Source organism: Martes martes, assembly GCF_963455335.1.
Source record: "Martes martes genome assembly, chromosome: 4".
In the NCBI taxonomy this organism is placed as follows: domain Eukaryota; kingdom Metazoa; phylum Chordata; class Mammalia; order Carnivora; family Mustelidae; genus Martes; species Martes martes.
The window spans coordinates 51,840,319-51,912,407 of NC_137891.1; the positions used below are offsets into that span (position 1 = coordinate 51,840,319).

General features: G+C 35.3%; 1 pseudogene across 1 annotated transcript; it reads left to right on the forward strand.

Moving 5' to 3' along the window:
* The first annotated feature begins 31,683 nt into the window (after positions 1 to 31,683).
* Positions 31,684 to 40,246, forward strand: LOC308341595 (actin-related protein 2/3 complex subunit 3-like; annotated as a pseudogene). The gene is made up of 2 exons: positions 31,684 to 31,768; positions 39,717 to 40,246. The product of its transcript is annotated as an actin-related protein 2/3 complex subunit 3-like (transcript).
* The last annotated feature ends 31,843 nt before the right edge of the window (positions 40,247 to 72,089 follow it).

Consider the following 72,089-nt stretch of genomic DNA (forward strand, 5'->3'; position numbering starts at 1 on the left):
AAAGCTCTTTCCTTAGCTTTCCTCTTCACCAGAAAGATGGGCCAAGAGAAGATACCACAATTAGTTAGCAGGAGAAGAAAAACAAAAAACAAAACAGAGAACAAAAAAAGCTATCATTACGTAAATGATGCATGTCTTGCTAAATTTTGAAACCACCTATAACAAGTTAAAATAGTTATATAAACCTGAGTTTCAACATTTACAAAGGATTATACAGAAAGACACTATGCTGACTTTTGGTCTAAATAATGCATTTTACAGCTATAGCAAAAACTGCAGATAAAGTAACTTACCATTAGTCACAGAATTAACTAATTCAAGAAGCACAAATATAGCACAGAATTTCAGTGCAGATTATTTTCTAAACTCTTTAAGTGGCATCTTTGGCAGCTTATGAATCACAAGTAACAGAAATGTGTCTGAACTCACTGCTCTGTAAATTCTAATTTATGTTGATACCATAGACTTCCTGTTGTTCCCTTAGTAGAAATGTCAAATGCCTATTTCATATACGATATACGAAAAAGTAAAATAATTTTTCTTGTCTCACAAAAAAAAGATAATCTTGTGAATTTGACAATGTCACTTCAAAAAAACTGTATATTCCTTCAAAACTACACTTTAGGGAGCATAAAGAATAGAGATCTTGCCACAGGGCAATAAGGTCTTAAAGTATAAATTTCAAACAGCAGGTGTTCCCACATTTAGAATAAAAACAAACAAACAAACAAACAAAAAGATCTGTAAAGCTGCTAAAAATGAGGTGCTGGAACTGGGTGTGCTTTGATATTCAAAACTTTTTCACAGGAAAAGAGTCTGACAATAGCATCTCTCAGAGTCATTGACTATTTGGTATCGCCAGAAAGGCATGAACTCAGCCTGGAGTACCCAGGTTTCACACATTCTTTTCATAATAAAATTTCATGCCATAGCATAGTGTCAAAATGAATTTCATGATGTTCATGAGTGTTTTATTCTTAGTACTATTTACAGTTTCTTGGGTTTAAAATCAATATTTAAGATGTTAAAAATATGGAAACATCACATTGCTCATAATTTCAATGTACAAATAGTGTTATTCCATTTATTAATCTAATAAAAAAGATAATAATCTTCAGTTTTCCTTTGATTAACTCAAACTAAACCCTCCTCAGAGTTTTATTTACAGCCCAATTATAATTCGCATTTCAGTCTACTTAAAATTTAGTAGTTCTACTTTATTTTTATATTCTTCAAATACATGACTTAATGAGCGAAACTTTTCCAAGTGCTTAAAAATAACTTTTTAGTATCTAGTAAATTAAACTTACATAGTTATTCAAATTATTTTGATTACCTCAGTACAGTTTAAGATGCTGGCCAAACTCCTTTACATTTTTATACTGATATCACAAATCTAAAACCAATTGTGCATTTTAAATAGTAAATTTTAATCTAATAAAATCTCAGATATTCTAATATGTTAAATTATCTTAAATGTTACAAACATTTAAAATGCCAATTATAGATCTTACTCTTAAACCTAACACCAAAGTGTGAATACCGTAGGTTTAATTTATTTTGTCATTTCTACTTTCAATTCTAACCTTTCCATACTGAAAATATACCCAATTAGGAAACATTCTGATAATCTCAGATGGGTTGGTTGCCATCTCAATAAGCTAGGTTACTTATCAGCCATTAAAGTGGTAGGATATTAGAAGGGAGAAGGTACATATATTTACATACATTGAGGGATACACTGAGAGATAAACTAAGCCATTTTTCATATTCACTTTGTTAACTAAAGACTCAAAGTCCATGCTTTTCAGATAGGATGTTACCTTTTATGAATTAAGAGTTAAAATTTTATAATTCAATATTGTACTTTACTATATAAACATCTATGTACTGCTAAATATTACAAATAACTGTCTCTACTGAATTTCTGATTTTCTTATTTTCTCATTTTCATTTTTCATATTTACAAATAAAGATTATGTTAATGGCATTCAACTGTATTTTCCATCTGTTTCATAACTTTGGTGACATGAAACTCTGATGTCATCAAATGAAATGCAGAAGAGAGGTTTATAAAAGAGTCAATACAGAAGTGCAGAAAACAATATACAATGGCAGGATTTTTGGTAGATTTACTACTATCATTGGGCCTCACTTTCTGGAATGATTGAGCAGAGTTTTTAAGGATGCTTATAAAACAATTTGCCACAATTAGATTTGTCAGAGTGATGATACATTCTTCACATCATTCTTTTTTGACTGGTTAGAATATATTTCCTCAACTACATTTTTATAATTATCACAAACAAAGATATTTATTAAGCTTCTGAATTTAACCTTAAATGGAATCTTGAAAAGTTGAATACTATCTCGGTGGTAAGAAGAAAAAATTGGAAATTGAATTATACATTATTGAAAGGTTTTATTTCTAGTGCTATTTCAGCGACAAGGAACAATTTCTTAAAAGAGATCATCCAGGTGAGAATGTTACCCTGAGAAATAAGACACTTTACCAACAGAGCACTCAGCAAAGCTATGCACTTTTGTTTCATATTAGTTTGTTAGGGCTGAGTACCACAAACTAAGGACTTAAAGAACAGAAACCTTCTCATAGTTCTGAAGACCAGAAGTCATCCAATGAAGATCTCAGAAGTCTGAGATCAAGGTGTCAGCAGGGTTATCATCCCTCTGAAAACACTAGGGAAGAATATTCTAGGTGTCTCTCCTAGCTTGTGGTAGTTCCTTAGCTGTGGCAGCATAACACCAATAGAAGTTTCCTTGTGTGCTTCTGTGCCTGTGTCCAAATTCTCCATTTTCATAAGAAAACTAATCATACTGGACTGGGGCCCATCCTAAAGACCTCATCTTCATTAATTATATCGACCTTATCCCAAATAAGGTCACATTCTGAGGTACTGGGAGTTATGACTTCAACATGTGAACTCTGAGGGCACAAAATTCAAATCTAACAGCAGAAGAAACTCAGAGCTACTTGAGACTGAAGGGGAGGGAGCAAGGGACAAGTCGTCATTACTCTGGAAGTGTAATGGCTTAAAATTTAAACATCCTTCCTAGTGCTGAAAGATCTAATGCCAAGGTGCTTGAGATGCTATTCACTAACAAGTCACTGACTCCCACATGAGGGAATATTTATGAAAGCCATGATTCAAAAATTTTTCCCTAAGTGAAGAAAATGTTTTCATAGTATAGAAAGTTTAAGGAGATAGAAAATTTTTCTAAGGATAACTTTATGCCTCCAGTTCTCAGCCCTATCTGACAGCTTATGACCTCTAGAGAAAGATCTGTCTAACCTTTTTGCTTATGTAGTTCTGAAAGTGGATAAATGTGGTCACACTAAGAAGAAGAACTGTAATTAACTACCACTTGATCTAATAAAGCAGATTATCAAATAACAGAAATTAAACTAAGACCCTCAGATTTCCAGAAGAAGATCTATATCTAAAGTGTAAATACCATGATTTCTACCATTATATTCTTACCTTATTTTTATTCTATTATCTGTTTTGTCCTGCTAAATCCGGAGAACTGAAAGATATAATACACTTTGATTCAATAGAGTTAGAGCAACTGATTCAACCCTAAACCTAAATACTAGAGCTCCCTGTTCTACCCATTATCCCCCAAGTATGTTTTTTTTACATATTTGCCATAGTTTAAATTGACAACCTTAGCCTTGCTCTATTCAGACCTACTGCATATATTACTATCAAGTCCTCTATTGGGGCACGTGGGTAGCTCTGTCAGTTAAGCATCTGCCTTCAGCTCAAGTCTTGACCCCAGAGGCCTGGGATGGAGCATCAAGTTTAGCTCCCTGCTCCGCAGAGAGTCTGGTTCTGTCTTCTGCCCCTCCCCCTGCTCGTGCTCCTTCTTCCTCTCTCTCTCAAATAAGTAAATAATCTTTAAAAAACACAAAGGCCTCCATTATGTCAATAAAGAAGCATTAATTCTAGGAAACTCACAAAAGAAGCAGAGTAAATTAAAATTGTTACAACATTGGACTCTCCTGACCAGCAGTAAAATCTCTAGGGTTTAATGGATTGGTAAGAGTTCAATTACTCATGGACTGAAAGAATTAATATTATTAAGATGTGCATACTACCCAAAGCAATCTTAAATTTTGCTGATTTCTAGGTGTGACAACTTTCACGGAACTCATTCTATTAGGTTTTCTTAAATAGTTTTTCAATAACTGAAATGGCTATGTTAATATAGGTTTTATCAAAATTTGAAGAATTTCTAAAGAACTTCTGAACAATTAAGTGGTATATGTTAACCCCCTAGTCTGTATTAAATCTGGTCCTTTTTAAATCTAAAATAAAATGACCTGGGAGTCCATGCTTCCCCTCAAGGTTTCCCAGCTTCTCACCTAATTTTACTGATAATGCTTTTGTAAGTGCAATGACCACTCCAAACCTAAAGCACCTGTACAAGGTAGGCTGGTTTGAGGAACTCTGACATACTGAACAATGCAATAGCCATGTCCTCAAAAAAGCAAAGTGAAGCTCTATTTAGAAACAAGTACAAGCTCTTCCAATACCACAAGAATCTTTTTCCCAAGAACTGAGAATATGATCACATCAACTTCAATTTCATTCCTGCCTCTTATTAACTGTTTTTATGACCTTACTGTTCAACTGGATGTAGCTTAGCTGACACTGCTTTTTGAGTTGGCTTTCCAGTCTTTGGTTTGGATGTCTGCTCTGGCAAACATAAGCTTGTAAGCTGTGTAAGTACATTTAGTACAGATGTAGCGCTTCTATCCTTTCCCAACCAGTATGGATCTCTGGGAAAGTCAAGGATTTTGTCTCACCTGCCCTGTGAAACCAAGAGGCTACCAGAATTTTGGATTTGGGACTGGTGTTCTGCTGCCCCCTACTGGCCCTAGGTCACACTTTACATAGAAAAACAGTCTTGTCAACAAGCCAAGAATTTCTCAAGGAACTATTCTTTCAAGAACTCCATCAAAGATCTACAAAGTTGACTAATAAAGAAAAAATGCCTAATATGTACTGAAAACTATTCCTGGCCTTTTGTACATAGTTATGATTTAATTATCTTGACTTCTTTGTGAGGTAATTGTTACAACTCATTAGATAAATTGTTTGAAGGAAGAATTGGAGAGATTAAATGATATACTTAATAAATTAGGCATATGTCATGCCTAGGTTTTACTTTTTTTACAGCCGTTTCTGTCTGCTTTGCTCTGATGCAGGACACATGTTCACCGATTCCTTTGGCTCCAAGTAAATTCTCAAATACCCAAAATACCATTTTATCATTCTCAGTAATTGGGTCAAAATTCAGGTATCTGTGGAACTGGGCAGCAGTTCAAATTGTGCTTTTTCCACTATTCTCAGGAGATAGAGCAATGCTACAACAGAACATAAACATTAGATGTGAGGTTAAAAAGCCTGGGTATAAATTTCAGGGCTGCTCTTTGGGCAAGTTATCTAACCTGCTAAAGTCAGTTTCTTCAAGTGTAAAAAGGAGAACACTGCTCTTTCAATCCCAGCAGGGTGGTGTGTGGATCATACACATAGCATTGAGAACTTAACTCTACAGAAGTATGTGGACTTCTTAAATACCTCATTCTAGATCCCTAATGCATTTATGCATAGTGATTTTATTAAGTACCATAGATTACACATGAGAAAGAACATCAATATTTCCTATAGAACAACACTTACATTTATATTTTAAAATTCAAACAATTACTACATTATGGTAACATTATATCAGTTATACTAATATTACATTAATCAATACACAAAGAAAAATGTGAACAGTAAAATGAAAAACAAAGCTTGATGCAAGAGCTTACTCAAATGAATACATATGAAACTAAATGCTTTTTAACTTTATTATTTAATTCAAATATAATCCAATTCTCCTTACCAAATAAGTTATAAGAACACTACTGCTGCCACCATTGTTACAACTACTGTCATTACAATGTAGAAAAGGCAAGAAATGATGTTATTAATTTTGCATCTATCTGTCTAATTATCACATAGGATGTTTACAAACTTCTTACAAAAACACACAAATCTTTGTAATGATTATATAATAAACAGTCAACTTTTTTTTCTGGGAAATATTAGCAGTAAGAATGTCAACTTTCTTCTCCCTTTTATGCTATTCCCATGAGAGTTTGTTCACCTTCCTCTCACTTAAATTTTAAAACATAAAATAAGTAATATTATTTCAAAAGTAGAAGACCTGTAAATTAATCTTTATGACAACCAAGTAACTTAATCTATATTATTGAGTAATATTTTTAATAGCCTCATTTTTAATCCCCTGCTTTCTGTCTTCCATCTTATTTCTCTCAACCTATTGTACCCAGAGAGACTTACACAAAATCCAATCTACCAGTTCACTCCCTTTTATTTCTAAATTTTTTTTCATTTTTTTGAGAGAGAAAGAGAGAGTGCATGCATGGTCGGGGGGTGGAGCAGAGGGAGAGACAGAATCTTAAGAAGGCTCCATGCCCAACACAGAGCCTGCCACAAGGCTCATTATCACGACCCTGAGATCATAACTTGAGCCGAAATCAGTATTTGACTGCTTAACCAACTGAGGCACCAAGGTGCCCCTCTAATTGTATTTTTTAAAGATCATCTTCTTTTTTTTTTTTTTTTTTTTTTTTTAGTAATCTCTACACCCAACATGGGACTCTACCTCAGGACCCTGAGATCAATAGTCATGTGCTCTTTCCACTGAGCCAGTCAGGTGCCCCTCACTCCCTTTTTAAAAAAACACTTTTAATTTTATCCATCACTTACAAGTTAAAGTTTAATCTCCTTTGACGGACATACAAATCCTTCAGGATCAACTTCCTGCTTATCTCTTTAGTGTTCCTTATTCCATTCCCTACCTTATACCTTAAAGTTCTATCATATAAAACTGATAACATTTCAAGATTGTAACATCACATCCTTGTCAACTTCTCATTCCTCTCCATTCCTGGGTTTCTCTACAATCCTCTTCTTCACTTAGAGAAGTTTTTAGTCTTCAAGAACCAGAATCATCTCTGCAAGAGACCTTTCCAGAAAGTCATCCCTAACTTTTCTCACCAATCCTGGCACCACTAATCAGAATGATAAATTATATTTGATTAACAATATAATTCAAACTCTAGGCAAAACATGTAACTTACATTAATTATGTAATCCAGACAACCACCGTATAAAGTAGTTAATATCATTCCTTTATGTGTAATGAAATAGAAACCCAGAAAGGTTAATTAACTTGCCAAAGACCACACAGCTAGTCACTTACAAAGCTGAGAATCCAAATTCAATTAGTCTGGCTCCAGACTCCATTAGGCTTAACATCTCTGCAAATACTATTTCTCATGTACAACACTCTACACTTAAATGATCCCCTCAAACATTCATCTCCAACCAAGTTTGACCAGAGGAAAAAAAATCTGGTCGTTCATATTTCTGTCTCTAGCATATTTCATGTTACAGTGCTCAATATATGTTTGTTGAACAAAATCATGCCCTATTTTTAAAATTATGTTATTTTTTAACTACATAGTACTTTTCAAGGGGAAAATGTACACTTACTGGAATAAAGAATATGTAATATAAATTGTTCTTCTAAAAGAATTTGAGATAAATCAATAAAAGCCATGCATATAACAAGGTTATTAAACTTTCAGATAATAAAATACATGCAAAAAATTTTCAAATAAATAAAACACAGTTTTCTCAACATTTTTATAAACTCATGCAATAATATGATGAAAAATGTCATGAACACAGAGATTCTAAAACACCTTCCCAGGGGAGGCTTGTCTTTCCTTGGCTATCTAGAATCAATGGCACAAAATAAGCAATAGATCAATCCCTAAGACTAATGATTAAACATTAAATCTAACTCTGAACTTCCCAGTAACAAGCAAAACTATAAAATGTATGTTTCTATGTGTTTCTACTACAATTAGATAGCCTTAATTAAAATCATAATTTTAATAGTAATTTAAATATAGTAACCACAATCCCAACATTTTAATAGAAGATATCCATATTGATTTTTAAATTAAATATTAATGTGTGTCCAACTTATTTGGAGAGAGCAAAAAGAATTCAAATAGATCCTTCCTTCTTAAAAATGTAACAGAAAATATCACATATAGTACTATATGTGTACTCTTCTTTATATAGGCAATGCCTAATTGTATAAATAGGTAGATCTAACATATATAAACAGAAAAATTTACCTACTTGAGGATATACTAGATTACAGATTTCTGTATTTGTTTGTTATCATTCACTTGAAGAAGATATATCCAGAGTTATTCCTAATATCCAGCTATGAACACAAGGTAAACAAGTTCCTCAGATATTGTTTTTATGTTGACTATTTTTAATAATTCCCCATTAATTAGATATAACAAACATAATGTTGATATCTAACAAATAATATTCATATGAGTATTTCTTCTACCATAAGATTCTATCATAAAATTCTACCATAAAGAGTTTTCTTCATTGTTAGTATTTTGTGTTACAGAATTATATCAAGATTTTTAATGTTTTGAGCACTCAGACCAGGCATGCTCATTTGCTATAACTCTGAATATCAGGAAAAAGTAAAATTCCCTTGAATACAATTCTTACACAGGAATCAGGCTTACCTGTACATCTCTATAATGAGCCAGAGCAAAAGAATGGTTTCCTCTGGATTGCAAACAATTGTCACTACAAGAAAAAAAAAAAAAAGATAGATTATTGTAAAAATCTGAGCAGTTTCTTTTCTCTGAGATGGCCTGATTTCTCTAAGATGGATTAAACTTTTTTTTTTATGTTTTTAAAAAACAGATTTTTTCTTTTTTTTTAATTTTAATAAACATATAATGTATTTTTATCCCCAGGGGTACAGGTCTGTGAATCGCCAGGTTTACACATTTCACAGGACTCATCATAGCACATACCCTCCCCAATGTCCATTTCCCCACAACCCTTTCCCGTCCCCCCTCTCCCCAGCAACCCTCAGTCTGTTTTTTGAGATTGAGTCTTTTATGGTTTGTCTCCCTCCCAATCCCATCTTTTCATTTTTTCTTTTCCTACCTCCCCCAACCCCCCCGCCTTGCATCTCCACTTCCTCATATCAAAGAGATCATATGATAGTTGTCTTTCTCCGATTGACTTATTTCGCTAAGCATGATACCCTCTAGTTCCATCCACGTCGTCGCAAATGGCAAGATTTCATGTCTTTTGATGGCTGCATAGTATTCCATTGTGTATATATACCACATCTTCTTTATCCATTCATCTGCTGATGGACATCTAGGCTCTTTCCACAGTTTGGCTATTGTGCACATTGCTGCTATAAACATTCGGGTGCACGTGGCCCTTCGGAGCACCACGTTTGTATCTTTAGGATATATACCCAGTAGTGCAATTGCTGGGTCATAGGGTAGCTCTATTTTCAGTTTTTTGAGGAACCTCCACACCGTTTTCCAGAGTGGTTGCACCAGCTTGCATTCCCACCAGCAGTGTAGGAGGGTTCCCCTCTCTCCGCATCCTCGCCAGCATCTGTCATTTCTTGACTTGTTAATTTTAGTCATCCTGACTGGTGTGAGGTGGTATCTCATTGTGGTTTTGATTTGTATTTCCCTGATGCCAAGTGATGTGGAGCATTTTTTCATGTGTCTGTTGGCCATCTGGGTGTCTTTTTTTTTTTTTCCAAATTATATATTTATTGGAGGTACAATCAGGCAATGTGTTTTTTTTTAATTAAATTTTTTATTTATTTTCAGCGTAACAGTATTCATTGTTTTTTCATCACACCCAGTGCTCCATGCAATCTGTGCCCTCCCCAATACCCACCACCTGGTTCCCCCAACCTCCCACCCCCCGCCCCTTCAAAGCCCTCAGGTTGTTTTTCAGAGTCCATAGTCTCTCATGGTTCACCTCCCCTTCCAATTTCCCTCAACTCCCTTCTCCTCTCCATCCACCCTTGTCCTCTATATTATTTGTTATGCTCCACAAATAAGTGAAACCATATGATAATTGACTCTCTCTGTTTGACTTATTTCACTCAACATAATCTCTTCCAGTCCTGTCCATGTTGCTACAAAAGTTGGGTATTCGTCCTTTCTGATGGAGGCATAATACTCCATAGTGTATATGGACCACATCTTCCTTATCCATTCATCCGTCGAAGGGCATCTTGGTTCTTTCCACAGTTTGGCGACCGTGGCCATTGCTGCTATAAACATTGGGGTACAGAGGGCCCTTCTTTTCACCACATCTGTATCTTTGGGGTAAATACCCAGCAGTGCAATTGCAGGGTCATAGGGAAGCTCTATTTTTAATTTCCTGAGGAATCTCCACACTGTTCTCCAAAGTGGCTGCACCAGTTTGCATTCCCACCAACAGTGTAAGAGGGTTCCCCTTTCTCCACATCCTCTCCAACACACGTTGTTTCCTGTTTCGCTAATTTTGGCCATTCTAACTGGTGTAAGGTGGTATCTCAATGTGGTTTTAATTTGAATCTCCCTGATGGCTAGTGATGATGAACATTTTTTCATGTGTCTGATAGCCATTTGTATGTCTTCATTGGAGAAGTGTCTGTTCATATCTTCTGCCCATTTTTTAATATGATCATCTGTTTTGTTTGTGTTGAGTTTGAGGAGTTCTTTATAGATCCTGGATATCAACCTTTTGTCTGTACTGTCATTTGCAAATATCTTCTCTCATTCCGTGGATTGCCTCTTTGTTTTCTTGACTGTTTCTTTTGCTGTGCAGAAGCTTTTGATCTTGATGAAGTCCCAAAAGTTCATCTTTGCCTTTGTTTCCTTCGCCTTTGGAGACATATCTTGAAAGAAGTTGCTGTGGCTGATATCAAAGAGGTTACTGCCTATGTTCTCCTCGAGTATTCTGATGGATTCCTGTCTCACGTTGAGGTCTTTTATCCATTTCGAGTTTATCTTTGTGTACGGTGTAAGAGAATGGTCAAGTTTCATTCTTCTACATACAGCTGTCCAGTTTTCCCAGCACCATTTATTGAAGAGACTGTCTTTTTTCCACTGGATATTTTTTCCTGTTTTGTCAAAGATTATTTGACCATAGAGTTGAGGGTCCATATCTGGGCTCTCTACTCTGTTCCACTGGTCCATGTGTCTGTTTTTATGCCAGTACCATGCTGTCTTGGTGATCACAGCTTTGTAGTAAAGCTTGAAATCAGGTAACGTGATGCCACCAGTTTTATTTTTGTTTTTCAACATTTTCTTAGCAATTCGGGGTCTCTTCTGATTCCATACAAATTTTAGTATTATTTGATCCAGCTCTTTGAAAAATACTGGTGAAATTTTGATCGGAATGGCATTAAAAGTATAGATTGCTCTGGGCAGTATACACATTTTAACGATGTTTATTCTTCCGATCCAAGAGCATGGAATGGTCTTCCATCTTTTTGTGTCTTCTTCAATTTCTTTTAGGAGTGTTCTGTAGTTCCTTGAGTACAGATCTTTAACCTCTTTGGTTAGGTTTATTCCGAGGTATCTTATGGTTCTTGGTGCTATAGTAAATGGAATCGATTCTCTAATTTGCCTTTCTGTATTTTCATTGTTAGTGTATAAGAAAGCCACTGATTTCTGGACATTGACTTTGTATCCTGCTACATTACTGAATTGCTGTATGAGTTCTAGTAGTTTGGGGGTGGAGTCTTTCGGGTTTTCCATATAAAGAATCATGTCATCTGCGAAGAGAGAGAGTTTGACTTCTTCCTCGCCAATTTGGATACCTTTTATTTCTCTTTGTTGTCTGATTGCTGTTGCTAGGACTTCTAATACTATGTTGAACAAGAGTGGTGAGAGTGGGCATCCTTGTCATGTTCCTGATCTCAATGGGAAGGCTGCAAGCTTTATCCCATTGAGGATGATATTTGCAGTGGGTTTTTCATAGATAGATTTGATGAAGTTCAGGAATGTTCCCTCTATCCCTATACTTTGAAGCGTTTTAATCAGGAACGGATGCTGGATTTTGTCAAATGCTTTTTCTGCATCAATTGAGAGGATCATGTGGTTCTTCTCTCTTCTCTTATTGATTTGTTCTATCACATTGATTGATTTGTGAATGTTGAACCATCCTTGTAACCCAGGGATGAATCCCACCTGGTCATGGTGGATAATCTTTTTAATGTGCTGTTGGATCCTGTTTGCTAGGATCTTCTTGAGAATCTTAGCATCCATATTCATCAGTGATATTGGTCTGAAATTCTCCTTTTTGGTAGGGTCTTTGCCTGGTTTGGGGATCAGGGTAATGCTGGCTTCATAAAAAGAGTCAGGAAGTTTTCCTTCTGCTTCAATTTTTTGAAACAGCTTCAGGAGAATAGGTATTATTTCTTCTTTGAAAGTTTGATAGAATTCCCCAGGGAATCCGTCAGGTCCTGGGCTCTTGTTTTTTGGGAGGTTTTTGATCACTGCTTCAATCTCGTTACTAGATATCGGTCTATTCAGGTTGTCAATTTCTTCCTGGTTCAATTTTGGGAGTTTATAGTTTTCCAGGAATGCATCCATTTCATCTAGGTTGCTTAGCTTATTGGCATATAACTGTTGATAATAACTTCTGATGATTGTTTCTACTTCCTTGGTGTTAGTTGTGATCTCTCCCTTTTCAGTCATAATTTTATTAATTTGGGCTTTCTCTCTTTTCTTTTGGATTATTGTGGCCAGTGGTTTATCGATCTTATTGATTCTTTCAAAAAACCAGCTTCTAGTTTCCTTGATATACTGTATCTCTGGTTTCTACCTCATTGATCTCTGCTCTAATCTTGATTATTTCCCTTCTTACGTGTGGAGTTGGTTTGATTTGTTGTTGATTCTCCAGTTCTTTAAGGTGTAGAGACAGCTGGTGTATTCTGGATTTTTCAATTTTTTTGAGGGAGGCTTGGATGGCTATGAATTTCCCCCTTAGGACCGCCTTTGCTGTATCCCATAGGTTTTGGAGTGAAGTGTCTTCATTCTCATTGGTTTCCATAAATTGTTTGAGTTCTTCTTTGATCTCCTGGTTGATCCAAGCATTCTTAAGCAAGGTGGTCTTTAGCTTCCAGGTGTTTGAGTTCCTTCTGAACTTTTCCTTGTGATTGAGCTCCAGTTTCAAAGCATTGTGATCTGAGAATATGCAGGGAATAATCTCAGTCTTTTGGTATCGGTTGAGTCCTGATTTGTGACCCAGTATGTGGTCTATTCTGGAGAAGGTTCCATGTGCAATTGAGAAGAATGAGTATTCTGTTGTTTTAGGGTGGAATGTTCTGTATATATCTATGAGGTCCATCTGGTCCAATGTGTCATTCAATGCTCTTACTTCTTTATTGATTTTCTGCTTCGATGATCTGTCTATTTCTGAGAGAGGCGTGTTAAGATCTCCTACTATTAATGTATTCATATCAATATGACTCTTTATCTTGATTAATAGTTTTATTATGTAATTGGCTGCTCCCATATTGGGGGCATAGATATTTACAATTGTTAGATCATCTTGGTGGATAGTCCCTTTAAGAATTATGTAGTGTCCTTCTGTATCTCTGACTACCGTCTTTAGTTTAAAATCTAATTTATCTGATATGAGAATCGCTACCCCGGCCTTCTTTTGAGGCCCATTGGCATGAAAGATGCTTCTCCATCCCTTCACTTTCAGTCTGGGTGTATCTTTAGGTTCAAAATGGGTCTCTTGTAGACAACATATGGATGGGTCCTGTCGTTTTATCCAATCTGCAACCCTGTGTCATTTTATGGGCGCATTTAGGCCATTCACATTGAAAGTGATTATTGAGAGATATGTTTTTATTGACATTGTGTTATCTTTGAAGTCTTTCTTTCTGTTGATTGTCTCTATATTTCTGTTCAATGCTATTCTTAGGATTTTTCTTCTTTTATAGAACCCCCCTTAATATTTCCTGCAGTGTCGGCTTGGTGGTTGCATAGTCTTTTAAGCCTTGCCGGTCTTGGAAACTCTTTATCTCTCCATCCATTTTGAATGTCAGTCTTGCTGGATAAAGTATTCTTGGCTGCATGTTCTTCTCATTTAGTGCCCTGAATATATCTTGCCAGCCCTTTCTGGCTTGCCAGGTCTCTGTGGACAGGTCTGACATTATTCTGATGGGCTTTCCTCTGTATGTAAGGAGCTTCTTTGTCCTAGCGGCTTTCAAGAGATTGTATCTACAATTATGATTCCTCAATTTTACTATGAGATGCCTGGATTTTTTTTTGAATTTATAATCTTGGGGTGAGACCTTTCTACTTCTAGTACATGAACACTTGTTCCATTCACAAGATTGGGAAAATTTTCATGAAGAACTTGTTCCACTATATCTTCTAGACTTCTTTCTTTCTCCTCCCCTTCAGGGATTCCAATAATTCTGACATTGGAACGTTTCATGGCATCATTTATTTCCCTGATTCTGCTTTCATGGCTTCTAAGCTGTTTGTTCCAGGCTTCCTCCTGATCCTTTCTCTCTATCTGTTTGTCCTCCAGATCACTAATTCTATCTTCTGCCTCAGTTACCCTAGCTTTTAGAGAATTTAGATTAGATTGGAACTCATTGAGAGCATTGTGAACCTCATCCCTGGTGGCCTTCAGCTCTGCCCTAACATTATGAACATCATCCCTGGTCGCTTTCAATTCTGCCTTAATCAATTCCGTTTGGTCATCCATGGCTTTCTCCAGCCTAGCTATTGCCTGCATAATTGTTAGCCTGAATTCTCTTTCTGACATATTGTCTATGTTGATAGCCGTTAGCTCTGTTGCGGAAGGCCCATCCTCTGTATTTTTCTTCTGTTGGGGATTCCTCCTCCTAGTCATTTTGGTGAGAGATGACTGGACAGATGTAGCTGGATGTATCAACTGTGGTGCCATCAAGGTGCACCCTGGAACGCTTCTGATCACTCAGGATTCCCCACCCAAACGAGAGAAAAAAGAAAAGAAAAAGAAAAAAGAGAGAGAGACAGGAAAAAAAGGGAAGATAAAAGAGAAGGTTCAGCCCAAATGGGCCCGAGGGTAAGATTTATGACATATACAAACAAACCAGACAAACAAAAAGACTGATAAAAGTATATGATGAGAGAAAAAGAAAATATATATATGCAAAAAAAGGAGGAACCTCGTCAAGAAGAACCCCAAGTGTAAGATTTATATACTATCAGGACAAACATAAATACACAGAGACACTGGCAGAAGAAAAAGATGGGAGCATGGTTATAGATTCTCAGTGTGGGCAAGGAAGGTTATTTTGATTCTTCCTGGATGTCTCTTGATATCTTTGTTAAAGGACTCAACTTTCCTAAAAAAAAGGGGGATTAAAAATTGGTTCACCTATAGGGGTAGCATTGATTGGAGAAAGGGGGTTACCTTGAAGTTTGACTCTATATGAATATTAGAAAATAAAAATAAAAAAGGAATAAACTGGACTAAATCAAACTAAATTTTTTTTAAAAAATTAAAAAAATAGAAAAGCAAAAGAAAAACATGTGTATATATCAAAAAATTCAGGTTAGAAGTTTATCATGGAATTTGATGTACTGGACATCTCACTGTGATGGTAAATAGGTTAAAAAATTATCTATATAAAAAAAGGAAAAAAAATGAACCAGAATAGTGGGAATGAATTAAAAATAAAAGTTGTATCTATGAAGTAGTGGTGGTTGTTCCCTTGTAGTCTTTTTTTTTTTTTTTCTTTCCTGACTTGTTTTCTGGGGGAGGGGGCTGCCACGTGGGTTTTCAGTCAATGCTGTTCCCTGAGTTAAGTCCTCCCACCCCCCCAAAGGGGTGGGCTCTGAGAAAAACAGTTTTTTCAGGTTTTTGTTCTCTGGAGGTTTTTATGTTTGTTCACTTCTTTTCTCTCGCCTTGACAGCTTTTGATGGTTTTTGGAGGTTTAGAGGAAAGAAAATTGCACCCCGACCTCCCTCTCAGAGAGAAGCCTCAGTCTGCTCCCCTGCAGGTGGTGCAGCCGCTGGGCCGCTGGCAGAGCAGGTTCTGAGTCGAGGTCCCTGGGGACGCAGGATCTCCCGCTTGTACGCAAAACCAAGGCAGCTGTGGCTGTCTGGGCAGCTCCAGACCGCCAGAGAGGTTCCAAGCAGCGATTGCACACTGAGATTTTCCCGCTGGCTGGGGCAAAGAGCGCCGGGCTTGCACGCACCTCTCCCAGGGGAGGGTTTGGAGCGCGGCGTCTCCGGCTCTATCGGCTCTATCGGCTCTATCGCCGCGTGGGTCCGAGAACACCAGGCTGGGCGTTCGTGCACCTCTCTCAGGGGAGGGTGAGGCACGCGCGCATCTCCAGCAAGGTGCGCGTTCTGCCGTCTGGTGTGGCTCCCAGCCCCTCACGGGAGCCGGACTCCACTCGTTCTCGGGCGCACTGGCGGCTCAGGGACAAAGACCAGGTTTCTCCGCCACACTCTCTCTGGCTCAGCACCAGGGGAGACTGTCCTGGGTCTGGAGACTTAAGCCCCTGTCCCTAGCCGCCCCGATTCCCACAATTTCCCCACGTGATCCTTTGCTCTTTTGAGTGCTTTCAACCAGACTCCAAGTTAATGCTGGTCCCCAGATGCAGGGCACTCTCGTATTGGGGTATTATTTTCCAATCGGTCGCCTCTGGTGGCTCCCTCCCCCTTTTGTTTATCTTCCAATATCAGTCCGACGTTCCAACTCCACTTTACCTGCCCACTGGCGTCTTCTGCACCCCGTAGAGATCCAGACGTGTATAATTCTGATCTCAGGCTGATTTCATGGGTGATCGGAGTTCTTTGGTAGGTAATCAGCTCACTTTAGGGTACAGGTTGAAAAGGCACCTCGTCCTACTTCCCCGCCATCTTGTCTCCCATCTGGGTGTCTTCTTTGCAGAAATGTCTGTTCATGTCCTCTGCCCATTTCTTGACTGGATTATTTGTTCTTTGGGTATTGAGTTTGATAAGCTCTTTATAGATTTTGGATACTAGCCCTTTATCTGATATGTCGTTTGCAAATATTTTCTCCCATTCTGTCAGTTGTCTTTTGGTTTTGTTAACTGTTTCCTCTGCTGTGCAAAAGCTTTTGATCTTGATGAAATCCCAATAGTTCATTTTTGCCCTTGCTTCTGTTGCCTCTGGTGATGTTGCTAGGAAGAAGTTGCTGCGGTTGAGGTCAAAGAGGTTGCTGCCTGCATTCTCCTCAAGGATTTTGATAGATTCCTTTCTCACATTGAGGTCCTTCATCCATTTTGAGTCTATTTTCATGTGTGGTGTAAGGAAATAGTCCAATTTCATTTTTCTGCATGTGGCTGTCCAATTTTCCCAGCACCATTTGTTGAAGAGGCTGTCTTCTTTCCATTGGATATTCTTTCCTGCTTTGTCGAAGATTAGTTGACCATAGAGTTGAGGGTTTATTTCTGGACTCTCTATTCTGTTCCATTGATCTATGTGTCTGTTTTTGTGCCAGTACCATACTGTCTTGATGATGACAGCTTTGTAATAGAGCTTGAAGTCTGGAATTGTGATGCCACCGACTTTGGCTTTCTTTTTCAATATTCCTTTGGCTATTCGAGGTCTTTTCTGGTTCCATTTAAATTTTAGGATTATTTGTTTTATTTCTTAAAAAAAATGGATGGGATTTTGATAGGGATTCCATTAAATGTGCAGATTGCTTTAGCTAGAATAGACATTTTCACAATATTTGTTTTTCCAGTCCATGAGCATGGAATATTTTTCCATTTCTTTGTGTCTTCCTCAATTTCTTTCATGAGGACTTTATAATTTTCTGAGTATAGATTCTTTGCCTCTTTGGTTATATTTATTCCTAGGTATCTTATGGTTTTGGGTGCGATTGTAAATGGGACTGACTCCTCAATTTATCTTTCTTCTGTCTTGTTGTTAGTGTAAAGAAATGCGACTGATTTCTGTGCATTGACTTTATATCCTGACACTTTACTGAATTCCTGTATAAGTTCTAGCAGTTTTGGAGTGGAGCCTTTTGGGTTTTCCACATATAGTATCATATCATCTGCAAAGAGTGAGAGTTTGACTTCTTCTTTGCCAATTTGGATGCCTTTAATTTCTTTTTGTTGTCTGACTGCTGAAGCTAGGACTTCTAGTACTATGTTGAACAGCAGTGGTGATAACGGACATCCCTGCCGTGTTCCTGACCTTAGCGGAAAAGCTTTCAGTTTTTCTCCACTGAGAATGATATTTGCGGTGGGTTTTTCATAGATGGCTTTGATAATATTGAGGTATGTGCCTTCTATCCCTTAATCAGGAAGGGATGCTGCACTTTGTCAAATGCTTTTTCAACATCTATTAAGAGTATCATATGGTTCTTACTCTTTCTTTTATTAATGTATTGTATCACATTGATAGATTTGCGGATGTTGAACCAACCTTGCAGCCCTGGAATATATCCCACTTGGTCGTGGTGAATAATCCTTTTAATGTGCTGTTGGATCCTTTTGGCCAGTATTTTGGTGAGAATTTTCGCATCTGTGTTCATCAAGGATATTGGTCTGTAATTCTCTTTTTTGGTGGGATCCTTGTCTGGTTTTGGGATCAAGGTGATGCTGGCCTCATAGAATGAGTTTGGAAGTTTTCCTTCCATTTCTATTTTTTGGAACAGTTTCAGGAGAATAGGACTTAATTCTTCTTTAAATGTTTGGTAGAATTCCCCTGGGAAGCCGTGTGGTCCTGGACTTTTGTTTGTTTGGAGATTTTTGATGACTGCTTCAATCTCCTTACTGGTTATGGGTCTGTTCAGGTTTTCTATTTCTTCCTGGTTCAGTTGTGGTAGTTTATATGTCTCTAGAAATTTATCCATTTCTTTCAGATTGTCAAATTTGTTGGCGTAGAGTTGCTCGTAGTATGTTCTTATAATTGTTTTTATTTCTTTGGTGTTGGTTGTGATCTCTCCTCTTTCATTCATGATTTTATTTATTTGCATCCTTTCTATTTTCTTTTTGATAAGTCTGGCCAGGGGTTTGTCAATCTTATTAATTCTTTCAAAGAACCAGCTCCTAGTTTTGTTGATTTGTTCTATTGTTTTTTTTAGTTTCTATTTCATTGATTTCTGCTCTGATCTTTATGATTTCTCTTCTCCTACTGGGTTTAGGCTTTCTTTGTTGTTCCTTCTCCAGCTCCTTTAGGTGTAGGGTTAGGTTGTGTATTTGAGACCTTTCTTGTTTCTTGAGAAAGGCTTGCACCGCTATATATTTTCCTCTCAGGACTGCCTTTGTTGTGTCCCACATATTTTGAACCATTGTGTTTTCATTATCATTTGTTTCCATGAATTTTTTCAATTCTTCTTTAATTTCCTGGTTGACCCATTCGTTTTTTAGAAGGATGCTGTTTAGTCTCCATGTATTTGCATTCTTTCCAAATTTCCTCTTGTGATTGAGTTCTAGCTTCAGAGCATTGTGGTCTGAAAATATGCAGGGAATGCTCTCAATCTTTTGGTACTGATTGAGGCCTGATTTATGACCCAGGATGTGGTCTATTCTGGAGAATGTTCCATGTGCACTAGAGAAGAATGTATATTCTGTTGCTTTGGGATGGAATGTTCTGAATAGATCTGTGATGTCCATCTGGTCCAGTGTGTCATTTAAGGCCTTTATTTCCTTGTTGATCTTTTGCTTAGATGATCTGTCCATTTCAGCGAGGGGAGTGTTAAAGGCCCCTGCTATTGTTGTATTACTGTCAATGTATTTCTTTGATTTTGTTATTAATTGGTTTATATAGTTGGCTGCTCCCATGTTAGGGGCATAGATATTTAAGATTGTTAGGTCTTCTTGTTGGACAGACCCTTTGAGTATGATATAGTGTCCTTCCTTATCTCTTATTATAGTCTTTGGCTTAAAATCTAATTGATCTGATATAAGGATTGCCACCCCAGCTTTCTTCTGATGTCCATTAGCATGGTACATTGTTTTCCACCCCCTCACTTAAATCTGGAGGTGTCTTCGGGTCTGAAATGAGTTTCATGTAGGCAGCATATTGATGTGTTTTGTTTTTTTATCCATTCTGATACCCTGTGTCTTTGATTGGGGCATTTAGCCCATTAACATTCAGGGTAACTATTGAGAGACATGAATTTAGTGCCATTGTATTGCCTGTAAGGTGACTGTTACTGCATATTGTCTCTGTATCTTTCTGATCTACTACTTTTAGGGTCTCTCTTTGCTTAGAGGACCCCTTTCAATATTTCCTGTAGAGCTGGTTTGGTGTTTGCAAATTCTTTCAGCTTTTGTTTGTCCTGGAAGCTCTTTATCTCTCCTTCTATTTTCAAGGATAGCCTAGCCGGATATAGTATTCTTGGCTGCATGTTTTTCTCGTTTAGTGCTCTGAATATATCATGCCAGTTCTTTCTGGCCTGCCAGGTCTCCGTGGATAGGTCCGCTGCCAATCTAATGTTTTTACCCTTGTATGTTACAGACTTCTTTTCCCGGGCTGCTTTCAGGATTTTCTCTTTGTCACTAAGACTTGTAAATTTTACTATCAGGTGATGAGGTGTGGACCTATTTTTATTGATTTTGAGGGGCGTTCTTAGCATCTCCTGGATTTTGATGTTTGTTCCCTTTGCCATATTAGGGAAATTCTCTCCAATAATTCTCTCCAATATACCTTCTGCTCTCCTCTCTCTTTCTTCTTCTTCTGGAATCCCAATTATTCTAATGTTGTGTCGTCTTATGGTTTCGCTTATCTCTTGAATTCTCTCCTCTTGGTCCAGTATTTGTTTGTCTCTCTTTTGCTCAGCTTCTTTATTCTTTGTCATTTGGTCTTCTATGTCACTAATTCTTTCTTCTGCCTCACTTATCCTAGCAGTGAGAGCTTCTATTTTTGATTGCACCTCATTAATAGCTTTTTTGATTTCAACTTGGTTAGATTTTAGTTCTTTTATTTCTCCAGAAAGGGCTTTTATCTCTCCGGAGAGGGTTTCTCTAATATCTTCTATGCCTTTTTCGAGCCTGGCTAGAACCTTGAGAATTGTCATTCTGAACCCTAGATCTGTCATGTTACCAATGTCCGTATTGATTAGGTCTCCAGCCTTCGGTACGGCCTCTTGTTCTTTTTTTTGAGGTGAGTTTTTCCGCCTTGTCATTTTGTCCAGATAAGATTCGTTTTCTCCTGTTGTGGAATTCCCCTGTTCTTGGTGACTGAAGTTGGTTTTGGATGGGTTTCTTGTTGATCTTCTGGGGGAGGGGCCTGTTGTAGTGATTCTCAAGTGTCTTTGCCACAGGCGGAATTGCACCGCCCTTGCCAGGGGCCAGGCTAAGTAATCCGCTCGGGTTTGCTTTCAGGAGCTTTTGTTCCCTGAGCGCTTTTTGTAGAGTTCCGGAGGACGGGAATGAAGATGGCGGCCTCCCAATCTCTCCGCCTGGAGGAGCCCGAGAGCTTGGGGTTCCGCTCCTCAGTGCGCCCTCAGAGAAAAGCGCCCAACCACCCCGCCTCCCTGGCCTGCATTCGCGCCTTGATGAAAGCAGTCAATTGCTGGAACCTGGAGAGAAGCGCCCGGTCGCTTCTGTCTCCGTGGCCTCCAGCCGCACTCCAAGCCCACCCAGCCTGCGACCGGCACAAGGTTACCCCAGGCTCAGAGCTCACTCCTCGGCTCTGTCGCTCTAGCCGACTTCCCTCCTCTAATACCTGCGAGCTCTGTGGCACTCAGACACCCCCGGTCCTTCTGTGACCCCGCAGGACCTGGGGTTATGCTGACCCCACCTGGGTTTCCCCCCGGTTTAGCCTCTGGAGCGGTGTCTCCCAATGGAGCAGACTTTTAAAAGTCCTGATTTTGTGCTCCGTTGCTCCGCCACTTGCCAGGAGCCAGCCCCTCCCCCCGCAGTCTATCTTCCCGTCGCTTTGGATTCACTTCTCCGCAGGTCCTACCTTTCAGAAAGTGACAATTTTCTGTTTCTAGAATTGTTGCTCTTCTTCTCTTCAATTTCCCGTTGGATTTGTAGGTGTTCACAATGGTTAAATAAGCTATCTAGCTGATCTCCTGCTACCCGATGTCGTCTCAGCCTGCTACTTCTCCGCCATCTTGACTCCTCCCCCCTGGATTAAACTTTCAATTTTCCTTCTGACTATAGGCCCCTGACCGCCCTTCCCTTAGAATATTTTAGAAAACTTAAAACTGTAAATTATTTCTCAGCTTCTTTGAGATATAAATCTTCTTAGACTCTTGTCAGTTTTACAACCTGGAATATCTTTCTCAAGGCCCTGGGAGCCAATCCCTAAAAATGTAAACCTCAAGAAAGATGGAGCCCCTATCAACAAGTCTCTGGGAGGATAGGAGCCTAACTTCCATGAGCAACTAGGAACAGACACCATGTAATCACACTGCCAGCCTTCTCCCTAAACCCTATAGTACTTTTTTTTTTTTTTTAAGATTGTATTTGTTTATTTGACAGAGAGAGACACAGCAATAGAGGGAACACAAGCAGGGGGAGTGGGAGAAACAGGCTTCCCACTGACCAGGGAGCCCAATTCGGGGCTCGATCCAGAACCCTGGCATCACGAGCTGAGCCAAAGGCCAACGCTCAACCCATTGAACCACCCAGGTGCCCCCTATAGTACTTTTCTAGTGGACCCAAGCATGCTTAAAAACTCTCATTTTTTCTTACAGAACAATTCGGTTCAATCTCTCTCCCCTATTGCAAAACTCATGAATACAGTCTTTTCTGCCTATTTAACTAGTCCAGTGAAGTTATTCTTGGACATCTCAAACATGGTCCATACCAGTAAAATAGTTTAATATTTCTCTCCTCATATGACTCCTTCTAGAGTTAGAGACTGTATAGAGTACGTTTTTGAAAAAGTAACTTCTTTGAGCTCCATTACTTAACCAAATTAATTTATAGGAATTTGGGATATAGTACATTTATGAATATTGTGGGCAGTCATGATGAATATACCTAATACATTATGCTCAACATAATCTTTTTTCTTAAATACATATTTTCTAAGACAAACTAATTTCTGTTCCTCTGCCTCCCATTCATTTTTTTCTAGCTTGACTCATCTTAGTAATTCTGTATTCTAATTTGTTTTGCTGATTTTGAGTAGACTTTTGTATCAATTTATACAAGGTTTTCTCTCCCATCTGCGCTTTCATTCTTAGTTGTTCTGATGTCATAAAATTGTTGCTATTTCTTTTTTTCAAATTTTTTTATTTGTCAGAGAGAGAGCACAAGCAGGCAGAGTAGCAGGCAGAGGCAGAGAGAGAAGACTCCCCGCTGAGCAGAGAGCCCAACACGGGACTCAATCCCAGGACCCTGGGATCACAACCTGAGCCGAAGGCAGTGGCTTAACCAACTGACCCAGGCATTCCAAATTGTTGCTATTTATATCATTTTAATGATAACAAAATTAATATAAATTGGGTTTCAAAGTTTAAACAATTTCCATAATCGTGCTTTGCCTCCCAGAAAATTAAAACAGGAAAAGCAGTAAATAAAAACAAATATGAATAAGTAAAGAACATACAATGTTAGAAGGTTTTAAGTACCATGTAAAACAACAACAAAGTAAATCAGGATAAGATAACTTGAGAGAGGGAGAGAGAGGGATTTTGAGAGAAAGAGAAAGAAGTTGATTCATCCATATCAAGGACATTTTTGGCAATGGGTCAACTACTGACATATCCTTGCCCTCATGTGTACAACTGAAGAATGCAGAGCAGTTCATCACATTTTAGATGAAGAAAATTATTACATTATAAGCTAAAGCTCCGTAATATTAATTATTTATTGGTAAAAAGGCTTCACATTATACACGCCAAAACAGATGAAATATTTAGTCAAGATGATATGGTATTTAAGAGAAAAATCAAAATACGTAACTAATAAGACATGATATTAAATCAAGATAATTAATTTTATACTCTTTTTGACAAAACAAAGATATCTTAGAAACAAATTAAATCAATATGCAAATAGCAGAGTCCTAAATCACTGAACAACCAACTTCTAGAAGAACAATGTCAAATTAAGAACTGTTCTATGTTCTTATTTTGATAAGAACTGAATGGTATTAACATTTTCAGGTTTTAAAACTTATCAATCTTTAAATGACAGAAATAACTTAGGGTTGGTGTGAATTCTTTCTCTTTTTTTTTGAACCAAAGATAATTCCCTTTTTGATTATTATTCTGAGGTCTTAGGTATGATGATAATTTTTTTCCTGAAATTTAATATATTCATTCATCTTTATGCACAGATGGAGCTAGTTAAAATTTCTTCCATTTCTTATACTTTTCAAACCAATTTAATTTAAAAATATCAAAAGAATTCAAATTACATACTGTGAATAATTCTGAAAAGGAGAGTTCTGCTTTATTCTTTTAAAACAAAAAATATATATAAATTCATAGATATTGCTGAAGGGAAAGTACAGAATAAGAGGCTAAGTTAAAGAGAAGTCATTGCATATGTGTGTGTGCGTGTATGTGTGCACATGCTTGGAAGAGAAAAACTGGAGATTTTGGGAACGTATTTTATAGTGAAAGTGAAGTAACTCAGTCCATGAAGGAAAGAATGCCCAATAAGAAACCATGACTTTGTTGTTACCATAAGCAGGTCACTCAGGAATCATGAAACCCTTTAATAACTGAATTTCAGAGAAACAGTCACCAATGACCCAGAGTCCTGGAGGGCAGTTGAGTCACCCAAAGGCAAAGACCTAATGGAGTAAAGATGGAGAAAAGGAAGGACTGGAAAAGATAGGAAGGCAGACCAACGAGTACTAAAACTACCATGATAATGGTTGTCTATTGTGCCTCTCCCCTTGACCAACTTGGACTCCCTAAAACTACATTACTTTGATAAGCTCTCTCAATTTTGGCAACTGATCAATAAAAAGAATTCTAAAGTCATGTGATTCAAAAACTTGCCAAACAACATAGTTTATTACAAAATACACTAGGCCAATTAAGTGTCCTATAAGAATTATTCTCTAGATATTCTTAAATTCCTCTGATATTCTAAGGTTATTAGTATTATGAAGCAACAGTCCATTTCTATCAGATTCCTTTAGTCATATAAACCAGATTAAATTTCCTGGAAATTCATATATAAATATCTCTGAGGACACAATGAGGACTAACGACCATGAAGCTGCTATGTGCTAGAGAATAAAATTCATGCATTTAATCACATGACTCTTGAGGAAGAGGAAGAACTTGAAAATGTGTGAAAAGAGACATTTTCTGCTAGTTTTCGTATTTTGCCCACACAGACATTTGTTCAACTTTTATCAAGAGGGTCATAATCTTTTCTTTTGTCACAAAAGAAGCAAGGAAAAGAGTAAGACTAAAGTAGTGTATTACCACTTCCCTGAGCTAGATAGGGTCAATCAGTGTCAAAAGTGACAAGAAAAGACACCAAGGCAATATAGCTTATCAGAGCTGATCTCTGGGGCCCTCAAATGAGAAAATCTTTTGAGAGCAATAAAAGAATGAGAAGCAGAGTGATACAAAAAGTGGAGGAAATCACAGTATTGATTTGAATTTTTTGAAAGTAAATAATCAGTCTGCAAAGGGAAACACAGGGCCAATAAGTCTAACTTTTCCAGCTTATTGTCTATTAATCTCAGTTATGAATATTTCATTGTCTTTACCCCTCTTTGGTCACTTATTGACACAGCTGTGCCCTTATCTAGTAATAAGGTTGAAAGACTTTTTTTACAATCACATTGCTGAAGTATGACTGATGTACAAAAAGCTGTACATATTTAATGTATATGACTTGATCAGTTATAAGCATACACCCATAAAACCATCACCACAATCTATGCCATAAACATACCCATCACCTTCAAAAGCTTCCTGCTGCCCTCCATTTTATTTTTTGTATTAAGAACACAATATAATATCTATCCCCTTAGCAAAATTTTAAGCATACAATACAGTATTATTAATTATAAATATAATCTTGTAAATTAGATGTCTAGGTCATACCTTATATAACTGAAACTTGGTGCTCTTTGATTATTAACTTCCTGTATCCTCGTCCCCCATCTCCTGGCAACCACCATTCTAGTCTCTGGTTCTGAGTTCAACTATTTTAGATGCCTCATATAAATGGTATCGTGCACTCTCTATCCTTCTGAAATGGCTTATTTCACTTAGTAGAATATCCTCTAGGTTTACCCACATTGCTGCAAATGGCAGAATTCCCTTCTTTTTTTTTTTTAAGGCTGAATAACATTCCATTGTATGTACACATCACATTTTCTTTATCCATTAATGTCCACAGATAAACATTAATGGCGTGTCTAAATTTTGGCTCTCCTGAATAAATGCTAAAATAAACAAGGGAATGTATATAATCTTTCTGATCTTTCCTATCAGTATTTAAGTGTTGTTGTTTTTTTTTAAGATTTTATTTATTTATTTATTTGCCAGAGAGAGAGAGAGAGAGAGAGCAAGCACGCACAAGGTGGGGGGAGGGAAGGGCAGAGGGAGAAGCAGGAGCCTGCTTCTCCCTCTGCCTGACACTCTCCTGCTTGTACTCTCTCTCTCTGACAAAAAAATAAAATCTTTAAAAAAAACAAAAAGACAAATAACTGACTAGAGAAAACTGAATAAAATGTAATGGTATCTTTTTAATTAAAGGCTTTATATAAATCTGTAAGGAACAGACAAAAACCCTGATTTTAAAAATGTATAAAGGATATTACTAGAAAAATTTTAAACACTGAATAAACATAAGTGTTTAACTTCTTAGGTTATGTAAATCAATGTAATTTAAATGTTTTTGAAAATATTTCCTATGGTAGTATCAAAATCTGAAGTGTTTGTGGAAAACAACAGTCTCCCTCACTGTTGGAGACAGTGCAATTTTCCAAGAGAGCAACTTGGAAATATGAATCAACTGATGTATTTGGCAATATGTAACAAAATATATTTTAAAAGGTTAAAAGATGTTTTGCTTAATGATTATACTTTACACTAGAAATTAATCCCAGGGGAATAATGACAAATATAGCAAAAATATTAGCTACAGGAATATATATTGGTATACTATTGACAACAGTAAAATATTAAAAACAGCTATTCAACAAAAAATGTGGGATTTTATAAACTATAAAATAGCCAAGCAGTGTGGTTATAAATAAGAAAATTATAGATAACAAATGTGTCCTTCTCTCCTTTTTCTCTATGTCCTTCTCTCTCCCTCTATACATATATACATACATACGTATATATGTGTGTGTGTGTGTGTGTGTATTTGTATATATCTGTATCTATGAACAATGGAACTGTATATTCCTAACTTTAAGAGGATTGGTTTTGGGTAGTGGGATTATAGAAGACTTCACTTTTGCTTCCTTATCTTATGCATATTTTCAAAAGTATTCTGCAGTAAATGTGGATTTATTGTATAACATGTAAAATACAAGTTATAAAAGTAAATCCAGAGAGCTTTCTCCCATATGTTAGAGAGGGAGAATTAAACTAATTAAAGCTCTAAAACTTAAAAACTAGGGGTTCCTTGGTGGCTCAGTCAGTTAAGCATCTACCTTCAGCTCATCTACCTTCAGGTCATAATCCCAAGGTCCTGGGATCAAGCCCCACATCGAGCTCTCTGTTCAGCTGCAAGTCTTCTTCTCCTTCAGCACCCCACCCCAGTCTCCCACGAGCTTGTGCTCTTGTTCTCTCCCTCTCTCTCTCTGCTTTCTCTCTCTCTCAAATAAAGAAAATCTTTAAAACAAAAATAAAACTTCTGAAAACTAATGAGAAAAAGCCATTTATCATACTGGCTTTATAAGAACACTACCTCACAATTTAAAATTGTGCTTTAGCATTCCATTTGACAAATCTATATGCTTGTCGGTTGATTGCTGAAGAATTGCAACAGTCATTGCTAGGAACATTTCTGACTTATGAATCACTCTCTTACAAGTAAGTGCTATTTGTAAACTGAGACAGTAAAATGATTCTTCCCTATGACAGACTAAAAGAAAACACGTTTCTTAAATGTGAAATGCAGGATTCTGCTTCTTGGTGAAATGCCTGACTTCCTTTCACTCTTATATATGCATGCATATATCCATGTATTTTCTTTATTAACAAAACAGTGGATATATGAAGAGAAAAATACACTGAGAATTATTTTTGAATGTGAAGAGATTTAAAAAATCATAGTCATAACTTCCCAAAGATATCCTGAATTATGTTTATATAATATATATTTTACCTTCTAAATATTTATCAGATCAAATCTTCTATGTCTTTATTATAACCATTTTATTACACATCACTTTGGTTTCATAACTAATGCTTTATCTCCCTAATTGGACTTGTCCACTCAAGCATTTGTACCAAATAAAAACACTCAACCATATTCTTACTAAACTGCATCTCTGACTCTACTACACTTTACCCAAATTTTTTTTCAGATCTTCTGAGAATATCATCTAAGTTCTTCATATGTTATTCAAGGCCTTTTTTTTTTTTTTAAGATTTTATCACTTTGACAGAGCAAGAGCAGAGCAAGACACAGCAAGAGAGGGAACACATGCAGGGGGAGTGGGTGAGGGAGAAACAGACTTCCATCAGAGGAGGGAGCCCAATGTGGGGCTCGCTCCCAAGTCCCTGGGATCATGACCCGGGCCGAAGGCAGACACTTAACAACTCAGCCACCTGGTGCCCCTATTCAAGGCCTTTCATAATGTAATCTCTACCTATTTCTCCAGCTTACCTACTACACATCTTCGTACACTTTATCCTCAAGCAAACCATGCTGCTTATAAATTTTCCTACATCTACCATCCCTTCTATCTCATCAGGTTATCCTCTTTACATGGAATTCCCACTGCCCAAGGTCATCATTGGCTAATTCTACTGAAGCATCATTGAGTTAAAGCAACATCACTATTTCCCATACCAGTCTTCCTCAGTATGTCCTACATGGCATTCTTCTGAGTCCTGTAACATCCTCTGCATAAGTCTACCATTTTTCATATCACATGAAGTTGTACTTTTCTATTCATAGGTCTAATTAGGAACATATGGAAGGCAGGATAATTTTCTCATTTTAATTGTATTCATTGTATATTTCTACTACATACACAGGTGATAAGTATCTTTTAAGTCAATGGTCAATTCCAGAGGTCAATAATACTGGTTATTTTTTAGCTCTTAGGAACTGAGAAAAAGAATGAGAGACAGAAAACTTCAGTGTTTCTCTTTTTTTAGTGACTATAGTATGATGTTACCATACTCTGCATTCAGAAATAATAGAAGGAAAATCATATCTGGGGAACTGTATGAAAAAATCAGTTTAATAAGAGCTATCTACACTATACCCAAATGGAGATGTGCAAGAGAAAGTGAGATACAGAAGCCTAAACACCAAAAAACTAAAGAGAAAGAAGATCTAAGTATATAAATGTAAGACTTTTCACTGTGAAGCTGAGATTAAAAGTCTCCGAGAAATATTTTGCAGGATGAAGAGGACATTCATAAGGCAATCCTATCTGATTCTCCAGATAGAAACACTATTATTGAAGAGATGTACAAATGATGAGAAGTTTAAATAAGAACTCAATACAAACAAACCAAAAGTAGGAGTAAGTGATGTAATCAGGTGTCACAAATCAGCTGCCTATGGTAGTCAGGCTTATAACACAAAGGAGGAAAGTGAGCCTCATGTACGAATTCTGGTAATATAGTGTAATCATATTTTGTTCTTAATTCTACAGCTGACACTGCGTCAGTGTCAGGAAGACACAAAGGACTGAATTACTGAAAACAGTATCTTCTATCAAGGAGACAGCAACTCTTTAGCACTATTTGATGATTTCCACAAAGAGACATAAAATCTTTGTTACCCAATATCCTCACTTTTCAAGAGAAGCTGGGAATCCAGATTTTTATGTAAATTTCCCATTTTTAAATATAAAATGGTACATGAGTCAAACAAAAGACATCTCTTGGTTAGATCCATGCCACTATCAAGAATTATGGGTCCTCTGTACTAATCAGCTAAAGTCTATGTTAAAGATGGTATAGACACTGAAAAAGTAAAATCAAATTTAAAAAAATAAAGATGGTATAGAAATGTCTGATTTAAACAAATGAAACTCCAAATATAGGTAATGATTTCACTTAATTTCAGTGAAACACTAAAATATATTTAACAACAATGTAACTGAAAGATGGCCAGATGGGTTTCAGAAAAACTATTTTTTCATCTTTACCATATTACTTAATAAATACATATGAACATCATTTATTCATCATCTACTTGATGAGAATAAAATAAGAAAAAGAAAATACTTGAGAAGTCATAAGACATTTTTACAAGTCACAGCGTCATAATTAAATTGTATTAGTAATAATGGTTAATTTGAAATCAGTAACTTCAATACTATTCATTGTAAATCAGGTCAATTTACATGTAGTAAAAATAGCATATGCAGAAGTATACAGCAAAAATTCATTTCTTCCTACCCTCCTATATAAGCAGCAGGCTCAACATGATGCTTCTTACTCCATCTCACTACTTAATGAAGAGAGACAACATCTGGAGGATGGAGGGAAGAGTGGTTATGACAGGTAATTTGTAATAAATATTCTCTAAGATGTAATAATTTATATTAATATGCTTAATTCTAAATAAGTCACATATACCAATGGTCAATTAGATAAATGAAGAGGACTCATATTGGATCATTTCTACTTGACATTTAGAAGCATGATACATTTAGACAGAAATCATTCATACAGAGAATGATTCCTGTATGACCTCAATGTCATGTTTAGTAAGCTAAAACTAGATGGAAAATATTCTCAAGTTTCATAAAAATTTAAAAAAAAACTTCAAAGAGAAAATGTAATCATCTGAAAAAGTATGATAAAGTATGCTCAATGGAATTGATATAGTCCTTGGTTAAAAAGTTTAAGAAAGTAAATTAAAACACCAAGCACAACCGATAACTTTAGCAATAAAGAATATGTTCCACACTCATTCACACTGTAAGAGGAAAAGAGTTCAATCAAATATTCATGAAATAAAAAATCAAGGCTTCAAGTCTTAGATCAAGTTCAAGACTGGGCATGAACTAATGATCCAACAGTTTATGTGAACATTAAACATTAAAGGAATAATGCAGAACTACACTATGGAATGGATTTCATTTTAATTTAAATAACTGATAGTTAATTTTACAAATCCTAGGTAAGAAACTGATTGGCATATAACATAGTTATAACTAAGATCATATACTGAGGATTAGTCAGTTGATAAGCTATCCTAAGCTTCTGTAGTAATAGATGTACTGAGTGTTTTTATTATACTGTATAATAGTTGTTCTTTCCCCAAATCTTTTAGCTTCTTACACATATAAAAATTTAAGTATGAGCTGATAGTCACAATCCATATGCAAATTTACTTATGTTTTGCCCCAAAACATGCTGTAAACTTAGTTTAGAAGAATATTTCTATGTATTATTTTTAGCATTAGCTGTTAGTGAGGAAGCCACTGCATGTATTAATCATTTGAAATGAAAATTCCCTCCTGAAACCTCTCTAGGACAGGTGTAAGCAATTTCATTTCAAAAGACTGATAGAATAGAAATACACCCAAGAACGCTTGGACCAATTTGACTTCTTCCTTTTAAAGATCCAGGAAAAACTGAGGTTAATCCAGCCACAGGCAGAATGCCTCCTCTGAGTTTATATAAACTGGTAAAATGTGCAGGAGGCCTGAGAAGCAGCTGAGAGGTCCAGTGAAAATAATCATCTGCTCTTCATGCCAAGAGGCAACAAGCACTGCAGGTAAGATAAAGTTCCAGACTTTAAATCCATCCTCAGTGCAGCAAGCCTGCGGCCATACTTCCCTCGAGAAGGCGCCTTGTCCATCACTACAATCAGTTCAACCAAAGCATTTTATGCATTTATTTATTTTCAAGTTGTCAACAACATTTTAGAAGGCAAAGGCCGACAAAGCTTCTTCCAAAAAAGCCAAAGGGATTCTTTATTCCTTTTGAGAAAAATGACCTACAGACATTTTTGCAAAACTGCTAATAAAAAACTGAGTGCCAATATGTTGGCTGAACCAAAATAAAGCCTCTTAAGTATGTACCAGTGTAATATGATGATATATAGTGCAATTTAGAAAAGAAAAAACTAACGGGAGTAGAGAAGCTAAATAGAATATAATCATTTATTATTACATGAACTCATTCTCATTTGCCCAGCCTAATGTTTATTCATATCAGGAACTTCTAAACTATAACAAAATAGTATCTGAAATTTGATTGTGCACTTTCACTAAAACACTCAAAGAAAGAAGTCACTAAGATAAGAATTCATATATTCTCCTCAAAAGTCTCATTTACTGTATTTTAACATCTATATTAATTTATGTTTTATATCATGAGTATCTAGAGCTCATGGGTTTCAGTGTTCTCTTTTCTACACACCCAGTGTATTTTAGTCATCGCCATATAAAGGGTAGTCAATAAAAGTTTCTTAAATATTATAATGAATAAATTTATTTTATATCAAAGAATCTTAACTTTGAGTCATTAAAGGATATTCAACAGACCCATGAGCCCTAAAATTGTACACAAAGTACTTCTGTTGATGTCAAAAGTCCATTTTATTCCTGTAGAGAAAAATCCACACATTTTCTCATATTTCCAAAGAGCATCATTGACTTTCCTCCCATAAATGATTAAGTCTATTTTCTCTCAAAAATGTAAAGATACAATCTTTTAAGGCAGTATGGTATAATAGAAAGATCTTAGGACTTACAAAACCCTCAGAAAACCTCATCCTTCACAGTGATTTGTTAGAAACATTTCCATTAAAAAAGACAAAGATATTAATTAGGTCCATTGTTTCAACACATCATATAATGAGGTCTTATCCAAATTTAAAAAAAAATTTTTTTAAACAGCAACAAGAGATGTAAAGTTGAAAAAAATTGTAAAGAGTGCTATTTTGTATAGATGATATTATCATCTATATAATAAACACAAGATAATATACAGACAAGAATTAGAATTAATATAAGACTTCAACAAGATTGCCAGATAACAAGGATCAATATTTTAAAACAATGGGAGTTCCAATAAATTGAAAGGGGGAAAAAAGGAAAGAATACATAATTTAAAGGATTCATAAACTAAGAAGCTTAAATTACAAGAACTCTGGACTATATCTGGTACATTCTATAGAAAAGCGCAAAACTATATTAAAGAACATAAATACTGAATAGAAATTTTATAAAATAAGTATTAAGTAAATAGAAAGAAATCTCACATAGTTTCTTTTTTTTTTAATTTTATGTATTTATTTGACAGACAGAGATCACAAGTAGGCAGACAGGCAGGCAGAGAGAGAGGAGGAAGCAGGCTCCCTGCTGAGCAGAGAGCCCGATGTGGGGCTCGATCCCAGGACCCTGGGATCATGACCTGAGCCAAAGGCAGAGGCTTAGCCCACTGAGCCACCCAGGTACCCCACCAATAATCTTTAAAACATGAATGAATACAATATACAGTAGCATTAAGAAGAGGCATAGAAGTTAGAGTAGCAGTAGTTATAATGATTATTGTTAGCATTAACATTATTATTACTATTGTTACTTAACAAGGACTTAACCAATCTTTTCTTCTAGTCCCTTCCTTTTCTAGATCCAGTTGTCAAAGTCCTGGGAGGTCTCACCTCAAATCACAAAGACTGCCAAAACTAAAGTGCTTAAAAAAAAAAAAAAAGCCAAATCTAAATTTCAGTCTATTATCACAATACTTAATCCACAGACTCTAATTATTAAACAAATGCTTCTCTATGCAACACAATAAGAATAAACAAATATTTATATCAAACTGAAAAGGAATACAGTATAAAAAGAATTAGTTCAGATTAAGAGTACCAGAGTAAGACATGATCAATTGCAATAGCAAAGCAAAACTACAATAGCAATAGCAAAGAAAAACTACAAACTAAATCTCTGTGACAAATATGGTTATAATTTTAATCAAACTTTATCAGATAATTTTGTGGTTGACATCAATAAACAATAGACATTTAAAAATTAAATAGCCATTTTCAACATATTTTCTAGCAATAAGATAAATGATGGATATCATAAACTTCTGAAAATATCTGGAAGTTTCAATGTATAATATTATAAATAAAAAATGCATTTTCATTTAGATGCCATGACTCCCAAAACATTTTACAAGGTATTGGTTCTGTCAATCAAAATTGTTGAGGCTGTTGTAAGATCCATAAGTCAAAATTTTTTATATATTCTTAATTATTTTTTTCTCCTTATAACATGACCTTCTTTATGTCTAGTAATTATTTTTACTTTAACTTTATTTTGGGTCATATTAATATAGTCACACCAAATAGCATTGTATTATTTTCACCTTTTTTCTCTAAGATTCTATTTATTTACTTGAGGGAGAGAGAGAGCAAGAGACAGCAAGCATGCGGGTGGGGACAGAGAGAGAGAGAGAGAAGTAGAATCCTTGCTGAGCAGGAACCCCACGTGGGGCTCAATCCCAGGACCCCGGGATCATGACCTGAGCCAAAGGCAGATGCTTATCCAACTGAGCCACTCAGACACGCCTATTTTTCACCTTTTTACTTTCAATTTTCTCATTTCTGACACTTTAGATATGATCTTTTAAATAGTATTTAATTAAAATTCATATTTTTATGAAGCCAGATTTTTTTAAGCTTTCACATGGAACATTTATTCCATTCACATTTAATTTAATTATAGATATATTTGGACCTATATCTGCCATCTAATTTCTCACTTCAATTTTATTTCTTTTTTGTTCTTCCTTCTCTCCATTATTGCCTTTCGGTCATTGTTTGAGTAGGTATTTTTTATCAAAATCTATTATTTTTTTCCTTTACTACATTGGACTGTATGCTCCCTATTCTATTCCCTTAAGATTAGTCTAGAAATTACAACACACATATATAATTGATCAACACTGAAAATTAACCAGTATATTTATTCTCTTCTTTGATCCTATGAGAATGCCAATTACTATTCTTCCTCATTTATACATTATTGTTTTTTGTTTTCATTCTATCTTGTGCCTTTAAACCTCACAAAACAATATTATTTGCTTTTGAAAGATTAAAGTTCACTTAGATTTACTATATATTTACCACTTCTTTCATTATTCATCCCTTTCACCATGTATCACTTGGTATCACTTCTGCCTGAAATATATCTTTCAGATTTTCCCTTTATAAGGATCTACTGGTGGGAATATTTTTGCTGATTTAAGATGTCTTTTTTTTTTTTAACCCTAATTCTAGATATTTGCTTTCACTTAGTATAGAATTCTAGGTTAGCCCTTATTTTCTTTTAACACATTTAACATACATGCTCTTTGGCTTCTGCTGTTTCTACTGTTAATACTGAGAAGTTGTTAGTTACTAATTGTTACTCCCAAAATTTGAGGATTGGTGTTTTTATTTCCAAAAATATCCCAAACATTATGTATTACAATATTGTTTATATTCCAATTTCTCTTTCCTCTCTTTGGAACTCCAATTAGAGGTATGTTGAAATTTCTTATGTTAATACCCCATGGCTTTTATATCTCTTTTATGGATTCCTTCTCTTATTACCTCTGTTGTATGTTCTAGAGAATTTCTTCTCTTCAATCTTGTAGCCCACTAATTTTCCTATTGTTCATCCAATTAACTGCTAAATGCATCCATTAAGTCATTCAGTTTTATTTTCAATTGTTCTGTCTTTTATTCTCAGATATTCTTTTTGGTTATTTTTCAAATCTGTTGGTCCTTTTTTATAGCTTCCTGTATTCTGAATATCTTTTCAAGCTTGTCTTCTTTCAAACATACTAAGTATTATAATTCAATAATATATGCCTGATAGCTCCAACAGTTGAAGTTTTTACAGATTATTTTCTCTTTCTAGTGTTTTTATTTTGTTTTTGATTCTCTCATGGTCAGCTATTCCTTTTCCTTAGCCAGTTATTTGTAGGATTTCTCTCAGGTCTATGATTAGTGGGCCTTCGTCCAAAGGACATTGGCATTTACTTCTGCAAAACACCCTGGAAAAGAGAGAGGTTCAAATGGACTTACTTTATTATTTATGCCATAGCAAACAACATTAGCTCACATCCACTTTGGTTACTCCTGCTCTTCCAAGTTCCATGGGATAATGCAGAGGCAGGTTAAGGTAGGAGTCTTTGTTACATACATAAGAATCTTTGCCATAACTAAGGAACCTCAAAATTAAGAAACTCTTAATCTTTTAAAGTTTTAAAACCTGTCCGGTTTTACCTGTAAGGAATTACTGTCTTTATATTCCTGGTTAAGGAAAAAAAAAAAAATTTCTCCCTCTAACTTCCAAAGATGTGTCTGCATTTCAAACACAGCTGACAAAACCTGCCAGTACCCTCAGTTCAGAAGACGTGCAGATAAAACAGAAATGTCTCACAACAGAAGGTAAGTTCCAATACCTAATCAGCCATATTAATGATAATAGAAAATTTCTTTTTAAATATATGCTATATATATGAAAGAAAATATGTAGTAACATACATGTCTTAAAATAAGAAACAATCATGCAACCACCATCAGGCCAGAATTCTGAAGAAAAAAAATATGTTCTGATAGAAAAGAAAGCAACCTCTTTGAATGCAACAATAATCACTTTTCATTGTTCACAAAGTTAAGCATCAAAGTCCTTACATTGTACAGATTCTAGTGATAAAACCTTTAGAAAAGGACTTACCATCAAATAATCAAATAAATGTACAAGTGAGCATTTAATTACAACAAAGGGAAGGAACATGGTTCTTTGAAAGTATAGTAAAAAATAAATAAATTTTAGACCAGGAGATCTAAATAAATTTTCGACTTAGACCAGGAGGGTGATGAGGTTATCAAGGAAGACAGCTCTGGGAAAGGGATGCTTCTGTCGAGAGCTAGGGCTAAGTAACAAGCAAATATTAAGTCTTCACTTATTTTTTGGGAAATATATAACATCACAACATTGTTAAATGGAAATTTCAAACTGGAAATTACAACAATTACCATATCCTCACTTTTTGAAAGTCAACATTTGATCATTTAGAATACTGTCTTATGATACCACTGATCCTGGGCACTTCATACTCAGTAATCTTTCTGATTATTCTCCCTTGACCACTCTCAAACACACAGTGAGATCAACTTGCACTGAGCAGCATTTCCTCTTCAGACCAATGGGACCAAACTTTTTTTTTTAAAGATTTTATTTATTTATTGGCCAGAGAGAAAGAGAGCACAAGCAAGTCGGGAGCAGCAGACAGAGGGAGAAGCAGGCTCCCCACTGAGCAAGGCCCTGTGGGACTCAATCCCAGGACCCTGGGATCACGACCTGAGCTAAAGGCAGACGCTTAACTGAATCAGCCACCCAGGCATCCCAATATTCAAATTTAACATCTGATATTATGACCTATTCTGTAAGGCTAATCTTGTTTTATTTATTCTAATTTGATAATTTCATAATAAAAATAATGCACTGTGATGATTTAGTGAATACAATAACTTATTTAGTGTTTAAAAAGCAAAGTGAAGTAAAAATCCAATAACAAAGACAAATACTATGCAGTGTATAAAAGCAAAAATATAAATACCACAGAATGTGAGTAATATTTAGGCATGCCTTAAAAACAAATCTTGTGTGTGTGTTCCAAAACAAATAAATATTCTTTAACTACTGTATTTTTTATTTTGTTTCTTAAAAAAAAAAATCTACTTAGCCAAGTTGGGCAGGTTATGTTGAGCCAAAGAATGACCTCAAAAGCTTATATAGTTCAAATCACATAAAGATTTCCGTAGAGAGAAAAATGGAATGTTTTACAATATACCCAAAAATAATCTGCATTTACAGACATAATTAAAAACATTTACATGTGTTTTTATTTTTTAAACTTTTAATCATTGGCTATTTTCACCTTGTGAGGTATATGTTCCTGATACCTGCATGGTTTGGAAATACTGACTTGGGGCATCTGCATAGACAATTTGAGTCTAACAAAATAAGACAACCATTTGAATTGCCATACAAGAGTGATGGCTCTTTGCAAGATGTTTCCTCTTTTTCTACCCAATAAAAATCTGGGTGCATTATATAATTTTTAGTGTATTAAGGGCCACAACATGTCATGAATGAGTGGGGAGGCTTGACAGATTTTGTGAATATCATTCTGCAACTGTTCTCTGGGCCATACTTTCTCCTTTATATTCCAAAGAGGAAAAGAGAACCAGGGAGCAGTTCTACACATTTGTTTTTATTAATCTAGTGCCAAAAGGAATAGGCAGTTAAATTAATAGCTATGCAGAGGAATGAAGTGTGTGGAAGAATCCATCTCTGTCTCATAATTTAATGTCATATGGAAAGGACATCCTAATGTTTGTCTCTCTTTAATCACACTTCAACCAGGTTTTTATTTACATCCACATTTTATACTTTGCTATGTACTTATAAGTCTCAGAGTAGCTTTCAAAAATACAATTAGCATACAACCCCAAATGGATTTAAAATTTGAAAATTTGAGACAAAGAAAAATATGGTTGCACAAGTATGAGATTTCAAAGAGAGATTTACTATGAGATTTCAAAGAGAGGACCCTATTATATACTAAACAATATCAACAACTCAAAATAAGTACAGTGACCTTCACAGAGAAGTTTCTTCTAATATCTCTTAGTATAGGATGATGACAACTCACCAAACAATTCAGTAACAAGGAACTGGGTAGGAAACCAGTGTGATCCACATAAACACAACTTTCTGAAGCTCTTGACAGGTACTTACAATGTCTAGAGATATAGGTGGATCAGCTATGCTTAAGCAAATAAAGTTCTTTTCAATGTGGTTATAGCTATTGAGAGCTCTCAGGTCCATAGTTTACTCTCTGGCAAGTATCTAAAACACAACTATATTTCTGATTATGTACACTGGCATGTGCATCAATAATCTGAGAAGACAGATATTTTCTTGGGTAAAAAAAGAAGTTTAACAAATTTTTTAGTTCACTTCCGGAGTACTTAACGCTGACCAAAAAACATCATCAATAATTTAACTATTTGTAGAATTTAAGTTTTGTGTTCTACTGTAGAGAATCCTAAAGCTCCATATAGCAATAAAGGGGCACACAGAATGTACCCAAATTCGTTCAGGAAGGTATACACACCTTGAACTTTTCTATAAAGAGAGTGTTCAGTAGAGACAGAACTCATGTATTTGACTTCAGTAGACTATATAATCTTGAACTTCCACGCTTCTGTAAAAATAAGATATCCATGTCTATAATATATATATAGAAAGATGCAATTAACAAATAAAGTAAGAACAGACTAGTAAGATTAGTGTTTTCAGGACGGTGTCATGTTTGGATAAATTTCCAAATGTGGGAACTATAAATGGAGACACATACTGACTTAGTTTTATCATGAAACATATATCAAGAATATCAATAAAGAATGAAATCTATAATGTACTGAATGAGAGAAATATTCATTGTCCCAACATTTCTAGTTCTAAAAATATATCCCTCATATAGGCATACATGTTGTAGCCACTACCACAAAATACTCTGTAACAAACCATTCTAAAATTCAGTCACTTAAAACATGAAAAATTTAGGCCTCAGCCACCAGACTGGAAGCACCAGGCTCGAACCCTAATTTCCTTGTCTAGCTTGAAACCCGGGCACTGCCAAGATCCCAGCTTACCACTCTTCTCTCATGGACCCTGACACCAAAATTATTGGAAACGGCACTGTTGCCTATCAGAAGTCAGTTCAAAGGACCCATCCCTAGAGAGACAAAAGGTATAGGCATTGTGGATGAAGCCATCTATTACTTCAAGGCCAATGTCTTCTTCAAAAACTATGAGATTAAGAATGAAGCTAATAGAACCTTGATATATATAATTCTCTACACTTTTCTTGAGTGTCTAAAGAATCTCCAAAAGTATAATTCCAAAAGCCAAGGTGAAAAAGAAATGTATGGACTAGGAATCATTAATTTTCCCATTCCTGGAGAGCGTGGTTTTCCACTTAATGCAATTTATGCCACCCCAGCAAACAAACAGGAAGAGAAGGTGATAGGGGCCTACTTACAGCAGTTGAGACAAGAAACTGGACAGAAATTTGTGACAAAGTTTTTGACCCTCAGAACGATAAACATAGCAAGTGGTAGACTTGCTTTGTGAAGAGACAGCTCATGAAAAAGAGACTTTCAGGACCTGGACAGTGAAAAGAGCCTGGGCAGATACTTTCCACAGGTGTGGGCAGCATTTTACAGCAAGATGTACACAGTTCTTTGCCTTTATTTGATAAAATTTTATACAGAAGAGAGAAGAGAACATGTCTTCACTTGAAGCGCTCTTTATTAAGAATTTGTATGGGGGAGGGAAGAATGGGTTATTAAAGGATGATTTGAATTTTATGTAGTATTAAGCTGGTGCTTAATAAAAATAAGTAAGAATAAAGAAATTTCTAATGAAACAAGAATAATTTATTCTCATCCATTTGTTAACTGGTCTAGACTGAATTCATCTGAGCAGCTCTACTGATTAAGACAAGGCTTACTCATACATCTGAGGGTCTTTGTCTGATGTAGCCTAGATCCAGCAACAGAACTCTGGCTTTGCTTCACATATGTTACCCTCTTTTCCTGAATCCAGAGTGTTAGTCTGGCCATACTCCTTCCACGTTGATAACAGAAGCTCCAAAAAGCAAGCAAAAACATGCAGGACTTCCCAGGGCCTGGGCTGGGAATTGGCAGAACAGCTACTTCTGACCATTTTATTGACTAAAGCAAGTCATATGGCTGAACCCAAAATCAAAGAGGGCCATGGAGATGAGAGGAAGAGAGTAAATATGTTTAAACAATTAATTAGTCAAATACAGTTAAATATAAAACATATTGCAGTTTGTTAACAAATACTTGAGATGTCTATCAAAGTTAAAAATTCTATAAACTTAAACGTTTTCATATAATAAGCAAACTATACAACTATTTTAAAAAGTATTATTTTATAGGTTCTGATAACAAATACATAACAAACATATCTTAAACAGAATAAAAGAAATGTGTAAACAGTGAAATAAGAATTATAAGCAAAAGATTTTCAATCCATTCTATCCTGTATCTGGGAAGAGATTTTAGTGGGGGACACTCCTAGAAAAGAAAGCAAGCATGTGTTCCTTCTCACAATCTCCCTGTAAACATGCTAAAAGTATTTTTGCTGGCAGCAGATTCCTTTCCTTCCTTTTATCAGAATATACCTGATTTTCAAAGACAGGTATGGTAAAAACTATAATCCATAAATGTATTAGCCATGACTTCCTAGAAAGTGTCCCAAAAGCAGTATAACTATATGAGCATGTGTTAGACTTCTAGGACTGCTATAACAAACTACAGGCTGAGTTGCTTAAAATAATATTAATTTATTTCCTCACAGATCTGGAGGCCAAAAGTCCATGATCATTGGTACCAGCAAATTCAGCCCCTGCTGAGAGGTCTCTTCCTAAGTTGTAGTTGGCTTCTCTCTTGCTGGATTCTCACAAGATCTTTTTTTTTTTTTTTTTTTTTTTTTTTAAGATTTGTATTTATTTATTTGACAGCTAGAGATCACAAGTAGGCGGAGAGAGAGGAGGAAGCAGGCCCCCTGCCAAGCAGAGAGCTCGATGCGGGGCCCGATCCCAGGACCCTGAGACCATGACCCGAGCTGAAGGCAGAGGCTTTAACCCACTGAGCCACCCAGGCGCCCCTCACAAGATCTTTCCTCAGTGTGTGTATGCAGTGAGAGTTCTCCAGTGTTTGTTTTTTTTTTCCTTTTCTTTTTTTCAGTGTTCTAAGATTCATTGTTAATGCACCACACCCAGTGCTCCATGCAAAACGTGCCCTCCTTAATACCCACAACCAGGCTCAACCATACCCCCACTCCCCTCCCCTCCAAAACCTTCAGTTTGTTTCTCAGAGTCCACAGTCTCTCATGCTTCATCTCCCCCTCTGATTTACCCCAATTTACTTTTCCTTTCCTTCTCCTAATGTCCTCCATGTTATTTCTTATGCTCCACAAATAAGTGAAACCATATAATTGACTTTCTCTGCTTAACCAATTTCACTCAGCATAATCTCCTCCAGTTCCATCCATGTTGATACAAAAGTTGGGTACTCATCCTTTCTGATGGCTGTGTAATATTCCATTGTATCTATAACCACATCTTCTTTATCCATTCATCTGTTGAAGGGCATCTTGGTTCTTTCCATAGTTTTGCAATTGTGGACATTGCTTCTATGAACACTGGGTACAAATGGCCCTTCATTTCACTACATCTGTAGCTCTGGGGTAAATACTGGGTACAGATGGCCCTTCATTTGGGGTAAATACTGGGTACAGATGGCCCTTCATTTCACTACATCTGTAGCTTTGGGGTAAATACCCAGTAGTGCAGTTGCACGGTCAGAGGGTAGCTCTATTTTTAATTTCTTAAGGAATCTCCACACTGTTTTCCAAAGTGGCTGCACCAACTTGTATTCCCACCAACAGTGTAAGGGGGTTCCCCTTTCTCCACATCCTCTCCAACACTTGTTTTTTACTGTCTTGTTAATCTTTGCCATTCTAACTGGTGTAAGCCAGTATCTCAATGTGATTTGGATTTGAATTTCCCTGATGGCTAATGATGATGAACATGTTTTCATGTGTCTGTTAGCCACTTCTAAGTCTTCTTTGGAGAAGTGTCTGTTCATACCTTCTGCCCATTTTTTGACATGATTATCTGCTTTTTGGGTGTTGAGTTTGAGGAGTTCTTTATAGATCTTGGATATCAGCCCTTTTTCTATGATGTCATTTGTGAATATCTTCTCCCATTCCATGTGTTGCCTCTCTGTCTTGTTGACTGTTTCCTTTGTTGTGCAGAACTTTTTATCTTGATGAAGTCCCACAAGTTCATTTTTGCTTTTTTTTTTTTTTCCTTTGCCTGTAGAGACATGTCTTGAAAGAAGTTGCTGTGGCCAATGTTGAAGAAGTTACTGCCTATGTTCTCCTCTAGGATTTTGATAAATTCCTGCCTCACGTTGAGGTCTTTCATCCATTTCGAGTTTATCTTTGTGTATGATGTAAGAGAGTGGTCGAGTTTCATTCTTCTATACCATAAGATACCTTGGAATAAACCTAACCAAAGAGGTAAAGGATCTGTACTTGAGGAACTACAGAACACTCATGAAAGAAACTGAAGAAGACACAAAAAGATGGAAAAGCATTCCATGCTCATGGATTGGAAGAATAAACATTGTTAAAATGTCTATATGCCAGAGCAATCTATACTTTCAATGCCACCCTGATCAAAATTCCACCAGCATTTTTCAAAATGCTGGAACAAACAATCTTAATATTTGTATGGAAACAGAAGACTCCAAATTGCTAAGGAAATGTTGAAAAAGAAAAACAAACCTGGGGGCATCACAGTACCTGATTTCAAACTTTACTACAATGCTGTGATCACCAAGACAGCATGGTACTGGCACAAAAACAGACACATAGGCCAATGGAACAGAGTAGAGAGTCCAAATATGGACTCTCAACTCTACGGTCAAATAAACTTTGACAAAGCAGGAAAAAATATCCAGTGGAAAACAGGCAGTCTCTCTGGTGTGTCTTCTTGTAAAGACACTAAACCAACTGAATTAGGACCTCACCATTTTGACCTCATTCAAACTTAATTACTTCCTTATGAGGTCCCGTCTCCAAATATAGCTATACTGAGGGCTAGCTTCAACATAAGAACTTGGAAAAGGCATTCAGGCCATGACAGATCATAAAATTAAGATCTTTCCTGACTTAAAAAGCTCTTCCTAAGTAAAATACCAATATACACTTCATCTGTTAACCTGAGTCAGCATTTCTTCCAGTGAGAGAGCAAAGGGCTAAGGAATCATACTGGGGGAGCTGAACATCTTCTTGCTTCACCTGTGCCCCTTGACTAATGAATAGTTAATAATGAGGTATACCCTGAGTAAGATCTTTTTTGTGTGTATATTTGACTTGACAATTGAATCCTTTGCATTCTCTCCAGTGTATACAGTGTTTCAAGAACTCTGGAGATTTTTAAGTAAAACAAATCAAATAATGAACAACATAGATTATGTAACATATTTAGTCAGCCACTTAAAGATATTTAAATTTACTAATGAGTAAATTCAAACATCAAAATTCAACTTCCCACAGAAAGCTTGTGCATAGTTAAAGGGCGTTGAAGAATTAATTTTAGTAATCTTAAATTAACAAAATTAAATTTATAACTTAAAAATTTAGTGTCTAGTACATAATAATTAAAAAGAAATAAAAACTAAAACAGATGTAATTGAAAAATAACAAAAAATACATTGAGAAAAAAGAATCATTATGGTCATAATAATCTTCATTTTTATTAGATTTTACAATGCATAGCATGATATAAGCCCCTCCATTCATAAAATGACAGGGTTTGAATTGTGTTTGTTATATATATTCTCTCCTACTGTGGTATTTTGGCAAGTGCTAGTATCATAACCAGTGTTAATTAATAAATCATAATTCTCACTGTGGGATACATTTCTTGACACATACACTAATTCCCAAGAAAAATATAAAAAATGTAAAATCTTTTCAAATCTGTAAGCTGGAACTTCTAATTAAAAATACTACAATATGTTCCATAATGGGAAGGTCTCCAAAAATCTCTGTACATAGGTTAGAAGGATGAAGAGCTCGTGAAAAATTCTGCTCTCTGCCACAGGAGGTATTTATAAAGATAAGCAGATCGATCAAACTAAAAAACAGAAGCTTGTCTTTTAAACTGCCAAAACTTTTCAGCCCCTGAAAAGTCTTATTGGATCATATTAGCATTCACTAATTACTAGTCATTTATACTTCAAGTTTTTTATTAAATTTTTTTTCTTTAGCCCCCACAGAATATCTTTTTGAAATATTTTCTCAAAATATTATTCACCATAACCCAACGTACTAAATATAAAGCCCATTTTATGAATTGCTTAACTGAGAGTTCCTTTGACATATGCTTCCTCCCATCCATATCCTTTGTACGAATATAGCTTTTCAAACCAACAGATAATAAAACTATGTAACTTCTAGCTTATATCCCCAAAACAAACAAACTGCACAATTAATGAGCTCACTTTATAGACATCTTAAGTTATCTAGAATCTACTTTTATTAAAATTGGATTATATATGTGCTAATCCATTTTATCAAAATTGGACTGTAAATGTGTTACATGAAATATTTTTTTAAGTGCAAGCAAAACCAAAGTATAGACACAATTTTGCTTTAACATTTGGGTACAAAATATAGTTTGCACTGATACACAAGGAGACTACCTGGCTTGAGGGATGTGACTCAGAAACACAACTCTATGATTATCAATAGTAACAAAATAGGTGGCTATGGGGAAAGATTTTTAACCTAATAACAAGTCTCTATTACTTACTTAACAATCCACAGTAAGCCTATGATTTATTTACCAAAAAAATGAATTTATATACAAAACACCTTTACATCACAAAGAAATAGTTATTCAATCAAATTTAAAGAGTATTTTCTATTCCCAGTGAGTTCCAAGAAGTAGCTCCAATCTGGACTCTAAGCCTCTTGTAGACATTTTGAAGCCACTGAAGAGTAGCTCCACAAGTGCTTGGCTCTATAACATTGATGACATAATATAATCTCAACCCCTTTGCCTCTGAGAACAATAATACCCAGTTTTCTGATATAGTTTCCCTTGAACCGCTACATCCTGAATCTAAAAATACCTAGTAGCATCTCTTCTGCCAATAAACTTCAATTTTAGAGGGCAACAAAAAAATGAGTTTTTCTAAGTAAAAATTGTTGCTAATTCATTGTAATCATAATTCCAGCTATTTAAAAATGTAAATTGGGTGATTATATGATAAACTGTCAATGTAGAAGTATCCTGTATTTTGATGCCAGCTTATGGAATTAGGGTACCATTGCCACTAAAGCACTTAAGATCAAACATTCTGACATAGGGAAATTGCTGGAAGCAACACAAAACAAAACAAAGGGAAGAACTGTTATCACCTTTCATTGCTTTGTGGTTTCTTTTTTAAAGATTTATTTATTTATTTGAGCAAGAGATACAGAGAGTGTGGGGGGAGGGGCAGAGGGAGAGAAAGAGAGAGAGAATCTCAGGCAGACTCCCCACTGAGCATGCAGCCTGACATGGGGCTTGATCTCAGGACCCTGGGATCATGACCTGAGCCAAAATCAAGAGTCTGACACTTAACTGACTGAGCCACCCAGGAGCCCCACTTTTCAGTTTTTTAAAAAGTATTTTAGATAAATTTTTGATATTTCATGTGAAGATTATTAGTTGCAAATTCTCAGTGAAAGAAAATATTTGGATAAAGTGTTTGGGAATGTCTTCCCCTATGATTTTAATGCCACTTATGATCCAGTGTACATCACAGAGAAATTTTTAGCCACAGATGGAGGGGGGAATAAGAAGCAGTAAGAACTAGAAGGGACTACAGAATTATGAATGGAATAAAAATAAACAACGCTCGGAAGAAATATTTTGGATCTGAAGAAGGGAAAAATTTATTTCATAGCAGACTTCATTTCATTATCATAATACAAAGCATTTTTAAGAAGAGATACCATTTGGTTTAGTGATTCCATCTAGCTTTACCTACCTTCCAGAATTCTAATAGAATATTAAAACATAAAAGAAAAAAGCATCATGCATCAGCATGACATGTGGGCTTAATACCAATATTTATCCATATATTCCTAATTAGCAAAACTTGTATTTAATGACATATAAGCATCATTAAGTTAAATGTATTGAATATTTAAAGAATTCTTATCTTTGGATACAAATAACTAAAGTAATACTTATCTAATATGTACCTTATATTGATATATATTTGTATCTCAAAGGGGAAAACTGAAAAAGGAAAATTAAGGAATTACTACTACGAGTGAAAGAAACATGAGGGGGAAAAAATCCTTAAAGGATCATTTACAGGCTTAAGAATTTACCAAATCAGGGGCGCCTGGGTGGCTCAGCGGGTTAAAGCCTCTGTCTTGGCTCAGGTCATGATCCCACCCTGGGATCAAGCCCCACATCGGGCTCTCTGCTCAGCAGGGAGCCTGCTTCCTCCTCTTTCTCTGCCTGCCTCTCTGTGACCTCCATCTGTCAAATAAATAAATAAAATATTTAAAAAAAAAAAAAGAATTTACCAAATCAAAAGCACCTACAACCCTGACAAACCAAAACTCAAATTCCAGTTGAAATAAACCACTTAAAATTATAAAATGATTTTTACTACTCCCAGAAAATAGAAAAATCCAGTGGAGTCATCAATCAATTTTTTTTACATTTTTTGCATGTAGCATTTGAGAAAACTTCATCAAAATCATTTTTCTGAGTTTATTATTTCAACAAGAAGGAATGCTTCCACCAGGCTTTTTTTTTATTAAAGAATGTGCTTATACTATGATAATTTATGTCTAGTTCATTAAGCAGGTGTTCTGGGCAAGATAATATAGGGGAAATGGCAAATATGACACACTGTTTTCCATTAACCCCTCTGGCACTGACACTCTGAAGCTCCCCTTCTGAAGACTAATCCATTTTGCTTAATGCTTAGCATTTTCAGATCCTAGCTCTGGGTGCCAGAAAGGTTTTATGTTTGAAGTACGAGGAAAGTACGTGGCAATTTTGAGCACCTAGTTGGTTAACCGTTATGAAAATCAATTGATAAAAGCCAAAAGCATCAAAAGTAGAAAGGCTCTTTGTACAATTGGAATACACCAAACCAGGACGCTTTTTACTCTGTCATTGGAGCAGATGCTATAAATTTCTTTTCCTCAAATAGAAAGAAAGCATTTTTTTTCAAAATGTAACTGCTGTTGCCACACTTCAGAAGGCTCCCTAACTGCCCCTCCCACCCCGCCCAATTACATTCATTTCAAAGACTGTTATTTAGGAAAAGTAGAGTTGAAAAAAAAAAAGAAAAGAAAAGATGATGAATATGATTATTCACAATATCTTAACCAAGGTCTCAGGATCACAAACCACCTCCCTCCATTCCATGGCCAAATTTAAGCTCACAGTCTTGCTTTATCACTTTGGATTTTAAATGGATTTGCACATTGTACATGAGCTCCAGTTTGCCACAATTTCCACCAATCCTGCTAGAATGATACCTAATCTGTTTTATTCATTTATTTGATCTGCTTAATTCTCACAGGCATTTAAATCCCATCTAAATATTTATCTCCCAAAGTTAGGCTCCACTTTCTCCTTTGGTTTTATATTTTCCAGGATTCAATACTGCAGAATTTAGTATTGTTCATGGTTAGGAGCACTCTGGTCTCAGATGACCTAGATTCAAATCTGAGTCAACTTCTGTTTGGCTAATTACTTAACCTCATATGTGAAATGGCAATCGTATTATCTGCAGTAATATTGACCTCCTATATACCAGATCTAACCATCAGGGCCAGCTTCACAGGCATGCAACCTGTGCACAGGGGACTCCACTCAGAAGGGTTAATGCTTGAGTGAGAGTTCTATTGTCTCTGGCTTTAAATTCCTAACCATCTTTGAACAAAGAGCCTAGCATTTTCACTTAGCAGGCCCTGCAAATTATATAGCCAGTGGTGCCAATCACAGACACTAAAATCAACCACTTAGTTATAGAGCTTTCTCCATATTACATCTTAAAATAGATCAGTGTGATATGAAAATAAATGGACTTACAATGATATGTAATGACTCATTTTTTTTTCTTTTTACTGGTTCCATTTTCTCAGCTGTATTTTTTCTTATGTATATACTGACTCAAAATTATAAACATTTTTATTCTATAATATTTGGAAAGATTTAACTAATTGCTCTGGGTTGCCAGATTTAACAAATCAAAATACAGGGTACTCAGTTATATCTGAATTTCTGATAAACAGTAAATAATTTTTAATAAATACATAACATGTAATATTTTGGAAACACTTATGTGAGAAAACAATCTAACATGCATCAGAAGCAATAAAACAATGATACTGCATTATATTTAACCAACAATGTCAGCAAAATTATGGAGTATTTCTCCAGATTTCTAAGGAAAGAAAGCAGATGAAAATGAAAAATTGTGTGAATATACAGAAATATATAAAAAAAGGGATAAAGTCATACTAACTCATTTCCTTGAAAATACAGACCTATTCATTATGCCCCATACGATATTCAAATAAAATATAAAGTAGTATATATACCCTCTAAAAATAGAGGGTATATTATTACATTATTCGTCTCTAGGGTACATCAGTGGTCAGGCTACTATCTCCCCATGTTTCAAGCACAAGAATTAGACATAAGCGCTTAGCCTCTGCTGCAGACTGAAGTGCCTTCTCTCCTACCATAGATGGAATCTCTCAGGTACTCAGAACACCTTCTCCTGATTCTATCTTCTAATGAGCCATCTTGCTTTTCTCCACTAGCGAGGTATATGTTTGCTGTTTTTCTCAATTACTCCAATAAATAAGGAATGTCATATGCTATTATTTTTTTAAAAATCTAAAATATAGTAGCAAATCTCCAACCTATAGAACACTAGTGTATCAAGAAAGTAATGAGATCAAGGCTCCAAATTTTGGCTTCATATGATTGTGGACAGCTCTGATTCCACAAAACCTCATGAAGATGAAACAACAGTTTTCCTATCTTCCAATCTAGACCTACAAAAGTAAATGAAGTAAAATGAAGTATATAATTGCTGAAATTATTCTAAGTATTCAGGCAAATACCACAAAATAATCTGAATTTATAAAAAAAAAAGATGTTTTCCTATACATTTTTCTAAAAATATTTCTAAAAATATTATATTACCTTAATTTCTACGGATGTTACACAAGTAACTCAAACATGATACATACAGTCCCTTCCATTTACTCTCCAGAGTTAAAAATAAATGATCTCAAGTCCATACTACAATTTGGTTAAGTAGACTGTCATCATATGAATAACCTAAACTCCCTAAAATGAAAAAGTCAAATTTGGAAAATAACAGTAATTTCAGAGTACTCTTTTTTTTTTTCCAAAAAAGAAATAATATGATATGAAGAGTGTATGCTAGTGGAGGTTCAGATTTATCTATTATGAAAAATAACCATAAAGACTGATACAAGAAAATGTCAGTAATATTAGCAGTTAGTTTTAAGCAGGATTAGGTAGCTTAACAGCAATTTTTATTTTCACAGTTTTGGAAGCTGGAAAGTATTGAGATCAAGGTGTGACATCCGATGAGGGCTCTCTTCCTGGTCACTATAAATGACCTCTATAAATGACCACTGTTTCCCCACATGGTAGAAACAGAGAGTAAGCTTTCTGGTATGTCTTCTTAAAAGAGCACTAATCTGGGGTGCCTGGGTGGCTCAGTGGGTTAAAGCCTCTGCCTTCGGCTCAGGTCATGATCTCTGGGTCCTAGGATCTAGCCCTGCATCAGACTCTCTGCTCAGTGGGGAGCCTGCTTCCTCCTCTCTCTCTGCCTGCTTCTCTAATTGTGATCTCTGTTTGTCAAATAAATAAACAAAATCTTTAAAAAAAAAAAAAAAAGAGCACTAATCCTATGATCTCATCTAAACCTAATCATCTCCCAAAGTCCCCACTTCCATATACAATAATACTACACTGGTGTTAGGACTTCAACATGTAAGTTCTGAAGGAACACAGTTCAGTCCACAGCACTGCACTTTACACTGTGAAACAGAAACCGCTTTAAAATGATAGGAAGGTGCTATGTACATCCTTCACCATATAGTCCCTAAGTCAGATGTAGTACATACAAGAAAACAGGGAAGCTCACCTTCTAAATCCCTGAAAAGCTGTCTATGGTTATGACAGAATATTATTTCTCTGACCTTTATTCTACCAAGTCAATCTATCCTTCTGCTCTCACTAATAATTTTCATCATCAATGTTTTCCACGAAAATCATCAAATCTTTCCAGATCTTAGAATACAACTCTCAGTGGCCTAATACATATTGACGGGAGGCAGAGATCACAGTGGTTAAAAGACTACATTCCAGAATCAACCTGCCTAGGTGCAGAGCCAAGCTCCACCACTTATGGCTGTGTGAAAAGTAGTATCTCAGTTTGCCCTCATGTAAAGTAGGAAGTAACTGTGGTAATAGCAGTACTTGTAGGATTGTGAGAATTAAGTGAATTAAAGTGTCTAAAGTGCCTAGGGCAATGCCCATACACGGTAAATAAGTCTGCTGGTTCATATAGGTATCACCTGCAAAGGCTGTGAATAATACCTATGTCCAGGTCCCATACAGAGATACTAAATTAAAAACACCTAGGTAGGGTCTAGGAATATACATTAATAAAACCAACGTGCTGGTGGCTAGTCCTGTTTGGAACTGTCTATGTATTCTACAAACAAGTAGCTTACTCAGGTGCTTAGTAAAACAGATAACACTTATAGCAGTGTCTGCTGCACTTTCAGATTTTTATTTACTCCTTAAAATTGGATAGAGTATACAGACATTCAACTGGGGTAAAGTGCATGTGAGAAGACTATTTGAATACTCTATCACTGGACAGAAAGCAGAATCCATCACAAAAAAAAAATTAAAAAAATTTAAAAAATAAAAGTTCACAATACAAACAAATGTAGCTTTATTCAAATTGAGCCAGGAAAAATAAATGTAACTTGAAAAACAACATGGAAAACGAGGGGATAAAGAACTACTACTAAACTACTACTACTACTAAACAGGAAATTGTTGAAATGAGCAGAAATTCTCAAAAAGGTACATGGAAATAGTTAAAGTATTGTACAACTAATTAAGAAGATTCTATGTAATTATCAAAATCAACAACCCTTAGTGTATGTATTAATGAAAATATAAAATAAAATTGTACAAAAGAATCTTTTATTCAGTTATTCAACAATTCTGTACATTATACAATGCTCACCACAAGTATAGCTACCATCTGTCACCACACACTATTACAGTACCATTGACTATATTCCCTAGGCCCATACCCTTCATCCCCATGACATTCATCCCATAAATGGAAGCCAGCATAATCTGTTATATCAAGTTATAATACTTCATTTTTATACATATAATAACCATTACAGGAAAACCAGAATATAAAATTAAGTAAAAGTAAATAACCTCTTATCATAGCACCACTCAGAAGAAACTGATATTGAAGTTAAGATACTTTATGGTTGTATTCTTATACATCTATATATGTATTTATATGTGTGTGTGTGTGTATACACACACACACACACATATATATGCATATACACACACACACGTAAAATATCTCCTGCACTAGTATCATGACATCCTCATTTGACCTCTCTATTGTCACTCTTACAAACACCTTTTCTCCACTCTATAACTAACAGATTATTAAAATATATAAATCTGATTATATTACCCTAATATTTAAAATACTTCAGTGCCTTCTGAGGATCAAGTCTTACATCCTTATTAAGTCTACAAAGACCATCTATGCTCAAGTTATGTCTCTTTTCCTACTTCCTTTGTCTCTAACTATAGCCATACTTACTCTACTTGGTTAACTCTCTCAGACATGGCATAATTTTTTTTTTTCCTTTCAGGACTGGAGAATTATCCTCCAAGACTTTACCCACCCCCTCCTTTCCTTTCCCTAGATAACACTCATTCTTCAACTCTGTAATATTTTGAGCCAAATGGTTCCTAGATTAAGCCACTGATAAAAATGGAAATAATGGAGAGGAGAAGGGAGTTGAGGGAAATTGGAAGGGGAGGTGAACCATGAGAGACTATGGACTCTGAAAAACAACCTGAGGGTTTCGAAGGGGCGGGGGGTGGGAGGTTGGTGGAATCAAGTGGTGGGTACTAGGGAGGGCACAGATTGCATGCAGCACGGGGTGTGGTGAAAAAACAATTAATACTCATGCTGAAAAGAAATAAAACATTAAAAAATGGAAATAATGCTTCCAATTCTTAAAAAGAGACAGCAGAATTTCAATTATTTTTTTCTAGAAACCCAAAATAATAGATTAGGTATGGAACTCTGTGAGATTAATGATGAATAAAACATAATCTCAACCTCCAGGCAAGGAGGGAAAATAAGCGGACGAAACATTTACAGAACATTCAATATGTTTTATATACTTTACAGACAAAATCTCATGTAATTACCAAACAAAATATACATTTACTCTATTTTACGAATAAGGAAACTAAAGATCAAAGAGATTACAAAAGATTCCTAACATCAAAATGGATCTGAATCCAGCAATGTCTAAATCCAAGACATGTACTTTTTCCATTATTCCCAGCACCACAGCTCAGCGGCTTAGAGACCACAAATAACTCTAACACAAGCATGATGTGTTAAAGCAGGGCATGACAATAAAAGGCATTATGGCAGTGCTCTGAAAGACCCATCTTCAGGAGAACTTTAACTGGTTGTTAAAAAGCAATATTAGACTACTGGGTATTTACCCCAAAGATACAGATGTAGTGAAAAGAAGGGCCATCTGTACCCCAATGTTTATAGCAGCAATGGCCACGGTCGCCAAACTGTGGAAAGAACCAAGATGCCCTTCAACGGATGAATGGATAAGGAAGATGTGGTCCATATACACTATGGAGTATTATGCCTCCATCAGAAAGGATGAATACCCAGCTTTTGTAGCAACATGGACAGGACTGGAAGAGATTATGCTGAGTGAAATAAGTCAAGCAGAGAGAGTCAAGTATCATATGGTTTCACTTATTTGTGGAGCATAACAAATAATATAGAGGGCAAGGGGAGATGGAGAGGAGAAGGGAGTTGAGGGAAATTGGAGGGGGAGGTGAACCATGAGAGACTACAGACTCTGAAAAACAACCTGGGGGTTTTGAAGGGGCGGGGGGTGGGAGGTTGGGGGAACCAGGTGGTGGGTATTAGGGAGGGCACAGATTGCATGGAGCACTGGGTGTGGTGAAAAAACAATGAATACTGTTATGCTGAAAATTAAAAAAAAAAAAAATGTAAAGAAAAAAAAGCAATATTAGAGAAACAAAGAAGAGGATTCAAGAACCCTTCCTAAAGGAGGTGTATTTGAGTCATATACCAAGATTTTGAAATGATTTAGAAAACACTAAGAAATGAATCGTAAGTGGGGCACCTGAGTGGGCCATAAGTTGGGCGTGTCTGCCTTTGGCTCAGTTCAGGATCCCAGAGTCCTAGGATCCAGCCCCAACAGGGGCTGGCTCCCTGCTCAGCAGGAAGTCTGTTTCTCCCTCTCCCTCTGCCCCTCCCCCTGCTCGTTCTCGATCTCTTTCTAATAAATAAAATCTTTTTAAAAAAAGAAATGAATCATAAGTAGCAAAACCAGAAAGGATCATGTTAGAAACAAAAGGCCACAGAAGGTACCATTCTAACACTTAAATAGGTTTCACACATCCTGCCCAGTCCTTCCATACAACATTCCCAATTTTCACAGATGGCTTGGCAGAGAAGGTAACTCCGGTGACTTTTCAGGGAAAGCAGTTAATCAAATTCTTACAGCCTGAGATCTAACAATTCCCTGAGAAGTCCCCATGGGGAGATGCAGTGTAGACTATCTGTAATTTATATCTAGTGAGGACAGAAAATCTCACTTAAATAAGATGGCTGCAATGAAAGACAATATTAAGGTATATGAAAACTAAGGACCCTTCCCTAATAGGACAGGTTGCCACATATTGAGGTCGATGGAAAAGAGAGGTTGAAGAATATCTTTGTTATTTTGAATTAAAATTTTACAAATTCTGATACTAAGAGTACATCTAAATACACGTTTTTTGTAGACTTTTAAAAATGAGATCACCAATAAAAATTCTTATAAAAAGAGTCTAAAGATACCAAACAACAAGTAATTTAAGTAGATCATGAATTTAAGATAAATTATGCTCCCAGGAATATTTTCTCAGGCATATTCTGGAATAAAATATACTTGCAAATTGTGCTACTTATGTGAATGATAAATGCAAGTTCTACCTGAGAATTTTTTTTTTAATGTTTTATTTTATTCATCTGACAGACAGAGATCACAAGTAGGCAGAGAGGCAGGCAGAGAGAGAGGGAGAAGCAGCCTCCCCGCTTGAGCAGGGAGCCCGATGCAGGGCCCGATCCCACGACCCTGGGATCATGACCCGAGCCAAAGGCAGAGGCTTTAACCCACTGAGCCACCCAGGTGCCCCTACCTGAGAATTTCTTAAAGAGAAACAACTATAAATAAATAAATAAATAAATAAATAAATAAATAAAATAAAAATGAAAAATAAAAAAATAAAAAAAAGAGAAACAACTATCCATGATTGTACCAGAAACTTAAACATAAATAGCTACTTCTAACAAATTATACCTTTCCCATATTCACAAGTAAAAGATAGCAAATATTTTAGTTGCTTAATTATATATCTTAATAACTATTACATTTTATTGAGTTAAAAATGGCTATGAATATACCTTGCAATTTAAATCCTCAAAGTTAGCAGAAAAAGAAGCAGGGAATATTCACATCCCTAGACTCCACAGGCAGAAACAGAATGACAATTAGTAAACTAGCAATGTGATAAAATCATATTCCTTGTTCTGTCAAACATTTAATGAAATAAAAACTGAAGTCATTTCAAGTGACTGAAATTGGCAAAGGTATCGTTCTATAAACGATGGCCAAGGTGGTCACATAGCTGGCTCCTCTTTATCCATTATCTTTTGGTTCAAAGTTTACTTCTTCAGAGAAGTACCACCCTATATAGAATACTGTACCATCACACACACACACACACACACACACACACACACACACACACACCTATTATGCTCTACTCTATTAGTATATTTTATTAAGTCAAGGTTCTCAAAGTATAGTGGAAGGACTATTTAGGAACTACTAGATTTTTTCAAGGGGACTACATATTCAGGTCCACTTTCATAACAATATTAAGATATTATTTTGCCATTTAAACTCTCATTCCATCACATCTGGACAAAGTATGAAAGTTCACTGCTTTGGTTTCAGATACCACAGTGCAACTGACATTTAATTTATAAGCTCCTTTTTATGTTATAAGTCACACTTGTTTTATATATTCAGGATATGCTAATCTACTTGCTCTTAAAAACTTTAACTGTTACATATACACACATTTTAATGTATATACCTTAAATGTTATACATATATATATGTAATTACATGAGCCATGTGTGTATATATACACACAAATACTTCAGGTTCTCTAGAGCATGTGATAGCATTTTAAGAGGTTCGAAAGATTTCAGATAATAGGTTGAACCACAATGAAATTGCCAATACTGGACTATGACCTACAAAAAATGGCTATTTATTATGATTCAAGAATAAGAAAAAAGTGTATGGGAAAGTTATAGGAAAAGTTTACCTTGCCATATAAATGAGCACATCCATTATAATCAAACCTACTATCCAGGTCTTCCTTTCCCCAAGAATTTAACCTTGGACAGGTAGTTCAACCAAACATCTGCCATAAGACCTTAAAGCAAATGTTGATGGAAAATCAGCAGTCTTTTCAGCCAATGGGGACAGGTGTACCAAGAAGAGCAGGCTAGTTAGTTCCAACAGCTCAGGAAATGGATTGATCCCAAAGGCAATGAAAGGGAGACTTGACCATCTGCAGTTCCCAAGAAGATAAATAAATCAGATTCAGATGTCTGCTGCAACTATGGACATGAGCAGAATGTCCCTTCATACTTTATAGCATGGAACAATGGCATATAAGATACTGTTGCCAACTGGCACAAACTGCTCTACTTGGCAGTCAGTCAAAGGAAAGAGGAGGTTCCCCCCTTCCCCCGCAACAAGTCTTCAATCATGCTTTCATTTTAGAAAATAAAACAAAATAAAATAAATAAGGGAAGTTAAGTATTATCTGCTTATTACAGGGCATAATACAAATATTGTTAGATTAAATAATGAAGTGCTGCTTTTAAGATGGGATATCCTAATGGAGATCATTTCAACATGCATGGGGATGCGGGAAATGCCCTATTCTTTTCTTTTTTTTTTCCTTTTTCTTTTTCCTTTTTTTTCAAAATTTTTATTTATTTATTTGACAGACAGAGATCACAAGTAGGCAGAGAGGCAGGCAGAGAGAGAGGAAGGGAAGCAGACCTCCCGCAGAGCAGGGAGCCCGATGCGGGGCCGATCCCAGGACCCCTGGGGCCATGACCTGAGCTGAAGGCAGAGGCCCTAACCCACTGAGCCACCCAGGTGCCCCGGGAAATGCCCTATTCTTAATATTTCGCTCCGTGGGGGAAAACTTCACTAGCTCTAACAACCCTGGCCTATTTCTACTCCCTCTCTCATTTTTCACCTAATTATGAGTTTGAAAGGAGAACTGCATGTTAAAACAGAGCTTGCTTCTGGTCTTCAAGGTGAGGGGATTTTAGGAAACACATATCTCAATCTGCTTCTCCATGTCAATTTTAGAGAAGACTCCTCCCAGATTGGCTGGAGAGAGGCCTGCTCTGGTTCAGCCCTGTTATATAGCTAAGTTGCTACTTCTTGGGTTCATAATTGCCCATAAGTACATAACTTTCATAAAAATAAAGGTGAATATTCTGGCCTCTATGCATTAAACTTTTCACCTTATTTCTCAATTGGCTCAAGATCTCAGTTGAGAAGAAAAATATTAAGGACTTTCAAGTACATACTAACTTCACCAATAATAAACATTTAAAGTCAATTTTTGAGCACTACTATCTCTTGAATCTCTACAGGCTTGGAATTAAAGAAATTACCTTGCACCACAGCCCAGTAAGCCTGGGAAAAAAGAAAATGAGGGAACCAATGGCTTAGAGATGTTACTGACTTGCTTCCTTTTCTCCTTTCTAATAGATAAAAGGAGGATTTAACTTCTGGCAAACAAGCAAACAAACAAGCTAAAACAAAAAAATCCATTGAGCTATCCTGTCTTTTAACACCAGGTGAATTCTAATGGATTAATACAAATGAAGATTGGTAAAATCTGTCTACAATGGCTGGGACCTCCAAACTGCAATGAGAACACTGCACCCAGTAAAACTGCAGCCAAGACTATAGTTACAAGAACACAAAACTTCCCTCTACTTCATTTTGCTATTGTGAGAAGACAGTTGTGAAGAGTAACTTTGTTCAAATTAAACAGCACTCTGTTTTTACATAAGATAGATGATCATAATAGTCGATGACACTTTTTAAGGGAAATGTTGCTGGAAAAATTACAAAGCAAAGCAGGCCTAAACAGCTGCATCTGTTGGACTGGGTCTTTGCAGCTGCACAGAACCCAGGATAAATGACAAGCAATTCTTCTCACTCATTCCTCTATTACTTCTAAATCTTCAGACTCATATTTCATACTTCAGTGTCATATTATTTTTCTTATTGAGCTGCCAGGGGAAAAAAAGATAATTTCACTAAAGATGATAAAATAAAGGGAACAGACTCTTTATCATAGGTATGAATGAAAGGAAAAAAGTCATCTGATTTTAAGCCCTGGTTAAAGAAATATTTTCAAGAGTTTTACCTGGGTCAGCATGTGACCTCTGGGAGATAATAACACACCTAAGGTTTCATAACCAAGAAATGAATTGAGAGGTCACATTAACACTGTCAAAGCAGTAATGTCATATTACAAAAATGGTACTGCTGTGTCCAGAGTTCCTGATTCCCTAAATTATGCAATAAAATGGACTACAGTCAAGTGAACCTGACTACAAATCAGGAGATAACCCTGCCACTACAACACAAACTCTTGGAACTCAAATACTGTCATCTGTAAAATAAAGCTGTGAGAACTGCTGGAATTTAAGGTTGCTTTTAACTGTAAGATTTTCTGTGTCTATTATCTATGTTTATTGTAAGAGAAACAGATGGGTAACAGGCACTTCTGCTGAAGGAAATGTGAAAGAAAACAAAAAGTCCGTACTAATGATAGCTAAACATTATATGGAGGAAGGAAATCTAGTAATTCTGCTTTTGATTCTGTGCTGTTTCTTTCAAGTAATTATACTATCAGTTCTTGATTCTTAAACACTCGTTGTTATTGTTGTTACTTAAATGTGCCAAATAAAAAGGATCCATTTTTTAAAAATCACATTTACTTTTTCCTTATTACAAATTGGTAAATGTTCATTGTTTTAAATATAAAAATTCACAAAAGGAAAATAAAAATGATCTATAATCTTATCACCTAGACAAAACCGTAACTGACAATTTCTATACAAGAATATATGTGTGAAATAAGTTCTCAGATATTGGCTTACCAGCCGGTACTGAGGAACTTTAAGAATGGGTCCCTGTTTGGAACTGTTCAAATACATATTCTCAGTGGTCAAACTGAAATTGGCACCACGAGAATAAAGAAATCACTTTCAAACAATTAATTATTAAGGCCCAAGAATCCATACTGGGAAAACTGGTATAGTGAGGGAAGAAAAAAATAAACTCCTACCCTATAATTTGCTGAGCAGAATGTACCAAGAAATTGAGTGTCCCAATTAAGAGAGTTCCACTTATTCATTACCCTACTAAATGGCATGCCTCCTTAATTGGAATAATCAGCAAGATGGAGACTTAGTTCAGTGCATTTGAATGACTTCTAATGATAGTTAACTAGCATGCCCATCTCATTTAAATGGAACACCTGGTGTTATCACTCAGCCCTGCTCCCAGGAGCTGGGTCTATAATATTTACTCACATAAATGTCTACGGGGCAAAGTTTTTATTGTTTCCTTACTGCTACACCTTAGGGATTGCTAACAAAGTTTTAGTTTTAGTTTTAGTTTTAGTTTTAGTTTTAGTTTTAGTTTTAGTTTCCTCATAGACCTTTATTGAGTAATTGCATATTTGACACTGAAAATCCAGAGTGGTAGACTGAGGTTAATGACACACTTAGAGCTTTAATAAAAAGTATATTCTTGGGGCACCTGGGTGGCTCAGTGGGTTAAAGCCTCTGCCTTCGGCTCAGGTCATGATCTCAGGGTCCTGGGATTGAGCCCCGCATCAGGCTCTCTGCTCAGTGGGGAGCCTGCTTCCCTTCCTCTCTCTCTCTGCCTGCCTCTCTGCCTACTTGTGATCTCTGTCAAATAAATAAAATCTTAAAAAAAAAAAGTATATTCTTAAAGACAGTACCTTCGGTATTATGAAGTATTTATTCTGCAGTCTTATATATTTGATGTCACAGTCAGCTATTACAGTAAAATTTCACTGATAAGAATGACAAGGAAACATAAAATGTCAACCTCAAATGAGCTTAGTTGAAATTATCCAATTAAATTTTAACTGCTAGAAAACAGATTCTCTACTAAACCTTCTTTAGACAAATAAGCATTAAGGCTACTTTTTTGGTGGGGATAAATACTGTAGAAATTTCATTCAATTCAAATCTTACAATCTAAAAAAATGCTTTTTTAATTTATCTCAACACCATGATCTGAAAAGCCCTTACTATATTTATGATTTAAGTACAAAATATATGAAGGCCTACTGGTATCTAATAACTAATGAAAGATATGCAGCACTTAATCAATTTTTTAATATCGCAAGATGGGAACTAATGCCGATCATTGGCTCTCTCTTAAACCCAATCCTAGTGAAGTGACAGAATCAAGGAAACTGTTGGATCTAAGAAACTGTTAGTCAACTTTTAAACAATTTTTATTTATTAAATTTTTTTAATGTCCCTTTGCTGGGAAATGGCAGCCCAGAGTGGAGAGAGAGACGAAAGGAAAATTTCTAAATCTGTTATTTTCCTCCTCCACATTGCTCAATACACTAACACTGTGAGCCATGAACAAGTAAATAGGATAGGTAATGTCAGGGTAGCATTCATAGGAAGGTTTTTTCTGAGGCAGATGCTGAGACAGAGTTTGAACTACAGTGCATTTATTAGAGACCAATATCTGAGAAGAGGGAGGATAAAGCAGGCTCAAACAGGAGGAGAAGTCAAAATATGATGCAGGCCTAGCACATTTTTGACCTAATGAGTAGACAGTCTGGGAGCAAGTTTTACGTCCTGCATCAAGATGAAATGGTCAGGTATTTACCTACCCCTGACTCACTCATAACCAGTTGGGAATTTCTCTGGAAATGGCATGAACTTGTTGAGGCAGCAATGTGCTTCTGAGGAAGACCAGTAAGGATGATGAGTAAAGAACAGTATTCAGACAGACCTATAGTCCCTTAGCACTTCTAATTTGATCCTTATTCTTTATACTCTCAGTATTAAATTACCATAGTTAAGAAAGATATGGAAAAGGAAAGTACAGACCAATTTTACTAAAGAATATAAAAACAATAATTATGAATAAAATATTATTAAATTAAATATATGTTTTAATATATGTATTTCACTTCTGTAAATGAAATCCATATGTTAGAACTACCAGTATACAATACCCAAATGACTTCTCCAGAATTTCCCCCCATGGCTATCTAAGCTCCCCAGTGATACAAAATTAATGTGGCAGCCATATTTACTATAGGGTGATTCTTCAAAGAATTAAGTAAAGAGCAAGGCCTAAAAACATAATAAACAGATAACTCCAGGAACCACTTAGCAACAGTGGACTTACTGTTAGTAGTTTATAGTGGTTCTGAATGTCTATGTCATGCAGTTTTCTGCAGTTCTGCTGTGCATATGATTTGAAAAAATATGCATGGCAGATAAGAAAGTAAGATAAGCCAAAACCACTACACGATGAGGCTGTAGTAGTAGTCAGAGTATTTGGAATTGTATTTATTTATTCATATTAGAAATCCCTGAAAACCTAATTTATTTATATAAAATGTAAAATGGTTTAGAAATAAACCCCACTGTGAGAGTGGATACAGGAGGAAAATATTTAATAAGGCCAAAGAGAGCAATGACTGTAAGCCATAAAATAGTAGTTCCTGTGAACACATTGTCTTAGTGTTCACATGCTGGGGTTACTGAGGAGCCTTCAAGATATGTTCCTTTGCGTCAAAATCTATCTCATTATTGGCCTACTTGACAAGGAAGGCCTTAGGCTTTAAGGCACAGGGTTTGAGAAGAGATTTCTTCAACCACATACCAGCTGTATGAGCTTGCTCAAATTACTTACTTTTCTTCAATTTCAACTTCCTTATATGCGAAACAGTTAAGTAGCATACATTTAGAATTTTATGATTATTAAATTAAGTAACCAGTAATGTTTCTCCATATATTCCCGAATCACTTGCAAAACCGTATTCTTGATCATACTACAACTATATTATTACTATTTATTTAATTATATGCATTACTTCAATATTCCTAGATATAATTTAGCCAATTCTGGACAAAATTTTTCAAGGTCTCAGATTATTACCACTTAATGGAAAAAGAGGTATACAAAGATAAGAGTCTTAGCAAAAATCAGTAGTATATTATATAAGAAAAAAATATCTAAAATATGCATCTAAATCCAGTAGAGCTAAAATTATACTTCAAAAGCCTAAGAAATGAAAGCTTTTTGGTAAAGTATTATTGATAAAATTAATCTTTTTAATGACTCCATTAGATTCATGAAATTTAGGATGTTTGCATTTTATTATAATTTTAGAATAGTGTGAAATAACTCATTGTAATAATTTAAAATTCATATGTAAATTTCATATGTAAAACTGACCCAAAGACAGAATACTGAATCCAGTTTTATTAACCTTAAAGGAGCAGGAAAATTTATCAGATATATGTAAGTCAAGGCACTGAGTGTTAAACTAGCATTGTCTGTACAAGATAAAAACCAGTAAATTTTTTTTTCATCAAAGATTGTTGTGTTGTTTATGATTAATGCCAAGTATAAATTAAAATTGTCTTTGCACTTATATATAAGTGTATTTCTTTACTTTTGAATAAGCTGTCACTTGGAGTTATTCCAAAATAAATAGCAAATAGACCCCCAGCATTAAAATAATGAGATAGCAATCCAAATTTCCAGGCAAATATATAATGCCATTTTCCAATAACAGAAGAAGCCTAAAGAGCAATAGAAATAGATTTCCCTAGCAATATATGTCACTCAAATCCATTATTAATTTTGTGCCTTACCCAGCACAAAGGGGTGTAGTTAAGATTAGAGCTCATTGGATTATTTAAAATTCATAAAGTTTCCTGAGCTTCTCAGAGAAAGGTGCTATATAAATATTAAATAGCAATAATCATGATAATGATGAAATTATTATTCTAATCTTCATCTTGCACATGCTGTAAGTAATTCTCAGGCACTTTATCACTTGACTATGTGCACATACATACAGCCAGAGAGGTTTTGGGGGGTATGGAATTCCCTTTGAAATCAACGGGAGCTCTGCAATCAATTCAACTCAGCAGGGGAGTGAGGGAGGGAGGGAAGAAAGAAAAATTGCAGTGTAATACTGAATAGAATCAAAGAAAACAGAAAGAAAAAGCACAGTTCAATGATTTCATAATTAAGAAAAAATGAGACAAGGCTGCTATTTTAATTAAAAGAAATAAAATTACAAATATTATTTTATAGGAAAAAGTGTAAATACAATAAAATTAAAATTTAAAAAACAGCTATGCAATTTCTTGTGTAAGTAATGAAAACTCTCCATTCTTTTAAATAAGACCCAAATATGTTCATTTATGTTTCTTATAAGTTCCCAAACCTTACTTTAGATTTGAAAATATCTCTTCTGTATCATATTTTAAAATCTTCTTTGTGTCTGCTAAAATCGGCTGCTGTAATAGTCCTGAAAAGAAGGTGATAAATTATATTTAAAAAGACAGCCTTCTACATTACTGAGAACTACATCAGCACCTGTGGCCAAGATAATCATAAAAATGGATGCCTTCGGAAAAGGTGTGATAAAGTGTATTTCCTTATAATTAGAATAGTAGAAACCACAAATATCATCATGTTTAATACTAAAAACATGGTAGAAGATGCAAGGAAGGTATCTTTATGAATTGCTATTTATATAGCTTAAAAGCTGTCTCCTTCCTAATTTTATCCTCAGACCCATATTTAGCCAGAGATGGAAACCATATTTATAGAAACAATCTTCTTCAGATTCTTTAAGATAAGAGGGCACAAACCAACACCTACAAATTTACAGTTTACTCAGCCAGCCTGGTAACCATGGAAACAGATTGACCATTTACACAGAGCTAGCCCTTGCGAATTCAACCCTGCCTCCCTGTCTTGAAAACTGCTAACAATGTAATCTGATTACTTTGTCTAAGAATGTATTATCATTCAACCAGCCAACCAATCAAGAATGTATATTAAAAAGTTCTTGCTACATTATTGTATAAAAAGGCTTAAAACATGTCTAACACAAAAGTATAACAAAATCCTTTCTACAGAATCTTTTATTGGAGAAAGAGATGCTGCATCAATAAGACTCTTGATTATGTGCCATCTGCCCATATTGTTCTCCACTTATTTTATCCCACACTTTATTGTTCTGTGCATCTTCAAACCCGCAAGCTCTGCCATGCATATGTCCTTTATAATACTGACTTCACATCATCCTCAGCCTCCACGTAAATGTGTGAAGAATGACTATTGATAATCCTTGGAGAGTTGAGATACATCATGAGTCTTTGCTCTTAAGCAGTGACAATTACCTATTTTTATTTGATAGCATTATTACAAATAACCATAGTATTACATCGGCTACTTTGGCTTATCTTACAGCATAAAATGAAATCTCCACATATATTACTAATATTGAATCTCCCAATAGCCATGACAGAAAAATGTCATCATTGCTGCTTGAACAGTGAGAGTTCAAGAGAGTTTCAAGGGAACTCAAATATCTTATCCAAGGTAAAAGTATATAAGTAAACAAAAAAAGATAAAGTTAGTTTATGTCTGGCTTAGGATTCACTTTGATCTTTTGACTGTAACCCTATCCTTCACTCTTTACCCACAATTATTTAATTCCCAGGTAATATCTCAAGACAAACTAAACTTTTCTAATTAACCATATTTACTGAAAAAATCAAAGTTTCTCTGTACATTTAACTTTCATCATATGTCACAATTTTTTCTTCTTGTGTGACCTATAGTGATTATAAAATTTTTTATTATGGCATAAGTTATGTAATCAAATGTCAAAGGTTAAAAGATCACACTAACAAATATTGAACAACTCTCCTTTTGTTGTTAAAAATCTCCTATTGGGATAAATTATATGTATTAAAAATCTTTGAAACTTTCTGGCTCATGATAATAAAAGTATAATTGACATATTGGAAAAATTAACTCCTTAATTTTTTTAAGATTTTAGTTATTTATTTGAGAGTGTGAGAAAGAGAGAAAGCACAAGCAGGGGGTAGGGGTAGAGGGAGAAGCAGGCTCCCACTGAGCAAGGAGCCTCACACGGGACTAGATCCCAAGACCCTGGGATCATGACCTAAACCAAAGGCAGATGCTTAACCAAATGAGCCACTCAGGCACCCAAAGGCAGATGCTTCACTGAATGAGCCACCCAGGCACCCAATATTTCTACAATACTATAAATCAAGTGCTTTTATTTTCACTATTTTAAAAATCACAAAGTGCAGAAAGATAAATGAGTAATATACTTGTTTCAGTTTTTACTGGAGAGTATTAAAAATTAAATAGCTGTTTATAATGAAGATGGAATCAGGAAAGCACTGCCTGAGGCATTTAACAAATGCAGTAAAAATAAAATCCTTTTAGTATCCCCTCTATGACTATCTATTCCCTTATGCAGCAAATCAAAATTCTTTATTACTCTGCCATATTTTTTATAAAATTTATCACATTTATGTTTTTCATTTGTTTCTAAGTAACTCCTGACAGGTACAGACCATAATTATTCAGTATATACATAAAATCACAGCACAGGTTGTGGCACTTATTTGACATTCAGTGAAAAAAATTATGAATAATATAACTTATTAACATAAGTGTTAGCCATAGTCAAAGACGTCTATGAAGTTAGGATTACAGTTGACCCTTGAACAACATGGTTTTGAACTGTGTGAGTCTACTTATATGAGGATTTTTTACAGTACAGTACTATTAATGTATTTCCCTTATAATCTTCTTATTAATATTTTATTTTCTCTAGCTCACTTTATTGTAAGAATACAGTATATAATACATATAGCATACATATAGCATGTTGATGTTATCAATAAGGCTTCCAGTCAACAGCAGGCTATTAGTAGTTAAGTTTAGGGAGAGTCAAAAGTTATACGCAGATTTTGACTATGTGGGTACATCAGTGTCCCTAGCCCCCATGTTGTTCAAGGATCAACTGTACTTTGACGTCTACAATAGATTATATACACATATATATGATATATATAGAGATTATATACACATATAATATATGCACATACATATTTAACATGAAGAAAAGACATCTCCCTTGATACCATTTAAGTAAATAAATTTTATTGGCATAGCACTTTCAGACTTTTTAAAATAAAGTTGAAAGTTGAAAAGTGTAAAGAATTTCAGAACTCTTTAGGTATAACACTGCAAGTTATTTACAACTCTGATTTATATTAAGCCAGTGGTAAACTGATCCCACATGTAAAATGAGTCAAAGTCTTTCAAAACATTAAAACTGTATTAAAAGAGAGGAAATGGTACTAAATAGTTCATGTTGCTCCACAAGATTTAATTTTTCACAGTAGGAAAAATTTATTTCCTACATGAGAGTGACTTACTCACTATAGTATCAGATATATTTGTATTGGACCTAAGCCTAAAAATATGGTTTAAGAACTTAAGTTTACAGAAACTGCCTCATATGTCTCCTTATATATCCAAGGCCCTTTACAGAGGCTGTTAAAAAAAAAAAAAAAATGTACTTTCACTCCCTATAATGTAAAACCAAAATAGATATTTAAAAAGATACTAAATCATTTAGAGCATTTTCATTAGTTAAAAAAACAGTATTTTTATAATTATTAATGTTTTAATATATTCATTTTCTATTGTTGCATAACAAACATGGCACTTTAAAAACCATTTATTATTTCACTGTTGTAAAGGTCAGAAGTTTGACCTCAGGGCATGAGAGGCCAAAATCAAAGTGTCAGCTGGCTAGCTCTTATCTAGAAACTCTGGGGAAAAATCCACTTCCAGGCTCATTCAGGTTGTTGGCAGAATGCTGTTACATGTGGTTGTAGGGCTGGAGTACCCGTTTCCTTGGTGGCTGTCAATTAGGAGTGGCTCTCAGCTTTTAGAGAGTGCATTTCCCTTTTGCCATATAGGATGGTAACATAATCATGGAAGTAACACCAAAAGGTGAAAGTCATGGGAGCCAGTTTAAAATTCTGATGACCACAAACGTTATTAAAATCTTAGTAGTTAAAGAGCAAGTGATTAAAAAACCCCTATATTTATATTAGATTTAAAGAATAACAAGTTTAGTTTAAAAATAAAACCCAAACGAAGGCAAAAAGCTATTAATAGCAATTTTAATTATACATACAATGATACATACAATGATATACATACACATATAAATGGTAATAGCTTTATATGAAAGGTATCAAAGATATTAATCTACATAGCTAAATCTAAATAAACCATCTACATTTTAATCTATAAGATAAATACTGTGGATTAAAAACCGAAAAGTAAAAATGGTTCCACCACTTAAATTTTTTAAATTATTTGAAAGTGTCAGTTATATTTAACGGACCATGCTAAGATAAATTAGTGCTGAGGTAAAATTTATATGTAAGAAAATCTAAAAATTGTATTTTGACTTTCTATAAAAGCTGTCAAAATCTTTTTCACCCTGCAATGACATGGATAGAACTAGAGAGTATAATTCTAAATGAAATAAGTCAGTCAGAAAAAGACAAACACCATATGATTTCATTCATATGTGGAAATTAAGGAAACAAAAAAAAAAAAAAACAAGCAAAGAAAAAAGAGAGAGACAAACCAAGAAACAGACACTTAGCTATAGAGAACAAACTGATGGTTACCAGAGGGGAATGGAGTAGGGGGGATGGATGAAATAGGTGATGTCTCAAGATTAAGGAGGGCACTTGCTGTGATAAGCACTGGATGATGTATGGAAGTGCCAAATCATGATATTGTATACCTGAAACTAATGTAACATTGTATGTTCACTATATTGGAAAATTATAATAAAGGAGAAGTCAAACAAAAATTTAAAAAAATCTTTACCCATTTCTTTTTTAGCATCCTCAAAAAAAATCAATAAAATAAATTTTAAAAACTTTACATTTAATTATATAATTTAATATCTGCAATATTAAACAGTATGAATATCTACAAGTGGAAGGAATACAGCCCAAATCAAGAAAAATACCAATTACTACATATACCAGCCAAAATGTCAGAAAAGATACACTATTCTTAAGCATTATGACCTAAAAATAATTTACATAATCCTTAAAAACTCCAACAATATCCCCTTTCTTGAAGCACGTGCAAATGTCATAGGTCAATGGCAAAATCAGGGAAGATTCCCTGGCATTCATCCTCAGAGAAAGTGGAGCAAAGGTGATAAAACTCAAACATGCTGTCCTTTTCAATTTTCTGTAACTCTCCCCACAACCAAGGGTAGTAGCAAGAACTTGAAGAGTGAAAGAGGAGAAGCCACCATCACCATATGTCTATTAACTAAAGTCAGTTCAGCAGAAATAAGCATAAAATCAATAGTTCAAAATACTGGTGGTTATCCTATAAAGTCAAGAGACATGTCAGCTTAAGATGCTCTTCCTCTAAATTTTCTTGATTTTTCTCATTATTCATGTCATTCAAATATCTGCTCATACATAACCTGCTCATAGCTACCTTCCCTGACCAACTTATCAAAACAATACCTCTCACAAACACACATCTCATCACCTTTTATTCCCTTAATTGCTTTACTTCACATACCATTAGTTATTCCTAAAATCATGTTTACCACCTTTCTTACTAGAATATAAGTTCTAACAGTGGAAGAAGGAATTTCTCATATATTTTTTACTATTTTCCCTGGCAGTGTTACAATAATGCCTGGTGTATGTTGGGCATTCAGTGTATATTTAATGAGTAAATGTATATTTAATGAGTTAATGAATAAGTGACAAATATTAAAATATTTTTAAATGGGTACTTGAAAAATAAAGATCAAATTCATAACAGCAGTTCTGTAGAAAGATCAAAGAGATAAATACATAGGTAGACAAATAATTATGGGGGGAAGAGAAAGAGACAGAGAAGGGAGGGAAAGACATGGAGACAGAAAGAGTAAGACAGAAAGACAGAGAAAGCAAATACATTCCCACAGGTTATGGTTTGCCTCTTTATTTCTTATGGGAAAGATCCAAAGAGGACTATAACCTTGAGACAAATTTATATTTCTTTTATCAAAAGTTTGAGGCTAAAAATAACAAAATAGTAACAAATGTTTATGCTGAATGGTAGTTACACAAGTATTTATAATATTCTCTATATCGCTTGACTGTTACAGAAAAATTCAAACTTTAAATATTTCTAAGTTTTAAATATGTACAGCAAAGAAAACCATCAACAAAACAAAAAGGCAGCCTAATCAATGGGAGAAGACATTCGTAAATGATATATTCATTAAGTATATACTAAGTACATAATATCTAAAATATGAAGAGCTTATACAAATCAACCCCAAACAAACTATCCGATTTAAAAAAGGGAAGAGGACCTGAAAAGACATTTTTCCAAAGACATTAAGATGGCCAACAGATGCATAAAAAAGATGCTTAACATCACTCATCATTAGGGAAATGCAAATCAAAATAATGATATAGCACCTCACACCAGTCAGAATACCAAGTATCAAAAAGACAAGAAATAACGGGTATTGGCAAGAACATGGAGAAAAAAGAATGCTCATGCACTGCTTATTGTAATGTGAATCAGTGCAGTCACTACAGAAAACAATATGGAGGTTCCTCAAACGATTAAAAATAGAAATCCCACAAGATCAAGTAATTCCACCACTGGTTATTTACCCAAAGAAAATGAAAACACCAACTCAAAAAGATATATGCACCCCAAGTTTATCGCAGCCTTATTTACAATAGCCAAGATATAAAAGCAAACTAAGTGTCCACTGATAGATAAATGGGTGAGGAATATAATGGTATATATACACAATAAAACATTAGCAATAAAAAAGAATGAAAGCTTATTATTTGCAACAACACGGATGGACCTAGATAGAGGGTATCATAGTAAGTGAAGTAAGTCAGTCAGAGAAAGACAAATACCATAGGCTTGTATGTGGAATCTAAAACAAAACAAATGAACAAACAAACAAATAGACTCCTAAATACACAGAACAAACTGGTGGTTGCCAGAAGAAAGGTGGGTGGAGGGATAGGTGAAATAAATAAAGGAATAAGGTGTAAACTTCCAGTTATAAAGTAAATAATTCACGAAGATAAAAAGTATAGCATAGGGAATATAGTCAATAGGATTGTAATAAGATTGTATGGTGACAGATGGCAAATACCCTTACTGTGGAGAGTACCGAGCAATGTATATAATTGTCCAATCAGTGTACTGTACACCTGAGACTTAACATTGTATGGTAATGATACTCCAATTTAAAAATATATTTCAAGCGGGGCACTTGGGTGGCTGAGTGGGTTAAGCCTCTGCCTTCAGCTCAGGTCATGATCCCAGGTTCCTGGGATCAAGCCCCGCATCAGGCTCTCTGCTTAGTGGGGAACCTGCTTCCTCCTCTCTCTCACTGCCTGCCTCTCTGCCTACTTGTGATCTCTCTCTGTCAAATAAATAAATAAAACCTTTAAATATATATATATATTTATATATTTCAAGCCTATTAATTTAATTCAAAAATAAAATTTTTTCACTGATTAAAGATTAATAGAATAAAATACATCTCTATACAATAACAGCAATAATAACAGTAAATAGATGATATAGGAGAAAGTAAAAGAATCCTTAAAATGAAAAAACAAACAAAACGAATGATGGTAATGAGAATATGTATTATATAATGTGCAATACACTATAATATGTAGGACTCATAACTCCCAATTTCAAAGCTTACTACAAAGCTCCAGTAATCAAGACAGTGTGGTACATTTTAGATCACTGAAAGAGACACAAGAGCCCAGAAATAAATTTGTACGCTGATTTCCAACAAGGATGCCAAGACAATTCATTGGGAAAGAGTCATTTTTTCACTTAAAACCTCAGTTCTATCTATACAGTTTTATATATATACACACATATATATGGTCTAAAATGGATCATAGACATAAATATAAAAACCAAAATTAGAATATTAGAATATTCTTAGAAGAAAATGAAGGTTTAAATCCTTGTGATCTTGGATTAGGCAAAGCATTCTTTTTAAAAAAGAAAATGATTTTATTTATTTATTTGCCAGAGAGAGAGAGCACGCGAGAGAACACAAGCAGGAGGATCAGCAGGCAGAAGGAGACGCAGACTCCCTGCTGAGCAGGGAACCTGACGTGGGACTCAATCCCAAGATCCTAGGATCATGACTTGAGCCAAAGGCAGATGCTTAACCGACATAGGTGTCCCTAGGTAAAGCATTCTTACAGTTGACACTAAAAGCTCGGGTTACAAGAGGAAAAAAAAAATGGATAAACTAGGCCTCATCAAAATAAAAACTTCTGTTCTTTAAAAACACTAAGAACATGAAAAGACAATCCACAGAATGAGATCAAATATTTACAAATCATGTGTATGATAAGGAACCTGTATCCAGAATATATAAAGAACTCCTATGACTCAACAATTAAAAAAATCCAATTTAAAAATGGGACAGAGTATCTGAATAAACAATTTCTTCAAAGAAGGGACACAAGTGATCACTAACCACATGAAACGATGTTTAACATGATTAATCACTTAGAAAAGGCAAATCAAGCCCAAACGAAATACTTCTTCGCAGTCACTTAATGCCTATAACTAAAAAGACAGGTGACAAATATTAACAAAAACGTGGAGAAACAGGAATTCTGATACGTTGCTGAT